The sequence below is a fragment of the Nesoenas mayeri genome, assembly GCF_963082525.1.
Source record: "Nesoenas mayeri genome assembly, chromosome: 2".
Taxonomy (NCBI): Eukaryota; Metazoa; Chordata; class Aves; order Columbiformes; family Columbidae; genus Nesoenas; species Nesoenas mayeri.
The window spans coordinates 161,436,035-161,504,985 of record NC_137543.1 but is presented as its reverse complement, the minus strand read 5'-3'; the positions used below and the strand labels follow the sequence as shown (position 1 = coordinate 161,504,985).

The window sequence follows — 68,951 nt, the reverse complement described above, 5'->3', positions numbered from 1 at the left end:
GATGCTTTGCTGCTGAATGGAATAGTCGGTGGTTTGTGGATGGGGCATTTTGTACGAGCCCATTTCACCAGCATCTTGGGTGCTGGGGTTGGCTGTGGGTGCTTCACAAAAACCCGCTGCTGCCATCTGCTGCGAGAAACCTCCCTGAGACCCAACAGCAACAGAAAATCCTGAAATAGAAAACCTAAAGGAAACATACGGGCCAAAAAGAGCTGGTTTTAGAGCCAACCTTTCCACTGTTGAAGTATGGGCAGGCTTCCGTGCCTCAGTTTACCTGCAGGGGGTCCGTCCTGAGTAGAGCTTAAGTTCACAGAGCTTTTGATTTCAGCATTAGTTGTGTCTGGAAATATCTGGCAAAGTTCTGTTGTTCTTTTTAATCCATGAAAATACCAGGGGCAGCTCATCCGTTCCCCCTCCGGGAGGAACTACAGAGACTTTCCAATGGGACAAATTAGTCCCTGAGAGCATTTTAACTCATGGAAAGCAAAATGGGCAGAAAAAGGCCACATTTGATGCTGTTTCTCCCCGGTGAAGAGCGGTTAAAACGCTCAGCTTCAGTGTTTTTTGAACTGCTCGCTTGTTTTCCTTTTTCCCCTCTTTTCCCCCCAATTTTCTGTGGTTTGCTACTTGACCTCAAGCCAGCCATGGCCAGAATGTTCCAATCTGGCATTGCCAAGAGCTGCCAGTCGTTACTATTTGATTTCAAGTGTTGGAGCTTTGCTTTTGCTTTCATTTCAGGTTGGAAAGTATATGAATAAAAGGAAAAAGAAAACCAAAGCAAAACTATGAAAACATCTCACAGGAGATCAAGTCGTGCTCTAATGCAAAGAGAAGCCTCAGCTGGATCGAGGACTTAAAAAGACAATTAAGGACCTCATTAAAACCAGGGGACCAGGCGGCATCTCCCCAGCACGCCCCTAGTTCCCTGCAAACAGGATTAGACCCTATAGGAGCTCAAAGCTGAATTCAGGGGCTTCCTTGGGTACCAGGAGAAAAATTGGGATGATGGATTCTGGTTTAGAAGATGCCATGAGGACAAGCATTCCAGAAAGCTATATATTTATTTCAGGACATCTTGGAGCAGCTGGTGGAGGGATTTCAAGCCAAGGAAACTGGCTGCTGTAGATTGTTCCTTGGAAAACAGGGATTTGGGCCCAGATTCCTCCCGGGAGGTGTGGAATGGAGAGGCTGAAGTCAGATGTGGTGGGTCTGAGCTCCTCGGCTGGAGCCAGCGGGGTGGAGGTTCTTCCAGGGTGACTCAGACTCAGGACCTCGTGGATGAACGGCTGCTCCTGTGATGGGCAGCTGGGACTTTTCCCCACTGAAAGGCCTGGTCTACAGCCAAGGAGAAAGGACTTTCCGATAGGTAGTATCTGACAGCTGAAGAAATTCCTGGTGACACAAGCCAAACCCATGTTTTCTCCTCTATTCAAGCCACCAGTGAACCCCTCCACCTCAATCAGGGGAACAAGATCTCTACAAGAAGACCCATCCCCACCCAGCCTGTATCTCCACACACCAGGCAAGTGACCCATCCCAAAGCTACATCTTCACCACGCTTATGCCATGCCCAACAACAGGATGAGGGGCAATGGGTACAGACTGAAACACAGGAGGTTCCATCTGAATATGAGGAGAAACTTCTTTCCTTTGAGGTGCCAGAGCCTGGCCCAGGCTGCCCAGAGAGGCTGTGGAGTCTCCTTCTCTGGAGACATTCAAACCCACCTGGACACCTTCCCGTGTGATCTGCTCTGGTGACCCTGCTTGAGCAGGTGGGTTGGACTGGATGATCTCCAGAGGTCCCTTCAACCTCAACCAGTCTGTGATTTCGTGAAGGGTCAAGCCCATGATGGGCTCTGCTGGCCCCCAGCCACTTGGCAAGTGTATGTTCGTTAGCTGGTTTATAATTACAGATTTCACACCTCCAGAGATGTGTGCCTTCAGATCCGGGATGCTGGCTGTAAGTGGGTTAGGAGAGCTGCTCCGCACTCACTGCCTCCCACATCCACGGCCTCAAATCTCAACTTTTTCCCCCATTTTCCCATGCCTGCCTCTCACACAGTGACTAGAAGAGGTGGATGGTCCTCTCCAGCCTCTTCATCTCATATTATCAGGACCTAACCCAAGAACTGTGGCCAGCTCGCATCTGGCCCTGCAGAATAAAATAGGGAACCAACTTCTATTTTGGCTGCAGAGGCATAAATTCATTTTTCATGGCATCAGCTCTAATTAGTGACCAGCATGTGCCCCTCGGACCCCGGTCAACGGATCAGGGAAGGGTGGAGTGATTTCGACAGCGCCAGCATCAGTGATAACATTATCTGTCGGGTGCCCAGCTCCCACCCGGGTGAGTTTTCAAAGGTTACAGAGCTTATGATTAAAAGACTGATTCATTATCTTGCCTTTGTAACTGCATCACGGGTACGGGCTTAAATGTTAATTGCCATCTATTTATCGAGGAGAAATCACAGCTGTTTCCCTAGAGATAAGCATGGCGTGCACACTGAAAATGTATAGGAGTAATGTAAATGTAAAGTAAATGCACATTTGGACAAGAAACTGTAGAAACCCAGAGGACACGGAGTGGTTCTCCCCTGAATCCCTGGAGGGGAGGAAATAAAAAGGACACCTCAGGATCTCAGCCATGAGGATTCCCTTGGCCAGTCCTTCCTTGAGATCAAGTCTGTGCGCCATGTGTCTTGGGCAAGGATGTGTCCCAACAGATAATAGCTAAGAAGATGTATTCAGTTTTGGGTCCCTCATGCCAAGAAAGGCCTTGAGGTGCTGGAGCGAGTTGAGAGAAGGGAATGGAGCTGGTGAGGGGCTGGAGCACAAGTGTGATGGAGCGGCTGAGCGACCTGGGGGGTTCAGCTGGAGAACAGGAGCTGAGGGGAGACAGGGACACAAAGAAACGGCCTCAAGTTGCGCCAGGGGAGGTTGAGGTTGGATCTGGGGAACAATTTCTTCTCCAAAGGGCTGTCGGGCATTGGAACAGGCTGCCCAGGGCAGTGCTGGAGTCACCAGCCCTGGAGGGTTGAACAGACGGAGATGAGGTTCTCAGGGACATGGGGCAGTGCCGGGGTGGGTTAATGGTTGGGCTCCGTGATCTTGAGGGTCCTTTCCAACCAAAATGATTCTATGATTCTGTCATCTTCCAAAGTCCTCATCTGTGATGTTTCTAGATACCACACAGAGCTACCAGCGAATGTTACAGCTACTTCATGGCAGACGACATAGATCCTCTCCCACTTCTGTCAAGAATACTCAGATCCACAGGTAGATTAAGAGTCCTTGAGACGTTTTTCCTCCCATGAACTCTGGTGGACCCCTACAAACTTTTGGCATCCTGCAGCAAGGATGCCCTCACCCAAGGTTAAATGGGAGGATGCTCAGAAACTACTGCACCGTACAAGCCAGGTGTTGAGGTTAATTTACACTTGCATTTCAGCAAATGGGACCTTGGTAGTCGTTGTCTGCTCACCTTCTTCTCTGGATTCCATGCCCAGCCTTAATGCTGAGGTCAAACCACCTTTGACTTAAGCAGATCTGCCTCGAGCTGGAGAAAACATCCCAGGCCAGGCTGGACGGGGCTCTGAGCAACCTGAGCTGGTGAAGATGTCCCTGCTCATGGCAGGGGTGGCACTGGGGGAGCTCTGAAGGTCCCTTCAACCCAAACTGTTCTATGATAAAACGGAGCAAGGAATGAACCCGGTGGGGAATTGCTACCTCACAGAGATGCAAAATGATCCCATCCTGCAGTAACTTAGGCATTCACCACCTTTCTGTACCAGATCTTGCTTCTCTGTGGTCCTTCCTCCAGCAGACCCTGAGTCTTCGCTGCAAACATCCCAGGATTTCCTTTACCCATCAGCATTTCTCGCTCCTGCCATTCTACCACTCACAGTTTCCCTGCAATGTGCATCCTCAGATTTCCAGAAGAACCATTGCTGGGTCAACAAAACTCTTCAAGGTGAAGCTTTTCCAGCGTGGACAACCCAGAGCACCCACATCACCTCTAGCAGTTTCACAGTAGTAGTAGACGCAGAGAGCCAGTGTCTGGGGTTATTTTCTCCATCACGCAGGTGTCCAGTGGGGGTATGTGACCTGACATTGATGTTATAATTAGGCTGGTTTCCATCCTCCTCCTTGCAACTGAAACAATCGCCGTCATTCTTGCAGGCGGTCAAAGTTCACCGCGGGCCTGGAATGGCTGTGACATTGATTGGCGGGTCCCAGGGCGGCCGCCGTCTTCTCCTTTGACGCGAGTTGTCAGGTTTGGGCATATCAATTAGTGGCTGCGCAACTTAATGAGGTTTTGATGATGGAGAACAGCCGAGATTTCATCCCCATCCAGGCAAACACTGTGGTAATAACCCCAGTACCTCTGGTGTTACATTTTCTTCTAGATGGCCGTAGCCAAGCGACTTCACATGGAAAGCTGGAGCACTCTCCTCTTTTACAGCTCATTAACTGGGAATTCCAGCTGGAAAAAGCCAGGGGTGACAGGACACAATATCAGTGTTTCAGAGGTGGCAGCTTTGCTGGCAAAGTAAGGGATGTCAGAGCACTGTGCTTCTAGAGGGGAAATATTTCAGCTGAGCACTTAAAATCCAGGTTTTCTGTGCATGGTCACTAAAAGCAGTAGGATATAGAATCATAGAATAGTTTGGGTTGGAAGGGACCTTCCATGCTCATCCAGTGCCACCCCTGCCATGAGCAGGGACATCTTCACCAGCTCAGGTTGCTCAGAGCCCCGTCCAGCCTGGCCTGGGATGTCTCCGGGGAAGAGGCAAATGCGGAGTAAATTAAGCACTCGAGGTTGAAACAATGAGGGGGGCACAGAAAATCCTCAACCACCACCCTGGGAGGGATCCCACTGGCTGAACATGGACGTTTCCCCTGGGGTTCTCCTTCATCAGGCAATGGAGACCTGCTGGAGGCAATGTCTGGAGCAGGATGGCTGAATCGCTTCTCTTGGTCTTCATTGACTTGAGGAAGAGCTGAGGGAGTCTCTCAGCAGGGACATCTGCCCTGTAGCAGCTGAAGGGAGAAAGGATGGATGGATGGGTGGATGGATGGATGGATGGATGGATGGACAGATGGATGATAGGACAAGGGGTGATGGTTTTAAACTAAAGGAGAAGAGATTCAGGCTGGACATGAGGAAGAAATTTTTGACACCGAGGGTGGTGAGACCCTGGCCCAGGTTGCCCAGAGAGGTGGTGGATGAACCATCCCTGGAGACATCCCAGGCCAGGCTGGACGGGGCTCTGAGCAACCTGAGCTGGTGAAGATGTCCCTGCTCATGGCAGGGGTTGAACCAGATGACCTTTGAATGTCCCTTCCAGCCCAAACTATTCTGTGATTCTGTGATAGCTGAGGAACCAACTTGTCCTTTCCAATCCACCTTCCCCAGCTACCAGAAGACATTGCCACAGCTGCTCAGATAGGACATCATCTCACCACAGGTGTAGCCGAGAGCTTTATCCAGAGGTGTCAGCAATTAGCAACGCTGATGTGATCTGAAGCTTTTCCCACCTGGAGGTTACACCGCACGTCACTAAGTCACGAAGTGCAGCTATTTCCAAATTAAGGAGAAAAACAGTGAGGCTGAGAGAGCTGCAGTGATTTTCCCAACATCCCACGGGAGCTGGTGTCATGAGCAGAGCGCTGATCTGCTTTGTTTGCTCCCCAGGCTTCAGTCCCACAACTGATGCTCTCAAGAATACTTTGGCTCTGTGGGCCCTTCTGCCACCTAAGTCAGCTCTGAGTGGCGCAAAACAAAAGCTCTTCTTGCAAATATTCTTATTTTGCTGCCTATCAAGGGAGTCTTTTAAAGTTTAGCTTGCTCTTCTCCCTGCTTCCACCTTCCTTTTGCTGCCAGGATGGTAAAACGTGAGCAGCGAGACTAGATCTGTTGGCTTTTCAACATCACAGACCCAAATCCAAGAGATAATCACTGTTTTTTTGGTAGATAAGAAATTGCTAGGGGAGGGGGCGGGGGGTAATTCCTCAGCTCCTGTGAGTAACTGCAGTTCTCACCCCAACACTGAGAGACTCAGAAGTGAGAAATACCCAAAAACTCAACCTTGCAGAGCAGGAGCTTTAGGGCAGCAGAAAACACACACTGATTGACCCTGGTGTCATTTAGCCTGTTGTATATGGGCACCCATCCCAGCCTCACCCCAAAATAACCCAAAATCAGTTTTTCATCACTATCAGGAGGAATTTGGTGCCTGGACATCGCCGCCATCAGCTCTGAGGTCTCCACCACCCCATGATACCAGACATCAGCAGATTATCATCAAACTGTGATCAACCAGATTATCATCAGGACTGTGAAATGGCTGAAGGGAAGAAGCCAGAGAGTCGTGGTCAATGGGGCAGAGTCCAGTTGAGGCCTGTACCCAGTGCAGTGCCTCAGGGGCAGTGCTGGGGCTGGTGTTATTCAATATATTCATCAATGACTTGGATGAGGGAACAGAGTGACTGTCAGCAAGTTTGCTGGTGACACCAAGCTGGGAGCAGTGGTGACACTGGAAGCTGTGCTGCCATCAGAGACCTGGACAGGATGGAGAGTTGGGCGGGGAAATTTAATGAAATACAACAAGGGAAAGTGTAGAGTCTTGAATCTGGGCAGGAACAACCCCAGGTTCAGTGTAAGTTGGGGAATGACCTATTAGAGAGCAGTGTAGGGGAAAGGGAGTTGGGGGTCCTGGGGACAGCAGGATGACCATGAGCCAGCACTGGGCCCTTGTGGCCAGGAAGCCAATGGGACCTGGGGTGGGTTAGAAGGGGGTGGTCAGTAGGTCAGAGAGGTTTTCCTGCCCCTCTGCTCTGCCCTGGGGAGACCACACCTGGAATCTTGTGTCCAGCTGTGGCCCCTCAGTTCCAGCAGGACAGGGAACTGCTGCAGAGAGTCCAGCGCAGGGCAACAAAGATGCTGCAGGGAGTGGAGCATCTCCCGTGTGAGGAAAGGCTGAGGGAGCTGGGGCTCTGGAGCTGGACAAGAGGACACTGAGGGGGGACCTCATTAATGTTTACAGATATATAAAGGGTGAGTGTCAGGAGGATGGAGCCAGGCTCTTCTCAGTGACAACCAATGATAGGACACGGGGCAATGGGTATAAATTGGAACACAGGAGGTTCCACTTAAGTATGAGAGGAAACTTGTTGGGGTGAGGGTGGCAGAGCCTGGCCCAGGCTGCCCAGGGAGGTTGTGGAGTCTCCTTCTGTGCAGACATTCCAACCCGCCTGGACACCTTCCTGTGTAACCTCATCTGGGTGTTCCTGCTCCATGGGGGGATTGCACTGGATGAGCTTTCCAGGTCCCTTCCAACCCCTGACATTCTGGGATTCTGGGATTCTGTGAAGCAGCATCTTCTCGATGAAGACAACTTGCCCACACTGGAGGAAAAAGACTACTCTGGGGGACTGCAGAGTAAATCCAGTCCGCAGTATTTTTCCCTGGGGCAGGTGCAAAAGGAAATGCATCGCTTGGGCAAGCGCTTTGTGACTCCAGCTGGTATTTTTATAACCTCAGAAAATCGCCTTGCACAAACACTTGGGTTTTTGTTGGGTTTTTTTATTGCAAAAGGCAGTGAGAACAGGGTGTAGTTCAGCTGGTGGATTTGTCATGCGAGGCTCCCGGCAGGGAGGAAAACCCTCTGGTTCCAAAGGGAACATCCAGAAAAAGCTGAAGGGTTTTCTGCAGCCCTGGAAGCCGAGCCAAGCCGCCCCAAGGGATCCATTCTCATTTAGTCCTTCTCCCACATCGGCTTTACATAGAAAAGAGAAAGCAAGCGACACGTTGGCTCTTCCAGCTGCAAAAAATAACAACTACAACAAAAAAAAAATTAGGCCTTTTTCTTCCCATAAATGTCATGATTCAATGAGCAAAGTGTTCGTCTTGCGTCACAGGAGCCGTCACTAATGACTCAAAGCAATGGGGCCAAATTTATACCGGCTCCTCACACACAGTGTTGACTGGGGGCTCCGCCGAGATGATAATAATGGAATCATATATCATAGATGATATATTGTAGGTTATAATAATAAAATAACTCGCTTTGCACCCCACCTGGCACCTCCATCAGCTGGATTGGGGGCGATGGGATGGTGGGATGAGCATCTTCTCCCCACCCCGAGCTAAAGTGAGGAACTGCTACAGGTTAAAAATAGAGCAAAAAGAGGAGAAATAAAAAGGAGAAAAGGGTTACTTTTAACCCAGAGCTGTGCCCTAGTCTGGTTCACTGTCTGGGCACAGAGACAGGGCTGTAAAACAAGTGGCTCCTCGGCTCAGCCGTGGCCAGGAGGGGATTTGGGGATGGGGGTACATGCATTAATGGGGTTTTGTTGTCTCCCAGAGAGCAGCTTCCCCATATCAACCCCAAATGGGGATGGGGGGTAAATGCATTAATGGGATTTTGTCATCACCTGGGGAGCAGCTTCCCCGTATCAACCCCAACTGGGGATAGGGGGTAAATGCATTAAGGGGGTTTTGTGGTCGCCTTGAGAGCAGCTTCCCCATATCAGCCCCAAATGGGGATGAGGGGTAAATGCATTAAGGGGGTTTTGTTGTCTCCCAGAGAGCAGCTTCCCCATATCAACCCCAATTGGGGATGAGGGGTAAATGCATTAATGGGGTTTTGTTGTCTCTTAGAGAGCAGCTTCCCCATATCAACCCCAAATGGGGATGCGGGGTAAATGCATTAAGGGGGGTTTGTTGTCTCTTAGAGAGCAGCTTCCCCATATCAACCCCAAATGAGGATGGGGGGTAAATGCATTAATGGGATTTTGTCATCACCTGGCGAGCAGCTTCCCCGTATCAACCCCAAATGGGGATGCGGGGTAAATGCATTAATGGGATTTTGTCATCACCTGGCGAGCAGCTTCCCCGTATCAACCCCAAATGGGGATGGGGGATAAACGCATTAAGGGGGTTTTGTCATCACCTGGGGAGCAGCTTCCCCGTATCAACCCTGACTGGGGATGGGGGATAAATACATTAAGGGGGTTTTGTGGTCGCCTCGAGAGCAGCTTCCCCATATCAACTCTGAATGGGGATGGGGGATAAATGCAGTAACAGGGTTTTGCTGTTGCCCCAAGAGCAGCTTCCCCATATCAACCCCTACACGGACACGCAGAACATGCCCTCCCAGCACAGCTCCTGCCCCAGGGCTCCCCCAAAACATCCCCAAACAGCGAAAACAGAGGCAGATATTCCCCAGAAAGCCCAAAGCAAATGCAAAATGATTAAATCCCACTCTATATTTTAGGTTTCGACTCTCTTAAACCATGTCCTGAAGGATGCTGTGCCCCTAATGCTTCCCAAAATCCGGGCTGCACAAACAGCTCACACCGAAGGGATGGGGACATCTGTGATCCCAGTGGTCGTTGTCCATGCCCGGACACCGAGGTGGGCAGCAATCTGTTCACCACAAGTCATTCTCTTCCCAAAATTCCCTGTTTGAGACAGGTCGGTGTGTTTTGCCATGGCTTTCTTAGGTTGTCATCGCTTTGGCTGCTTTTTGACTGTCTGGGGAGATTTTAATGCAATTTAGGTGGTTCCTGAAATATAATAATAATAATAATAATAACAACAACAATAATAATAACAACAACAATAATAATAACAACTCATACCAGCCCATGCATGGGGATGGTGCCTCCCTGCAAGAAGCACAGGGCAGATTTTGTCTCCAGCCCAGGCTCCCTCCTGGTGTTTCTCAGCCCTGTTGTTGCCGTCACTCTTGAGCGTGACCCAATTTTTTAGGAAAAGAAGCTTTTGGGCTCCTGTCCATCTGTCCGTCTGCTTTCTCTTGCCTCTGCGTAATGTTTTCAGCTGCTGGGCGATTTCAGCCACATTTGACAGGGGGAGGGAGGTCTTGAGGGTATTAATGTCCCATGAGCGTCGGGAGGAAATCTAGAAATAAGCAGTTTTTGGGGCTTCCTGCTGTCTTTCAAAACTCCTCTTCCTGTCTTTAATAAAGGAAGTATTTAGTATTTAGCCTGGGACAGCGCATTACATTGATTTATCTTAAAGTTATCCCAAACCAAGAGGAAATAATCCTAAATTTATTGAGCATATGCACTAACAGTTGCTTTTACACCGATCTTTCGAGCATTTGAAACGTGATTTTTTCTTCTTTCCATGTGGAATTAAAAAATTGTTCCATGTTCACCTATTCCCTCCCATATCTGTGTATTATTAAGGAGACAGATATAAAAGCGTTTTTCCCTGCATGAGGAAACTGAGGCACAGAAGGGTACTTGGTACACTCAATCCTATGGGTCCCCTCTATCTGTTTCGCCTTCTCCAGCACCAGAAACAGTGAAAACTTTACTAAATCCTCTCTGTTTTGTCTCAAAAGTGAACTCAAGTGGCAGCAGAGCTGCTCAGCAAAGGGAGCCCTCCATGCAGTCCTGCTTTATTTGGGGTAAAAGAGCCTGAAGGATTTTCTTTGACTCTCTGTGCCTATGTAGTAAATACATAGATAACCAGAGGATGGAGAAGGTGTGAGGGTGGGGAACACAAAGGCACCATCAGATGCAAGCGAACCCCATGATACACTGGCAGCTTTCAAATGTATAATATATACATATATACACTCAGGGAAGAGTGGCTGGAAAGCTGCCCGGTGCAAAAGGACCTGGGGGTGTTGGTGACAGTGGCTTAACATGAGCCAGCGTGTGCGCAGGTGGCCAAGAGGCCACCAGCATCCTGGCTGGTACCAGCACTGGTGTGGCCAGCAGGACCAGGGCAGTGACCGTCCCTGTGCTGGGACCTGGGGAGGACAAACCTTGAATCCTGGGGGCAGTTTTAGGCCCCTCACGCCAAGAAAGGGCTTGAGGTGCTGGAGAGAGTGGAGAGAAGGGAACGGAGCTGGTGAGGGGCTGGAGCACAAGTGTGATGGGAGCGGCTGAGGGACCTGGGGGGTTCAGCTGGAGAACAGGAGCTGAGGGGAGACAGGGACACAAAGAAACGGCCTCAAGTTGCGCCAGGGGAGGTTGAGGTTGGATCTGGGGAACAATTTCTTCCCCAAAGGGCTGTGGGGCATTGGAACAGGCTGCCCAGGGCAGTGCTGGAGTCACCATCCCTGGAGGGCTGGACAGACGGACATGAGGTTCTCAGGCACATGGTTTAGTGCCAGGGCTGGGTTATGGTTGGACTCGATGGTCTTGAGGGTCTTTTCCAACCAAAATGATTCTGTGATTCGTGGAATCTACAGCTTAAGCACATCCCTCAGCACAAGGCCCCAAACATCTCAGCATATTGAGCAACACAGCACGCACCGGCCCCAGTGAAACGAGCACGCACCACATCGCACAAGGCACATACGTCTTCCCACGCAGGCTGGTGTTACCGAATCAGTAACCAAAAAAACTCTCCAAACACAGCAATAGTTTAGAAAGCCGATGTCTGTTTATTGCAGCACTGGGTGCACGGGGGATCTCTCCACCTGACATGCACACCAAGAACCAGAAGCATATTTGTTATATACAAGAGTGAATATTCATACAATTTCTGAGAAGTACATTACAACAACAAATACTCACACAATTTCTAAGAGGTCCCATCTGTCTCCAAGACATATGCATATGCTAATCTATTACAGTCACGCACAGGATGTATAGTGCTGATATTGAGAAGCACAGGCCTGCATTTAACAAGATAACTCCAGCTTTTGGTATCACTGGCACACTGCAGACCATGATGGGACATGCAAGACCCCAGAGTGGATCCTTGGCCCATCTGGCCCAGGACAATGCTGCACAGTGCACATAGAATCATAGAATGGTTTGGGTTGGAAAAGACCTTCAAAGCGCCCCCAGTGCCACCCCTGCCATGACAGGGACATCTTCACCAGCTCATGTTGCTCAGAGCCCCATCCAGCCTGGCCTGGGATGTCTCCAGGGATGGTTCATCCACCACCTCTCTGGGCAACCTGGGCCAGGCTCTCACCACCCTCAGGGCCAACAATTTCTTCCTCATTTCTGGGCTGAATCTCCCTCCTTTAGTTTAAAACCATCAACCCTTATCCTATCACAACAGGCCCTGCTCAAAAGTCTGTCCCCATCTTTCTTATCAGCTCCTTTTAAGCACAGAAAAGCCACAATAAGGTCTCCCCGGAGCTTCTCTTCTCCAGCTGAACACCCCAGCTCTCTCAGCCTGTCCCCCAGCAGAGCTGTTCCAGCCTCGGATCATTCCTGTGGCTCCTCTGGCCCCTCTCCAGCAGGTTCATGTGTGTCCTGTGCTGAGGAACCAGAGCTGGACCAGCACTGCAGGGGGGTCTCACCAGAGCGGGGCAGAGGGGCAGAATCCCCCCTCAACCTGCTGCCCACTCTCTTGGTGATGCAGCCCAGGGTACAACTGGTTTCTGGGCTGCAAGCACACATTGCCGGCTCATGTCCAATCTTTCACCCACCAGCACCCCCAAATCCTTCTCCACAGGGCTGCTCTCCATCCCTTCACCCCCAGCCTGTGTTGACACTGGGGGTTGCCCTGATCCAGGTGCAGAACCTTGCATCATCCCCCGGGGCGATGCACAGCCCTGCACATAGCAGGCTGCACTGTGCAAGGTTCTCATTGCACAGTGCTCATCATTGCATGGTGCACATCGCTGCACCGTTCTCCTTGCACGGTGCTCATCATTGCACAGGACCTATCGCTGCATGGCTCTTGTTGCACGGTGCTCATCATTGCCTGGTGCTCATTGCACTGTGCCCATTGTTCCATGGTGCCCATCATTGCACGGTTCACATTGCACAGTGCCCATCGTTGCACAGTGCCCATCGTTGGCACAGTGCTTGTTGCATGGTTCTCGTTGCTCAGTGCCCATCGTTGGCACAGTGCTCGCTGCATGGTTCTCATTGCTGGGTGCCCATCATTGGCATGGTGCTCGTTGCATGGTTCTTATTGCTAGGTGCCCATCATTGGCACGGTGCTTGTTGCATGGTTCTCGTTGCTCAGTGCCCATCGTTGGCACAGTGCTTGTTGCATGGTTCTCGTTGCTCAGTGCCCATCGTTGGCACAGTGCTCGTTGCACAGTTCTCATTGCTGGGTGCCCATCGTTGGCACGGTGCTCATTGCATGGTTCTCATTGCTGGGTGCCCATCGTTGGCACGGCGCTCGTTGCACAGTTCTCATTGCTGGGTGCCTATCTTTGGCACGGTGCTCGTTGCATGGTTCTCGTTGCTCAGTGCCCATCGTTGGCACAGTGCTTGTTGCATGGTTCTCATTGCTGGGTGCCCATTGTTGGCACAGTGCTCGTTGCACGGTTCTCATTGCTGGGTACCCATCGTTGGCACGGTGCTCATTGCATGGTTCTCGTTGTTGGGTGCCCATCATTGGCATGGTGCTCATTGCATGGTTCTCATTGCTGGGTGCCCATTGTTGGCACGGTGCTCGTTGCACGGTTCTCACTGCTGGGTGCCCATCGTTGGCACGGTGCTCATTGCATGGTTCTCACTGCTGGGTGCCCATCGTTGGCACGGTGCTCATTGCATGGTTCTCACTGCTGGGTGCCCATCGTTGGCACGGTGCTCATTGCATGGTTCTCATTGCTGGGTGCCCATCGTTGGCACGGTGCTCGTTGCATGGTTCTCGTTGCTCAGTGCCCATCGTTGCATGGTGCCCATCGTTGTTCGGTGCCCATTGTTGCACGGCACCCATCACTGCACAGTTCTCGTTGCACAGCACCCATCGTTGCACAGTTCTCGTTGCACAGCGCCCATCATTGCGCGATGCTCGTTGCATGCTGCCCATGTTGCTCGGTGCCCACCGTTGCACGTTGCTCGTGCACCCGTCGCATGGCTCCCGTTGCTCCGTGCCCGTCGCTGCCCGGTTCCCGTTGCTCGGTGCCCCTGCACGCTGCACCCCCCGCGCCCCGCATCCGGTCACGAGCGGCGCGGGAGGAGCAACTCGGGGCGTGGGCACACATTGGGCGTGGTCACGCAGTGGGCGTGGTCAAGGGACGTGACTCCGCCCCCATACCGGGCCAGCGCTGCGGCTCCCCGCGGTGGCCCCGCCCCCTGCCCCGCTCGCCCCGCCCCCTGCCGCCCTCCTCGGTTTCCCGTGGTGCCGCGCGCGGGCTGGCACTGACGTGGCCGCCGAGCTCCGCCATCTTGTGTGCCTGGGCGGAGAGCGGCCGAGAGGCGCAGGCGGCTCCGAGCGGGACACGCCGAGGACAGACAGCCAGACACACTGCCCCGGAGCAGCAGCCGACGCCGGTGAGTTCGCCGATGGGATCGCCGATACCTCCGCTCCCTTCATCCCAATCCTTTCCTCGCTGCTGCCCTCCGCCCACACCCCGCGGTCGGCGGCTGAGGCGCCGCGGCCTTGGCGCTGAGGGGACGGGGCGGCGGGCGGGCCCGCTCGCTTTTTTTCCTCACTTTCTTCCTCCGGCCGCCTTCCCTCGGTGGCTGTCGAGGGGAGGGAGAAGCCAGAGGGACGAAGGAGCCCTCAGCGCCGGCCTTGGGGAGCGGCCCGGCCGGGCCCGGCCCCATCCACCCTCCTCAGGCCTTTGGGGTTGGGCGGCTGCACCGGGGGGGTCCTTTTGCTTTCCAAGCTCTTTCGTTTCCCAGCTGAGGAGGCGTGGGCGGGAGGGGGAACCGCTCCAAGGCCCCGGCACCGCTCCCTCTGCCGGGGGAACCAGGCAGGATGCGGCAGGACGGGCTCGTCCCTTCCCCAAACTCGCTCATTCCGGCCTGAACGGGTCTGAGGAGAGAGAAGCGTTTCCTCGTTTTCCTCTTCCCCCGAAAAAAAAATCGTTGCGGATCTCAGACATCTGGTAATACGGGAAGGGGAATGAGGCTCGAATGGAACTCATAGCACAGAGGTTATTTTCCTATAAGCCCTTGGCTGCTGAGTTGGGCCTTTTTCCTGGACTCAGAGGTTGATGGTGAGGAGTCGAGCTTCAGCCTGGAGCAAACTGTGTTTTTGCTATCCATGGCTTGGGTTCGGTGCTGTAGGAGATCAGTTTGCCTCGGCATAGCAGCTCCTGGAGGGAAAGATATTATATTCTGTCTGAAAATACTATATCCCGTCTCTGTGAGCAGTTAACATGATACTTCAGGCTGATAACCTCTGCCTGATAAAGCGATAGAGCAGCTATGGGAACCTTTTAACAGAGGGGTTGTGTTTGTCGCCCCGGCAGAGCACAATTAAAACTCTGGTGGGTCGTAAAACTGCCTAAATGTTGTTTTTGACATTGACCTTGTTGCTTTGCTGCTTGGCTCTTGCCAAACCAAATTCCACAGGTTGATTAGAGCCGTATCCAGAGGTCTTGTTTTCAAATGTAGCTTTGCCAATCACTAAAACGCCAGCTATTTGTATAATACTTTGAACTTTGTTTTGCGAGCAGCAAAGCTCACAACACCCCTTTGCGGGATATTCTATTAACCTTATTTTTCAGGCAAAGAAACAGAGTCGGATTGTCCAAGGTCATTTGGCAATATCGTTATTACTATTTTTGCTGCCGATTTGGAGCACTTCTGCAGGAAAAAGGAACTGTAGCTGAAGTAGAGGGTTGCTACTTGGCTTTTGTTCAGGAGTTTTATAATCATATTGTCAGTATAAGTACCCACAGTCTTACAGATATAGAAGGGGATTTTCTAAAAGGAAAGTTTACGAGGTTGGTATGATGCCACTGACTTTATGACATTAAGAACACGTCTGCGGTGCTGGAGAACCCTGTTGGGCTGCTTTCCCTGCTGTAGTAATTACGTTGGGTGAAAGGGTGAGGAAACTCGCCTCACTTAACCTCTTAAACTCAATTACTTTACCAAGTTTATTGACGCTTCTACTGCAGTAGAGCAGGAGGAGTGAAAATGGTTCGAGTATATGTCGTCTCCACTCAGACCCGCCTTTGCTGCTGTGATAGTTTGTGATAGACATAATAGTCACTGGATCATGTTAACAGACAAATACCAGAAGGTAAATCAGTCCTCAGTGGTCTGAGGCATTTGCTGATTTTTTAAGATTTCCTAATTGTGAAACACAGTCAGAATGTGGAAAGGGACTGGGCAGGAGTGGTGCGTTTTTGCTGGGTGCGTGTAGTTCCGTCCCTGTGTGTTAGTCATGCTGACCAAGGCGGGGGCAGGACTAGTCACAGCTTTTCAAGGCAAAGAAAGTGTGTGTGGGAGTAGGGGGCTGGATTCTGGTCCTTGTCATTCACCAAATTGCATTGTGCTCCAGTTACACCTGTCTGAAAGCTTGCTTTAAGCAGTAGCATTCACACATCTTGCTGAGGCACAATTATCAGATAAGCTATTGATTACATTAATTGGTGAAAGGAAGAAAAGCTTATAACACAAGATGACAGCAGAATTTGCAGTGGTTAAATTTAAAGAGCCACCTTTATTTGAATCTAAAAGATTGCTTTAGAAATAAAAGCTGCAGAGAATTTTTACAGATCTCAACAGCTTTCGCAAACATCTAGATTGCCTTACAGTCCATAAATGTAGTAAACATAACTGAACTTTTTCTGAAAATGAGTAGTTTTTATCCTTTTTTAGAAATCTCTTGAAAGTTTTTCTACTGGAGAGCTTGTGCTAGAGCTAAGACTGTCCTCAGCCATTATTCCCTTTCTTTAACTGATGAGTAAAGAAGTTTATAATCAGCTTCCTACTACAGCAGCTGTTTTTCTGTGTTATTCAGCGGGTTTTTTTCTTTCTGCTCGTGAGTATCCAATTTTATTTCTTGTTTCTAACACACACAAACATTGAAGGACTGTGGTACTACTTCTGCTGAGGTTTCAATTCTAATAAAACTCTCATGTCTAATATAGCTCTTATCCATATGCAGATCTCATACCTCGCAACCAGCTGCGTGGGCTCTGCTTTGACATTTTCCCCAAACTAAAAGCCAATTGCGTTATCAAAGCTCTCATGTGAGTTCTTGCCATTTCTAATATGAGTGTCAATGTTGACTTACTGCCCAGTTACTGGGAATGAATAACAGGATATTTGGCTCAAAATTGAAGATTTTGAAATCAAGCTTCAAAAAACTGTGCAAAGCTTGCGTGAAAAGAAACACTTTGTAATAACCGGTTCTCACAGCAGTGTGCCCCGTTTAACAGGTGGATATGAAGTCACGGACAAAACTTGGGTGTCACAGCTACATTGTTGGCACCACTTTTATTTCCTGAGCCAGCTACAGGCAGCCTGCGGGGAGGTGATGGATGTGATTTATCTAAAAGCATGAACAGTGACTCCTCCTGTATTTTTCTACCTGTCAACCTATCCTTTCAATAAAATATTTTGCAGATCAGATATGGTTTTCCTATGTGTGGGTTTGCGCGCTGTTGAATTATGCAAGGTGGTGTATAACTGCGTAAAACTGTTTGAGATTTTGCTGTGAAACAGAAATAGCTTCTTTCCCTTACTTCAAGGTGAGAATAAGGGAATAACTCTGGTTTGGTTTTTTGACTGTCAAGTCAAGCAACCTACCCTCTGCTTGCTAGTGACTTTTTTATTAGGATCAATATTTTAGGAGTGAGGAGTTCTTGAGTCTGAGAAACAGGCATGACCTCAAAGGAAATTTTCCCTCCTTTGCCCTTGTTTTGATCTTTTAAGTGGAAACATCTTGTTTTTCTGCCAATATGAGCACCGTGCTCTCAAGAGAATGTTACAGCACATGAAAAATGCACTGTCTGGGTAATGTGTAGAGACAGCAAGATGTTCAGCCTACTTTGGTTGAATGAAGACGCTATGTAAGGACCAAATCAAATACACTTCTTGACCTCCACATTTGTTGGATTTTCTTTCCCCAAGCTTCTCACTTGCGGTCAACTTGTCCTCCATCTGCCTTGAACACTCAGTGGTGCATCTGGGTGCTTTTTGGTTGCTCACGGCAAGGCTTTGGCCAAATCCAATGGTTGCATATCTTTAACTTCTATTTCAGATGATGCTTCAGTGCCAGAACCTTTCCTGTAACCTCCCCTAAAAGACAAATAACAAGGTCATGATAATTTAGGGTGCCTTTTCCATCTCATGCTTGGCAGAACAGCCTCCAATGTGAAAATTGTTGCAGTGGGAGGTTTTGATCTACACGGTTAATGCTCCCCTGACTTCAATGGGTACAACTATAAAGAAGTTCAGACTTAGCATTGATGAAGAGGTGACTGAGGTGGCTTTTACAATGATATTTATGTCCAAGATAATCCTCTGTTGAAGAAAGAACCTAACCTACTCGTTAACTTCTCTTAAATTTTGCACGTAGTCTATACCTAGTGATGTTAGTATGGTCTAAAGTCTCAGGTAACTTAAAACAAATTTATTTAAGCTAAATTCCACTGTTAAGGCCCAGAAGTTAAAGGGCTTGAGTTGATATGTTGTCATATTTCACTCCCATTACCAGATGTGGAAGGCCAGTAAACAACGTCAAAAAATAGTTTAATATAACTGTACTGGAATAGTCATGTATTGGGCCACCCTGGCTATATATAAAGAAGTGTTTTGATCAAGAATGTCTTTCAAACTGCACTGTAACAGAACACTTTATAAAGAAATTGCTTTGAGTTCATAAGAATGCAGCTGTACTTAACTGACTGTGTGTGCTGAGCGATGGTGTTAAATACTGTGGGCCCACATTAATCTGAAATATTAACAGTGTTCTGTTCCTGTTGGATCCCTTCTCACATTCTCTTTTCAATCACACTTTATATTGTAAAGAACAAGCTGCCAGGTTAGATTTACACTTCAAATTATTTGCCAGTTGTTCTTGCATGTGACACCAAGAACAGATGTTAAACTTGATTTTTTTATTTAAAAAAAGCTTTCTCACCTCTTGTTTTCACGTGGGTTTGCTGATCTTTTGTATGAATATTTGACTTCTCTTGACACTTTAATTTAAAACTTTGTAGAATGCCGTAAAATAAAAATATGATACAGGCCCAACTAACGCTAACTGACTAGGCTTCAAATGAATAATAAATAATAAAATTGAATATAAAATTAAACAATTTTGTTCTCCCGTGACTGACAAAACTAATGTGGTTAGTACCAGATTAGTAATTATGGGTTTGAGTTTTTCTAATTGTGTTAGAGGTGGATATAATGCTTAGGCCGATGTCAAGTAGACTTTCCTTTAAACAGAGATTTGCTTTTGGTAGTAAATCAGTTAATCAAAAAAAGCTTTTTGGTAAACCTGCAACCGTTAGGGGTTTTACGTTGTGCATTAGTATTTTTACTGCAGTATGTCATTGGGGCACCATGTTCACCTCCTCTCGAAGTGGGACATTCTAGAGAGATGTAAACAGATGCCCTGTGTACCTCAGTGTGCTGTGCAGAGAAGGGACAAGAATTAAGCTTTTCTTGCTTGATCTTCATTGCTGCTGGTACTTTTTGGCTGCAGAGAACAGATTGCCAGTATTATTGTGCCCAGCAACTTTTGTTACACCACTTGAAAAGTTCTGATCGCTGCTTTTTCACTTTGGGAAGCCTTATGTGGTAAGTGAAATAAATGTATTTCTATACTGCTGGCATAATTTGACTCAATAATATATAGCATTCTGTGCCTCAGCCTCTGATTTTTGTCTCTTATGATATATTTAAAGAAATGGTGTAAAGCTGAAAGAAACCATAGTGTTTTGCCCCAGCTCCCAGCTCAGTCAAGTTTCGTCTCTATGTGGTCAGAAAGAACGTTACCAGAGGTTCAAAATGATGCAAAGAGTTAAAGATGTAGCTATATCTTCTTTACATACTACATAACATAACCTTGTGGCCATACTTCTGTAGGATGGCTTGTTAATAGCTTATCCAAGAAATGTGGAGGTCAAGAAGCGTATTTGACTTCTCAAGATAAACAAGCCTGGATAAAACTACATTAAAATGCATTAACGTACAGTTAAATGCAAAATACTGCAGAAGATTAAGTGTTGAATGATCTTTGGCCTTGAGATACTCCCCAGAGCTTTGATTCTATCCACGTACAATTAATAAAAGCAAATTCTAGTTATTCCTCATGGGCCATATTGCTTTAACAAGACACCAGCCTGCCTACTATTGTAGAAATTCATTTTTAACTCATTACACTGAGCCTGTTTGAAAAAAGCTGTTTGTTCTTTTAATTCTAAATGGATCACTAAAAACCAGGCTGTTGAAAATACCTTTTTTCCTGAAAGAAAACTGCAGTTTTATCCAATGAATGTCCTTCTCACTGTTTACCAATGGCACATTATATCTTACCCGAACCTGCTGAACAGGTTTTTACTCCTGTGAGGATCTTGAGGTGGAGTAAACTACGGTCAGGTGGGCAGGGAGAACCAAGAATCATACAGAAAGTTCAATTTCAGGGTGCTCTGGGTTTGGTGAGAGGTGGTGAGTTTCCATTTCTGGAAGCTGAAGTTGCGCTGAGGGAATATTCACACTACACTCTGCAAAAATAGTCGGTCCTGTTTATTCAAATTGTTCTTTTTCATGCACAAATCTTCCTACTTAGCCTGATAGATACCTCTTTTGAAGATGTGTTGAAGTACTACAAGCAGCTCACGAGCCACAGTCTTTTATGTTTTCAGGCATTTTGTTGAAGTTGTGCTTCTAAAATGATCAGTATAGCAATTCCTGACAGCGTTTAAATCAAGGAAAAGAGAAAGCTAAGCTTTAGTATTGAATATAGGCAATATATTGGCAAGTCTTGATATAGATTGAAGTTGCCTGAAGAGTGAGGCGAGTGCATGGTCTTAAATTTCCTCGTATTTTCAGACTGTGTATATTAGTTCTCATGATCCAACTAATAGACTGAAATGAGAATTACAATAAGCAGATTCAGCTCTGAGGTACGGTGGAAATCGTCGCGTGATCCCTCAGCTGAGCTGTATTAATGGGTGGCGGCGAAGTCCCGGGAAGCAGCTCAAAACCATCGGAGCAGTTTCTGCTGTGGTGGTGTCTCCGCTACTCAACAACACAAATGGACTGAAAATCAGAGACCTGATGGCCGCTCACAGTTGTGATGAGGATTTGGTTGAGGATTTTAATGATGCTGAGGAAGGTGCTTTTGCTTAGGTAATAGAAATCAATGAAATACTGTCAGGGATGATGCAGGGAGAGGAGTGTAATGTACAAAACCATGGGAGTATTATTTCTGTGGGCATAGATGACCATGATTTTAGCTGCTGGTCAGAGGATTGTCAGGCTGATAGTGAAGACACAGATGTTATCTTTCGCCCCGGCAGCATCCAGCAAGTCGCTGGTGGGAACCACAGCAGTTGTGGGAGTTCTGCAGATGGGTTTCTCCAAGTATTTTTCTTTTGAACAGCAATGATTTCACTATTTTCTACTCGATGTCTAAACACACTTGTCTTGCAGGGATGGACTGTGTACTACACTGCCTATAAAAATAAATCGAACTTTCTGTGGTTTCACCTACCCTGAAGTACCAAATAAGTTACAGAAGTGGTTTGGATAGTGGAAAGAAAAAAAGTAGGCAGGATGGGTGGTAAAAAAGCAGCTTCAGTGGTGGAGGGCAAACTTGAGCTGGAAATAGCTGCCAGGAAAACAAGGATCTACTGGGATTCACTAGTGTTAGTGCTAAATCTAAGCAGACTGTGACTTCTTCAGGGTGTGGAAAGATGTTGTGGATGTAAATGCTAAGATTTTGCTGTGTTACCTGTTTACTGCTGTTGAGCCAAGCATTTAATGACCTATAATAAACATGCAGAGACAAAAGAAATGCATTCTTTTGCAGGGCTTGCAAGGTTCTCTTGCTACAGAAGTGTTTATATTTACTTTGGAGGGTTACAAGAGCTCTGGTAAAAGGTTACAGTTCAACCCTGCCTATTGCTTTTCAGATGAAGGAGATGGAGGTAGCATGAGCAGGCGGACAAAGGAAAACTTTACAGCTCAGTAAGAGCTGCTGCTGTGGGCTGGGAGTGAGATTTCCTGCTGTGTGAGCGATTTGGATAAACAGGGACTTCAGCAAAAACTGTTTTCTCTACTTCCGAATTAACCTTCCTGTTTATACAGCTTTCATATATTCAAGTGGGAATTGAATATTCATGGTTGCGTTCCAGAAATATGAAGGAAACGGTGGGATAATAAAACTTTCAGGCCTTCCGTTTGGTTTTAATCCACAGGCTACCGTGTCTGGCTTATAGAAGAGCTTAGTTTTAAAGTTTTGATCACGTTGCGCTTCTATGATATAAAATAAGTGAATCTTTGACTCGAGTTACTCCAGCAAGGGGTGAAGTGATGTCATTCAGAACTCTGGAGTGGACTCTGAACTTCACTGGGGAGCTGCTTGTGCTGAGACATGTGACCTCGTTAATGTTACAGTGCTTAACTTTTGGGTTAAAAATTGCATCCAGCAAAGCTTCCTGAAAGGGCACAACTGCTTAGACCTTTCCCAGTGAGGAGTGAGGAACCCAGGCTTCATATGTCCCAGGCACAGAGCTAAGTTTTGTTCTGTGCTGTGCTTTTCAATTCAAAGCTTGTTTTCGTGAACATAAATAAATATTCTGTGAAGTCTGTTTACAGTGAGGTTTTTGCTTCAAGCACACAGCTTCATCACAAAATACACAATATCTTCAAGAGATGATTCAAGCTTCATATTGCGCTTTAAATTGTGTGACTGGAAACCCATCCTTTGAATGTTACCTACTGTCTTAAGCTTGAATTTTCAGTTGGGCTCAGTCTCTTTAAACTGACATCTGAGAGTTTTTAGACAAAGGTGTGAATTGTTGCTGTCGCTGTGTAATATCCCCATCTACATTTTGCTGTAAAGCTCTCAGGCTGCTTTTTTCCTGCCTTATGTGAGCAGAATAATAGTTCTCTTGGTGATTTCAAACTTGCTGTAAACTTTGTAGTAATAAATTGGGAAAGCGGGGAAAATATGTGGAATTTGTGGTGGGGTGGATCCTGTCCCAAGGACACAGGGAGTGTCTGAGGGCTGGAGAGGCAGTTTCTCCAGTTCCTAAACAGGAACCTCCTGATGATGTTAATCACTTGTAAGTGCCCAAGCAGAAGTGTTCGCAGTGAAGGAAGAAACGTTCATTTCTAAACCTCTCTCCTTTAATGTGGCTATTAATTTTCGATGGTTAAATTTCAGTAACTATGGATTTACTTCCTCCAGTGTTAACAAAAGTAATACTGCTTTGTCTTTATATTGTGTTCGCAGGCTGTTTCCTTGGGCTTTGAGAGGAAGGAAACTGTTTTGAGTAGGAAAGAATCCAAACTGTATTCTGAGTTTCCTTCGTAGAAGAAGGACCAGCTATTGGTGTGCTAAGCATCAAAGACATGAGCACACATTTAAAACATTTTTTAACTGCAGGTTAATTAGAAGAAGTGTGTTTTCTGGTGACACTTTAGGCTGCAGATAAATTATCCCATAAAAGTGGGGGACAAAGTACCTAAAGTGATGAGTTGCATTGAAAGCAAATAATGAGTTTTACAGACAAAAGTTCAAGGACAGTATTTACTACTCAAATCTCTGCAAGAATATTTGAAAGATTTAAAACACTCAGAGTATTTTTTTTTAATAAGGAGTAATTTGGGCAAATATGTTCATCTTTATATTACTTGGATATGGAGAAAAATAATGTATGGTGATGGCTGGTGTGTCTGTGAAGAATTCATATTATCCCATACATTCTTTGGTGGTTGATTATGCCTTGGTCAGAACACAGCCTTTGTAACTCATGAGAGATACTCTGATCTTTTTCTTCTAGACTTCACTGGCCAGTGAGGACATATCTCAGGCATGGGAAATATTTTTGCTAACCTCTTCAAAGGCCTTTTTGGCAAAAAAGAAATGCGTATTCTAATGGTTGGTCTGGATGCTGCAGGAAAGACCACTATTTTGTACAAACTTAAACTTGGTGAAATAGTAACTACTATTCCTACTATAGGTAAGATTTTTTTACATTTATATAACTGCTTGCTTTGTGATTTGAGTCTTATTGTTTGTGTCTTATCTCAGCTGCCGCTCTGTTGATTTAAGTGATTTAGTGCTGTGCTCTGACTTGACCGTCAGAACAAACACTGGCTGAAACCGTGGTATGAGGATGGCACAGCCAAATGTTCCAGCAGGGGAGGAGATTACGTGATTCTGGTTTGTCACTCCATCCCTCTTCAGTCATTTGTAGAACAGCCCTTTACGGGCTACAGAAGGGCAGTCTGCCCTCCTAAGCATCTTGTGACATCAGGTAAATTAGACTGAGAAGCAGAGAGTGACACCTGTTTTGGAGGGTAACTGTAAGAGCTGTGTGATCAGAGAGATCCTTTATTTTATTTGCAGTCCTTAAAACTCAAGGGTTTTTGTCATGAAGTGGTAGGTAGAAATTACAGCTCTTGATCATTAATTTGACTGGGGTGGGAGTGGTGGTGGGAGGAGGAGTTCCAGAAAACCCACATTTGTCTGCTTTGAGGGCTTCATTATATATCTATATTTTAAGACAACTTTTTTAATGATGACATTCTGAGTGTGACTTGATAAATATAATAAGTCCAGGGCCAACTGTGTTTAACTGAGATTTTTGCCACAATTTCTATTTTAGGTTTCAACGTGGAAACAGTAGAGTATAAGAACATTAGCTTCACAGTCTGGGATGTAGGCGGTCAGGATAAGATCAGACCACTCTGGCGCCATTATTTCCAGAACACACAAGGTCAGTCTGAATGTTAAATCGCAGCTTTCCAGAATCAAAATAGGGTTTTTTAACATCATTTCTATGATAATACTGTGAGTTTCTCGAGAGGGGGAGGGAAATATTTATTATTATAAGAGGGTGTGTTTGTATGCTCTTCTACTAAGCTAGTGCAGGTTCAAAGAGGGGTGGGAAGAAATCTAGAAACCAGTCTTCCTTGTCCATCTGACTCAGAGCCAGCTTGGAATTTGGATTTTTCTTTGAGTGCCACAGCTCTCTGTCTTTGCTTCAGAGCCTTTACTACAAGCTCCAGCAGCCCTGTGAACTTGGGACTTGTCCGTTCTTCCCCTTCTGTGCCTGTAGAGCGTACATGTGTGCATTTGAGTCTTGTCATAGGATTTCAAGAGTTGCTACTCACTGGATAATAGTGGTTATGTAAATGAAGTGCACAAGTTCCAAAAACACCCATGAACACGAATTTTTGCCAGTAATAAAAAACCCTGTATTTTTCTGATCTATACTGGATCATTCTGACCTCCAGATGGTAGGTATCGTGTGTAAATAACTTAGTTATGTGCTTATTCGCATTGTTTGCTTCTTTCTAGGTCTGATTTTTGTGGTTGACAGCAATGACAGAGAACGAGTGAATGAGGCCAGAGAAGAGCTCATGCGAATGTTGGCAGAAGATGAGCTTAGAGATGCCGTTTTATTAGTGTTTGCTAACAAACAGGTATGCCCAGGAAAGATGTTTTTCTCTAAGAATTCTTGGAAACATACATTGAACTTGATGTTTTTCAGTGTAATGATCGATAAGTTCTCAGTAAATGTCCATTCAGTTTTGTTGAAGAGAGCAAACCCATAGACTAAACTACCCCGTTCTCATCTGGAAAGAGCATCCATCTGAACACTCTTGACTAAGAGAAATTCTTGTGTTTTCAGTTTTAGGGAAGAATTCTACTCGTTTGATTGTTAAAGCTGGCTTGGCTTAAGTACAGCACCTGCCCAAGCTTCCCCCAAACAGAGAGGAAAGCCAGAATTCCAGAGCATCCCTCAATTCTCCCCTTAGTGTTTGAGGGCACTACTGGTGTTAGTGGAAGCACTGGACTGACTTAATGTATTTGAGTTGAACTGGACTCTTCCAGGCCACAGAGCAACCCAGACTTCTGCCTTCTATTGTTTGTAAAGGCCTTGGTAGCTTAAACCCAAATGTTGAAGGTCTTAAATATGATAAATAAACTTACAGAAGGAATAGCATCCTGCTTCTCAGTTGCACAGGCTCAGTTGTGAACGTTAAAGCGGCCATAAGCCTTGTCTAGGAGCAAGAAAGGGGGACTATAAATAGAAACAGTACTGAGGCAAGTATGATTTTGTGATAAAAGTTGAGCTTAAATCGTAACTACAGTTGCAGAAAATGTTTTCAGAGTGGAAAGTGAATGAAACAGCTCTTGAATTGTACGCAATTGTAATTGATCGCTGAGGGGGTTGATGACTTGATCCAAACGTCAGCCGTCTCCCTTCTGTTTTCTGAAGAGAAATATTCCGTAATATGTGCTTTTGATTGTGGTGTTAAACCTTTGGGGTTTCTGTCTGTATAGGGGAAATAGCTTGAATATGGAAGTAATCCGCTGAGCTTTTCACAAAGAGAAGCTCCAAGGGCTCTTAACTTTGAATGGCTGTAAAGCTGATGATCAAAACAGCTTCTTCTCAGTGAGTAGGGGAGAAAATGACTCTTCTTCCTTCCCTCAGGACCTGCCGAACGCGATGAATGCAGCAGAAATCACAGACAAACTCGGACTGCATTCTCTTCGTCACAGGAACTGGTATATCCAGGCAACCTGTGCCACTAGCGGAGATGGTCTCTATGAAGGACTGGACTGGTTGTCCAATCAGCTCCGAAACCAGAAATGAAACCGTAAAAACCTTCCTCTTCCCTCTTTTTCCACCCTTCCCTCTTATTTCCTCTTATTCGCCCTTCGCTTTACTCTAATGTGGCAAACTGTGCTACTTTGTGGTATTGAGTGCCGGAAGCTGTTTTCATTTCTTTTTTGTCACAGTATATATTGCATCATGCTGTAAATGTGGCAAATACAAGCCTGAAAACAGTTAGGTTTCTTATTTAATGTAAATAGTTTTCGTTTCCAATGAGGCAGTTTCTGGTACTCCTATGCAATATTACTCAGCTTTTTTTATTGTAAAGAATCAACTCACTGTTTAGTACTTGGAAGGGATTGAAGTGGGTTAACATAAGGTCCTTGCGCAGTAGAGCTGAATACGATCTCGATTGGGTTGTGAGGTCTGTGAGATCCATTTTCGGTGGTTGGTTTTTAACCTGAATTCTGTATTTTTTTAAATAGTCAAGGAAAAGTAAAAACACTTCAGCACACAAACGTTTGACATAGCTTCTGCTGTTCTAGCTCTAACGTGGTGACTCTTGATTCTTTTTGACACGGTGAAGCAATGATTGACACCCAATTAGCTTCATCTGGTTAAAGAACAGATTGGAACTAATAGATCTCTGGCTTTTTCTGTAGCTCATAGTACGTGCTCATATTTGTTCATACTCGTTAAAAGAGATGTCGGACCTGGTTTAGATGAGCTTGCAGACTCATGCTAAACATCTGACTTTTGGTTCAGGTGAGATTTCTCACTTTCATGGAACTTGAATAATTTCCAGAAGTCGACATTTTTAGCCTGTCGTATTTGTCAAAAGTGTTTTGTACTTTCCTTGTGTGTAAACCACTCCAGAAGGCAAACCTTTCCACAGAAAGCACAGCCTGTACTAGTCCTAAGCTCTATAGGTAGAAAGTACTGTACTTAACGTAAGAATTGCCATGAAAAACACCAAACATCAATGTATAGCGTCTAGAAAAAAAAAAAGCATGAGAGTTTGGAGAGTCATTCCACTCTAGAAGTGTTCAATCCCATATCTGTATATGTGTGAAAACCCTTGGCATCCCTCATACTGCAAGGTTCAGATTTGCCATCAGAAAAAAAGACCTCTTTACTTTTTCTTTTGTATTTTGATAAACACTGAAGAAGCTGGAGCTGTTAAACTTTAACTCGAGGAACTATCAGAACTGGTTTATTTAGTGTTGTGGAAACCTTTATTGCTTTCAATACACAATTAGTAATCAACTGTTTTGTATACTTGTTTTCAGTTTTCATTTCGACAAACAAGCACTGTAATTAAAGCTATTAGAATAAAATCTCTTAACTATTTCATGTTTTTTATGCCTTGCTGTTCATTTGATCATCTTGGCAGAATCATACTTGTTGAATAAAAAGTTTCATGAAACTTGCACTGGTATCACGTTGCTTTCTATCATCGTTGTACAGCACCGCATGCTGGATTAATGCAAATCCAGTCGGCATTTTGCCACCTTACGATTTGCATGAAAATTCTGGCACATCTCCTCTATTTTCCAAATAATGTATCATCCCTCGTTGGACTCGTGCAGGTGAAGAAGTGGGCAGTAGCCCTCTGGTTGAGAATTGGCTTCTTCTAGAAGTCACTTCGTTGCCCCAGGGACATCTGTTGAGCTTCTTGAGTAGCCCCATCACTTCCAACAACAGGTTTTTCTTCCCGCCGATCCCATTTCATAACAAGCTCCGTGAATTTGCAGTTTTTGAGGGGAAAAAATGGAAGGCAGACTTTATATAACACTGGTTTGTGTTTTTTCTGTTCTGCAGTCACTGGACCTGGGGCAGAGCTGCTCCCAGCTGATGGTCCTGCAGCTTCTCGTCGCTGACGGCCACACTCAGTCTGTTTTCCCGGCTGGAATTGCAGCGGATTCCCCTTTACACAGGCTGCAAAAGTGTAAGATTAAAGGTATATATTACATAGGTTAGAGAGCAACATTGCCTGTAGGGAAATCTGGGTGTCAGAGTGGACTGTGGCCGTGCCAGGAGGCAGCTGCTTAATGTGTGTGCCCAGACCAGCCCTAATCCTGAGTGCAGGTTTATTTTAGGACTGTCCTTATGGAGTGAAATGAGTGTTTTCTCTGCCCTCTCTTCAGCTTTGGGGGCTGCAGGTGGAGGGTCAGGCTTAGCCAGGGTTCTTAACACTCATCCCTGTAGTAAAGGGTAAATAGCGTTAAGCAAACAATGACAGGGGATTACAAAACTCCTGTAAGTCAGGTTTATTCTTTCGAAGCTGTTCATCTGGCCTTGAATTTCAAGCTCTGATTCAGGATCTTTTGCGTGTCAGCAGGGCAGGACATCCGTTGATTCTTGTTCTGGGAGGGAGTTGAAGGGCCAGCTCTTTTGCTGGCATTGCTTTGCGCTGCTGAAATATGTGGAGTCCCCTGCTACTTTTTTGTCCCCCGTCCCTAAAGAAAGCAGGTGACGTGCTGCGACGCAGCACCCTAACTGGAGAGGCTTCTCCTAAGCGATGGTTTGCAACCAGGACATGTCTGTGCAGGGGCCGTGTAGTGTCCAGACTGCAGATCCTGCCCCTCGACACAATTTGTTTCTGGTTGGGGCTGGAAGGAGAGATGGGGAATGTGCTGATGTTATCTGGGCCTAGTGAGCTGTGGGAGTCCTGCACAGGCTTTGCTCTGTTCTGGGCTCAGCTGGGCCCCTGGGGAGTTGAGCCAGGGGAAAGGGCGAGCACGGATCTGCCCTGCAGCTGCTGTGGTTCCTCCCCAGTCCACCCTGCAACTGGTGATTCCTCCCCAGTTCACCCTGGAACTGGTGCAACAGCTCAGCCGGGAGGTAGAATCACAGGATCGTTTTGCTTGGAAAAGACACTGAAGATTATCAAGTCCAGCCATTAGCCCAACACTGTCACTAACCCATGTCCCTAAGAACCTCATCTCCGTGTCTTTTAACCCCCTCAGGGATGATGACTCCACCCCTGCCCTGGGATGGGGATAGGGCTGGGCTCTTTCACCGTCATTTTTATCTGTATTTCTCACACTGTTTTGCTCAGATCTCTGTTTTGAGTGTGCAATAGGCACAGCACCCCCTTCCACCTTTAGATGGTGCAGGGGGTGAGAGCTGCTGCCTGTTACCAGTCTGGGAGGGGACACAGCCTGGGTGACATGAGTCATCATGGGGGCTTGTTTCTGACCCTCCTTGTGCTGCCCCTGGCTCATTCCTGAGCCGGAGGGAACAGACCCCAAGTTCTCCCTCTCTCCGCTCATCCCTGTGTGCTCTGCTGCTTCCTCCATCTCATTTCCTTGGTGTGGGTGAAGCACCTGCCACCCCACGAATGGTTTTACAGGGTTGTGAAAAGCCACTAAAGCCTGGGCAGAGGTTTCTAAGGTGTGAGAGCAGGAGAGACAAAACATCCAGACTGGAAGTTGGAGGAGGCAGCAGCTGGTGATAAATGAAGCTGGGGGGACGCAGGAGCCCACGGAGGGAGCGTGGCTCAGGGTGGGATGTCAGGATTTGCGTGGGCTCTGGGTTTTTTCTCTGCTGCCTGTGCAAAGGTGGTTCATCTCTGCTGTCGCTTCCTCTCCAGCCTGGAGCTCATGGCACTGAGTTCCCATTAAGCACAGCCCTGCACCGGGACACTCCCAGCAGGCGCCAGTTGCAGCCTGGACCCCTAAAATCCCCAGAAGGGTCATAGAATCATAGAACAGTTTGGGTTGAAAGGACTTGCAAAGCTCCCTCAGTGCCACCCCTGCCATGAGCAGGGACACCTTCACCAGCTCAGGTTGCTCAGAGCCCCGTCCAGCCTGGCCTGGGATGTCTCCAGGGATGCTTCATCCACCACCTCTCTGCCCAACCTGGGCCAGGCTCTCACCACCCTCAGTATAACAAATTCCTTCCTCATGTCCAGCCTGAATCTCCCCTCTTTTAGTTGAAAACAATCACCCCTTGTCCTGTCATAACATGCCCTTCTAAAAAGTGACCCTGAGCTGGGCAGGGTCAGAACCTCCAGCCAGGGAACCTCCTGGGTTTGGGTCCCATGATGAGTCCTTGGGCTGGATCTGGGGCTGCAGCTGCTCAGACCAATAAAAACCAGATCCGTGACCCTCATGGGAGGTTCTCAACCTCCTTCCCCCCCCAAAAAGCATTTTGGGCTGGCGATCACCAAAGCTTCCAACTACTCTTCAGCATCTCCCGGTGCCCGTGTGAGGGGGGGAAGCACATGCTCAGGGCTGAGGAGGGGAAGGAGTACAGAAGAGCTTTATTTCAGCTCATCACCCCCATCCTGCATGTCCCCCCCATGATAAATGCTGCTCTTGTTGGACACTGGGCACACCTGGTGTCTCCCCCGCACCCCCCGTCCCTCCTGCTCAGCTAACAAGATGACAAAACCCCACCCAACGCTGCCAAAGTGCAAACCAAGGCCGATCACCAGCCCCGGGCTTTTGTGCACCAAGATACACAAAACCACCCTGTCTTAAGCAGGAGAAAATTGCATCATTAATTGCACAAACGAGGGCCTTGTGCTTGGCACGGCCACTCCGACAGCTGGTGATGCTCCGGCCCGGAGCTGCTGGGGACAACCCCTCTCCATTTAGATCAATATTTCTATTTATAGATGTGAAATTCCCCTTTCTTGGTGTGCCAAGGACGTAAATACTCGTGTTTTGAGGTTTAAAATCCTGGATCTCGCTGTTGCAGGGTGGACATGACCAGGGCAAACATCTACGAGAGACACCCCAGCCCCATCCATCTTCTCCCCACCTGTCAAGGGATTATTTATTGATTTATGTCACCCCACGGGACTTTGGGGTGACGGTGCCACCTCTGCTTCACGTCCCACCAGGAATGCAGCAGCTCCTGCTTGGGTTTGCCCGAATTAAAAACTTCTTTGGGGATATGTGGGGTGAATGTCACTTTGAGGCAGCCTGGACAGGACTCTTCCCTCTCCTGGAGGCCTCAAGCAGGTGTCCTGGCTGCTCTGCTCGTGTATGTGTGACCTCTGGAGAGTATGTGATGTCCCACGGGGAGCACATCACCCTATGGAGAGCACCCATCACCCTGTGGAGAAGGTCCATGGCCCTTGGAGAGCACCCATCACCCCATGGAGAAGACCCATGGAGAGCACCACTGCTTCATGGACACCATGTGTGGCTCCATGAAGAAGGTCCATAGCCCTCAGAGAACCCATCACCCCATTGGGAGCACCCATCATGCCATGGAGAAGGTCCACGGCCCTCAGAGCACCCATCACCCCATGGAAAAGATCCATGGCCCTCAGAGAGCACCCGTGACTCCATGGAGAAGGTCTGTGGCTCTCAGAGAACCCATCACCCCATTGGGAGCACCCATCACGCCATGGAGAAGGTCCATGGCCCTCAGAGCACACATCACCCCATTGGGAGCACCCATCACCCCATGGAAAAGGTCCATGGCCCTCAGAGAGCACCCATGCCTCCATGGAGAAGGTCCGTGGCCCTCAGAGAAGCCATCACCCCATTGGGAGCACCCATGACTCCATGGAGAAGGTCCGTGGCCCTCAGAGAGCACCCATCACCCCATGGGGAGCACCCATCACCCCAGGGGGTGCACCTATCACTCCAAGCAGAGCAGAGGTGGCCCATGGAGAGCCCCACAGCCCAGCCATCATAAAACCATCGTGTCTAAGAGGCAAAACGCCTCCCAGCAGCGCACCAGCCCCCGTGTTAGTTTAGAGCTGATGAACCTGAAGGTTTAAGGAAACAAAGTCTTTTCCAGCCATTTCCTGGCAATTACCTGACAGTCCAATGCCCAACAGCCCTTTCCAGACAGAAATTGTTCCCACATCCAACCTCAACCTCCCCTGGCGCAACTTGAGGCCGTTTCTTTGTGTCCCTGTCTCCCCTCAGCTCCTGTTCTCCAGCTGAACCCCCCAGGTCCCTCAGCCGCTCCATCACACTTGTGCTCCAGCCCCTCACCAGCTCCGTTCCCTTCTCTCCACTCGCTCCAGCACCTCAAGCCCTTTCTTGGTGTGAGGGGCCCAAAACTGCCCCCAGGATTGGCGGTTTGTCCTCCCCAGGTCCCAGCACAGGGACGGTCACTGCTCTGGTCCTGCTGGCCACACCAGTGCTGGTACCAGCCAGGATGCTGGTGGCCTCTTGGCCACCTGGGCACACGCTGGCTCATGTTCAGCCGCTGTCACCAACACCCCCAGGTACTTTTCCATCAGACAGTGATTTCCAGCCATGGGGTTGTTGTGTCCCAAGTGCAGGACCCGACACTTGGCCTTGTTGAACCTCATACAACTGGCCTCAACCCACCAATCCCTAATGCCCTTTGCCAGATTCAGCCCCAACAACCGCAGTGCTACGGCTTTTTTTAATTTAATAATCTTAAAAAATATATATAACCTATACGAACTCTCCCCAGAAAATAAACCAAAACGAAACCAAAATAACCAAACAAGCTCCCTCTCAGTCCTCTGAATCGGTGTCGTGGCGTTGCCGGACCCCACGGGACGAAGGGGACCGGCTCCTGCTCCTCTTCCTCGCCCTGTGCCGCGGGGACGGGTGCCGACCGCGGTGGTCGCGGCTCCGGCTGCGCCGCCGGCGCGAGGGGCTCCTGCCCGAACCGCGGCTGCCGGCGGAGGAACTGCTGTCGTGCCGGCGCCGGCCGTGCCGCGACGTCTCGGGACGCTGCTGGGTTTTCCGGCCGTGGTGCCTGCGGGGATGGAAGGGTTAAGTGACAGTGGGGACGCTGGAGACACCAATGAGATGATTTTGGGGATGAAAAAGGGATTTTGGAAAGGTGGGAGGTGCCAAGGCAGCCTAATGGCAGCCATGAAATTGGCGTTCTCCTAAATCCTTCATCCCAACCCATCCACCTCTCATCCTGCTCCGAAGAAGAATCAGAAGACGATGAGGCAGCATCCTTCTTGTGATGCTTGTCCTTCTTCTTCTCTTTCTTATGTTTCTTCTTTTTCTTCTTCTTTTTCTCCTTTTTGGATTTCTTGTTGCCCTCCGGTCTGTGGGGAAGAGATCAGACCCTAAGGGTCCCGCGTGTCCATCCGGCTCCTCCAAACACTCATCCCCATCCCTCCCTCCGTGGCCAAGGAGAAGCCTCCAAAAAAGGCCATTTGTGGTGGTTTCCCACCAAAGGGTTGGTCCCCATCCTCACCGTTTCTCCTCCACCTTCTCCTCCTTCTCCTGCTTCTTCTTGGGACCAGACGGCTCAGGGCTGCTGGAGACCTTTTGGTGCTGGGGTTTGAAGAGCAAGGGGGGGATACAGAGCGGGTCAGTGAGCTCCTGGCTTCGAATTACAAGCAAAAGGGACTTTCACCCTTTAAAAATTAAAATTGATTTGGAAAAGAATTGAAATAATCATTAAATTAGCGAAAAAAAATTACAATACCCACAAGAGCCGCTCGACAATTAAAACCCCATCAATTAACGCTGCGCAAACAGGACGCGGGGAGCTCTGCGCTCCAACCACCGGCTTTGTTTTTCAATGAAATATTCCAAGCGTAAGATGGGATTTTTTGCTGTTTTCCCTCTTTTTTTAAACCCAAGGAAGATGAGACGGTACCGTGAAGATGGAGAGCCCCATCTTGGCCGCCTCCTTGTCCTCCTTGGACAGCATCACCCGGCCGGCGCTGCCGCTGGGGAGAGACAGCACGAAACGACGATAAACCCACCAAAAAACAGCATAAAAAAGGCAAAATAAGTCTTAAAAAATGGGGCGTTTCGGTGTGGGATCCCCCCACAAAACCTCATACCTGGAGCTGCCCAAACCCACCACTCGGTCCACGTCCCGCTGGTCCCGCTCGGCGCCGTCCCGCTTGCAAACCTCGGCCAGGTCCTGAGGGGGAAGAGCATCACAGAGTCATTTCAGTTGGGAGAGACCCTCAGGATCATTGAGTTCAACCATAACCCAACTCTGGCACTAAATCGTGTCCCTAAAAACCTCGTTTAAACGCCTTTTAAACCCCTCCAGGGATGGTGACTCCAGCACTGCCCTGGGCAGCCTGTTCCAATGCCCCACAGCCCTTTGCGTGAAGAACATTTTCCTAATATCCAATGTAAATCTCCCACATGAGCTGGAGTCTTCACCCCCAAATCCTTCCTGCATGGCTCTGCCATTGCACAGACACCCATCCAGCAGCAAATCATACGAGGTTTCCCTCCGTTCCCTGAGGACGCGTTGTAGTTGTCTGATCAGAGTTTATCCAAATTGGTACAAAAGGATGGGGTGTTAATACATAAAACCAGATGTGAGCAGCAGATAACGTGGATGTAAAAACCTCAGAGGATCCAATCTCACTGTATAGAATCACAGATACATTTTGGTTGGAAAAAACCTTCAAGATCATCCAGTCCAATCATTAACCCACCCCAGCACTGCCCCATGTCCTGAGAACCTCATGTCTGTCTGTCCAACCCTCCAGGGATGGTGACTCCAGCACTGCCCTGGGCAGCCTGTTCCAATGCCCCACAGCCCTTTGGGGAAGAAATTGTTCCCCAGATCCAGCCTCAACCTCCCCTGGCACAACTTGGGGCCGTTTCTTTGTGTCCCTGTGTCCCCTCAGCTCCTGTTCTCCAGCTGAACCCCCCAGGTCCCTCAGCCGCTCCCATCACACTTGTGCTCCAGCCCCTCACCAGCTCCGTTCCCTTCTCTCCACTCGCTCCAGCACCTCAAGCCCTTTCTTGGCATGAGGGGCCCAAAACTGCCCCCAGGATTCACGATTTGGCCTCCCCAGTGCCAGTACAGTGGCACAATCACTCCTCTAGTCCTGCTGGCCACACTGTTCCTGACACAAGCCAGGATGCTGGTGGCCTTTTTGGCCACCTGGGCACACGCTGGCTCATGTTCACCCATTATCACCAACACCCCCAGCTCCTTTTCCCCCAGGCACTTTCCAGCCGCTCTTCCCCAGCCTGCAGCGTTCATGGGGTTGTTGTGACCCCAGTGCAGGACCCGGCACTTGGCCTTGTTGAACCTCAAAGTGTCTTTAGCCCATTGACCCAGCTGGTCCAGAGCCCTCTGTGTGGCCTCCCCACCCTCCAGCAGATCAACACCCCACCCAACTTGGTGTCATCTGCAAACTGACTGCGGGTGTACTCGATCTCCTCATCCAGGTCAGTGATAAAGAGATTAAAGAGAACTGGCCCCAGCGCTGAGCCCTGGGGACACCACTGGTGACCAACCGGCCACCAACTGGACTTGGCTCCGTTCATCACTCTTTGGGTTGGATCTTTACCAATCGCAGATACACCCGTTCAGGCCACGAGCTGTGGGATACGGGGTGTATGTCCCCAAAATAATAAAGGTGGGGTCACCCCTCTATGTCGCGATGCTGGGGGCACAGGTATACCCCCCCTTACCTCCTTGCTGAGCCCGGTGGGCTGCCTCTTCACGTTTTTGTAGCCCCTATAAGAACAAAAGGGGGTGATGAGGAGGTTGGGGACGCGTTGCACCCCTATTTTATTATTGGGGGGGGGGGGGTGTTAGCTCACAGAGCTGCCATCATGGCCTCCTGCTCAGCCAGGCGCACGGCGGCCAACTCCTCCTCGCGGGACACGGGGGGGGCCGTGTCCTTCTTGCCCTTGGCGTACCAGGTCAGGTCCTTCCCCTTCTGCCACCGACCCACCGGGGCCATCAGGGAGTTCCCTGCGCAACCCAAAAACCTCCATTTGCACCCCAAAACTGTGTTGGGGGGGGCAAAAAGGATGGGGATGGGGAGGGTTTGGCCAAGGTCACCCCTTACCCAGGTAGTTTTCCCGCTGTTTGTCCGTCTTGACGTCCTCCCAGTTGAACTGGTCCTGGCCCCCCCGGACCCCTCCTCGGGATGAGCCGAACATGGTGCTGGACCCCCCGGGGGTGTCAGTGTGTGTGGGGGGGTGGGGACACCTGCAAGATCAGTGCTGGGTTTGTGTTTGTCCCACCCGCCCCCCAGCATCTCTGTGCAACCCTTGGGGGGTCTCTTGGAAGTGGGGGGATGCAAATGTGGTCCCCCCGGAGGTGGTGGGGTAAGCAAAGCCCTGGGGGGGGGCAGCCGAGCACAGAGGAGCTGTGATATCTAGGGGCGGTGAAAAGCCCCGGGGGGTTGCACTGCATGGGGGGGTTGCACAGCACAGAGCGGGGGTTGTACTGCACAGGGGGGGTTGCACTGCATGGCGGGGGGTGCACAGCACTGGGAGCGGGTTGCACTGCACGGGGGGGGTTGCACAGCACAGGGGAGGTTGCACTGCACAGAGTGGGAGATTGCACTGCACGGGGCGGGGGGGAGTTGAACAGCACAGAGGGGAGATGCACAGCACGGGGGGGGTTCCACAACACAGGGGGGGTTGCACAGCACAGAGCGGGGGTTGCACAGCACAGGGGGGGTGCACTGCACGGTGCGGGGGGGTTTGCACTGCACAGGGGGCGGGCTGCACAGCACAGAGCGGGGGTTCCACAGCACAGAGCTGGGGTGCACTACACAGGGGGGGGTTGCACTGCACAGGGGGGTTGCACTGCACGGGGTGGGGTTGAACAGCACAGAGGGGGGGTCGCACAGCACAGGAGGGTTCCACAGCACAGGGGAAGGGTTCCACAGCACGGGGGGGGGTTGCACAGCACGATGGGGGGGGTGCACTGCACGGGGAGGGGGGATGGACAGCACAGAGGGAGGGTTGCACAGCACGGGGGGGTGCACAGCACGGGGGGGTATTGAACAGCACAGAGCGGGGTTTGCACTGCACAGGCGGGTTGCACAGTACGGGGTGGGGTGTTGAACAGCACAGAGGGGAGATGCACAGCACGGCGGGGTTCCACAGCACAGGCGGGGTTGCACAGCACAGAGCGGGGGTTCCACAGCACAGGGTGGGGGTGCACTGCACAGGGGGGGTTGCACTGCATGGGCGGGATTGCACAGCACGGGGAGCGGGTTGCACAGCACGGGGGGGGGTTGCACAGCACGATGGCGGGGGTACACTGCACGGGGAGGGGGGTTGAACAGCACAGGCTGGGTTGCACAGCACGGGGAGGGGGGTTGAACAGCACAGAGCGGGGGTTGCACAGCACGGGGGGGTTGCACTGCACGGGGGGGGGTTGAACAGCACAGAGGAGGGGGGTTGCACAGCACGGGGGGGTGCACAGCACGGGGTGGGTTGAACAGCACGGGGTGGGTTGCACAGCACGGGGGGGTGCACAGCACAGGCTGGGTTGCACAGCACGGGGGGGGGTTGAACAGCACAGAGGGGGGGGTTGCACAGCACGGGGTGGGTTGCACAGCACGGGGGGGTTGCACAGCACAGGGAAGGGTTGCACGGCCCGGGGACGCTGTGAACACCCCCCCGGGAATCCCCGCAGTGCCGGGGGCTGCACGCCCGTGACTCCCAGAGCACAAAGCGGCTGCGAACCGCGGGGACACTCATGGGGACACACACACACACGCCCCCCAATTCCGGTCCCCCCCCCCCCCGCGCCGCACGCACCTCGCGCGCCGCTCCGGGGCCCGCGCGCCCTCCCACCCCGGCCGCTACCACCGCGCACAGCCGGAGGGGGGGGGGGGGAAGCGCAGCGGGAGATACCACCGAGCGCGGGGGGAGCCGCGGAGCTCCCGGCTGCTCCATAGAATCGTTTGCTTGTAATTTCTTTTTTTAAATCATCAAATCTAACCATTAACAATCTCGATTTACAGCTGCCAGAAGGGTGAAGCTTGACCCCAACAGAAAACGGTGGCTTTTGTCCCAAAAGCTTTTAACAACACTCCACACAAATTCAGCTTCACATCCTCAATATGAAATTTTAGAGCCTCTATTAAGCAGAATAATTAAACTGCTTTTAACTTTGCAAACAAGAGAACGTTTAGAAGCGAGTATATTCATTAATACGAACTTGGGCATCAGTGAAACTACATTGATCCACATTCAAGCTGGAATTAAATTGGGAGAAGAAAGGAGACTGATGGGGACTTCACGCCAATAGCACAACATTGATCAGGGATTAAGCTGGGGAGTTATTTTTTGCAATGATCTTCTGTTATGATGAACACCGTGTAATGAAGAAGAATCTATGAAAGTGAGTCCATGTTCAGAGTACGGAGGTGCCACCCCACGCAATAAAAACCCCACAGAATGACACCACAGCTTCGCGTTATTAATTTATTTAAACTTTATTCCAGCTCCTCACTTCTTCCAGAACTTCTTGTAGGTGTCCAGGTCGATGCCCTCGAATGTCTCCTCCGTCTCGGCCTTGGGTTTGCTGGGGAAGTGCCGGCGCAGCCGTGCCCTGCGCTCCTCCTCGGGCAGCGTGCTGCTGTCCAGGGGCAGCTGGGGGGCACATGGAAAATGATGCAAAGCCCCCCAACGGCCTCACCAAACCCCCCGCCGTCCCCCCAGCCTCACCATGAGGATCCTCTTGGGCTCCTTGTAGCGCAGGCGGACGGTGGAGCCGTTGGTTTTGACCAGCAGGACGGGGTAGAGGCGTCCGTAGCGCTGTCGGTGCAGGTGGGAGATGGCGGCGCGGTTGGAGTTGCCGCGGACGGGGGTGATGATGGGCGGCAGGAGCTTGGGGACGGTGTCGAGGCGCAGGGCGCTGGTGGGGTGGGGAAGGGACCGTGGTCAGTTGTGGCTTGTGGGAGGTCAACGTGGGGGGACACACCAGACCCACAGAAGCACAGGATGACTGGGGTTGAAGGGACCTCTGGAGATCATCCAGTCCAACCCACCTGCTAAAGCAGGGTCACCAGAGCAGATCATACAGGATCATGTCCAGGTGGGTTTGAATGTCTCAGAGAAGGAGACTCCACAGCCTCTCTGGGCAGCCTGAGCCAGGCTCTGCACCTCAAAGGCAAGAAGTTTCTCCTCATATTCAGATGGAGCCTCCTGTGTTCCAGTTTGCACCCATTGCCCCTCACCCTGTCACTGGGCACCACTGAACAGAGTCTGGTCCATCCTCTGACACCCACCCTGAGATATTTATAAACATTGATGAGATCCCCTCTCGGCTTCTCTTCTCCAGCTCAACAGCCCCAGCTCTCTCAGTGTCTCCTCATCACAAAGATGCTCCAGACCCCTCAGCATCTTTGTAGCCTCCGCTGGACTCTCTCCAGTAATTCCGTAGAATCACAGAATGGTTTGGGTTGAAGGGACCTTCAAAGCTCATCCAGTGCCACCCCTGCCATGAGCAGGGACATCTTCACCAGCTCAGGTTGCTCAGAGCCCCATCCAGCCTGGCCTGGGGTGTCTCCAGGGATGGTTCATCCACCACCTCTCTGGCCAACCTGGGCCAGGCTCTCACCACCCTCACTGTAGAAAAATTTACTTATTTTCCTTCTTAAAGGAGCACAGAATTGGACACACAACTCCAGATGCAGCCTCACCAGGGTAGAGGGGGAGGAACAACCTCCCTCGACCTGCTGTTCACACTCTTCTCAATGCACCCCGTGTACCATTGGCCTCGTGGCCACAAGGGCACATCGCTGTCTGATAGCCAACCTCCTGTCCACCAGAACTCCCAGGTCCTTCTTTGCAGAGCCACTTTCCAGCAGGTCCGTCCCAACCTGTACAGGTGCCTGGGGTTGTTCCTCCCCAGGTGCAGGACCCTACACTGGCCCTTGTTGAAGGCAAAGGAGCTGCTGAAGCTCCTGCTGAAGGACACGGTCACTCGAGTCCTGTGTCCAGTTCTGAGCTCCCAGTTCAAGAAGGACAAGGAATTACTGGAGAGAGTCGGGCAGAGGCTACAAAGATGCTGAGGGGTCTGGAGCATCTTTGTGATGAGGAGAGACTGAGAGAGCTGGGGCTGTTCAGCTGGAGACGAGAAGCTGAGAGGGGATCTCATCAATGTTTATCAATATCTCAGGGTGGGTGTCAAGGGGATGGACCAGACTGTTCAGTGGTGCCCAACGACAGGGTGAGGGGCAATGGGTGCAAACTGGAACACAGGAGGTTCCATCTGAACATGAGGAGAAATTTCTTTACTCTGAGGTGCCAGAACCTGGCCCAGGCTGCCCAGAGAGGCTGTGGAGTCTCCTTCTCTGGAGACATTCAAACCCACCTGGACACCTTCCTGTGTGACCTGCTCTGGTGACCCTGTGTTAGAAGGTGTGTTGGACTGGATGATCTCCAGAGGTCCCTTCCAACCCAAATCATCCTGTCATTCTGTGACCTGTCCCCGGGGGTCACCGCCACCCCCACCGCTCTCACCTCAGTGCCCGGCTCACGGCCGCCATCCCGGTCCAGGCGACGGATCCTCCACGTACACCCTGGGAGCGGAGATGAGGCTCCTGAGGACACTCTGGGGACAAGGAGCTTACCTGGGGGGTACAGCCCCGTGTCCCCATCACAGTGCGTCTCCTCCCCACCCCTGCCACAGTTCAGCCGCATCATCACGGCATCATTTTGGTTGGAAAAGACCCTCAAGATCATGGAGTTCAATCACAACCCAACACCGTCACTACCCCATGTCCCCGAGAACCTTGTCTATACATCTTTTAAACCCCTCCAGGGATGGTGACTCCAGCACTGCCCTGGGCAGCCTGTTCCAATGCCCCACAGCCCTTTTCATATATAAATTGTTCCCCAGATCCAACCTCAACCTCCCCAGTGCAACTCAAGGCCATTCCCTCTCATCCTATCACTTGTTCTTTGGGAGAAGAAACCAACCCCCTCCATGCTCCAACCTCCTTTCAGATAACAGCTCCCCCCTGCTCCTGCCATGGTTCAGCCCCATAACATCTCCCCCCACCCCAATCACGGTTCAGCCCCATAACATCTCCCCCCACCCCAATCACAGTTCAGCCCCATAACATCTCCCCCCACCCCAATCACGGTTCAGCCCCACAACATCTCCCCCCACCCCAATCACGGTTCAGCCCCACAACATCTCCCCCCACCCCAATCACGGTTCAGCCCCACAACATCTCCCCCCACCCCAATCATGGTTCAGCCCCATAACATCTCCCCCCACCCCAATCACGGTTCAGCCCCATAACATCTCCCCCCACCCCAATCACGGTTCAGCCCCACAACATCTCCCCCCACCCCAATCACGGTTCAGCCCCACAGCATCTCCCCCCACCCCAATCACGGTTCAGCCCCACAACATCTCCCCCCACCCCAATCACGGTTCAGCCCCACAACATCTCCCTCCACCCCAATCACGGTTCAGCCCCACAACATCTCCCCCCACCCCAATCACGGTTCAGCCCCACAACATCTCCCCCCACCCCAATCACGGTTCAGCCCCACAACATCTCCCCCCACCCCAATCATGGTTCAGCCCCACAACATCTCCCCCCACCCCAATCACGGTTCAGCCCCACAACATCTCCCCCCACCCCAATCATGGTTCAGCCCCACAACATCTCCCCCCATCCCAATCATGGTTCATCCCCATGTCATCTCCCCCCACCCCAATCATGGTTCAGCCCCCCGGTGGCCCCGCCCCCCGGCCCAGCAAGTTCCCCCCCCGCCCCACTATGGTTCAGCCCAGCGTGATTTCCCCCCACCGCGCTGTAGTTCGCCCCACTACGGTTCAGCCCGCCCCCCCCACCGCAGCCAGACCCCACATTGTCCCCCCACCCCCCACGATCCATCCATGTCCCCCCCGCACCCCTCGCTCCCGGACTCACCGTCCGCCCCCCCCCCGCCACTCGTGGTCCGCCCCGCCGCCCTCCGTTCACGTGATCGCCGCCTCCGCGTGACGTCAGGACGCGTGGCGGCGGCGGGAGCGCGGGGGCTGCCGGGATCGATCCCCCCGCACCCCCCCCTCCCCCGCCATGATTTGGCGGCGGCTGCGCGACGCCATCGCCCGGGCGGCGGGTGAGCGCGGGGGTGCGGAGCTCCCGAGCCCCCTCAGGGGCCGGTCCTGGGGCTGGGGAGGTGGGGGTGTGAGGCCCAGCCGGCCCCGGGGCGCTGAGCCCCTCCCGTGGGCACCGGCCGTGCTGAGGCGATGAGGTGTCGGTGTGTGGGGGGTGAGCCCCTTAAAGAGACCCTTGGGCTGAGGGGGCTCAGGCGGTGCTGAGGTGTTGGTCTGGGGGAGCTGAGCCCCCTCACAGGGACCCTGTGGCTGAGGTGTCATTTTGGGGGGGGGTGAACCCCTCACAGGGACCTTTGGGCTGAGGGGGCCCAGGTGGGGCTGGGGTGTCGTTCTGGGGGGTGAACCCCTCATAGGGACCTTTGGGCTGAGGTGTCAGTTTGGGGGGCAAGCCCCTCACAGGGACCCTTTGGCTGAGGGGGCCTAGGTGGGGCTGAGGTATCGCTTTGGGGGGGCTGAACCCCTCACAGGGACCTTTGGGCTGAGATGTCACTTGAGGGGGGGGGGGGGGTGAACCCCTCACAGGGACCTTTGGGCTGAGGTGTCACTTTGGGGGGGGGGGGGGGTGAACCCCTCACAGGGACCTTTGGGCTGAGGTGTCACTTTCGGGGGCAAGCCCCTCACAGGGACCCTCAGGCTGAGGTGTCACTTTGTGGGGGGGTGAACCCCTCACAGGGACCCTCAGGCTGAGGTGTCACTTTGTGGGGGGGTGAACCCCTCACAGGGACCCTCAGGCTGAGGTGTCACTTTGGGGGGGGTCAACCCCTCACAGGGACCTTTGGGCTGAGGTGTCACTTTGCGGGGGGGGGGGTGAACCCCTCACAGGGACCTTTGGGCTGAGGGGTCCCAGGTGGGGCTGAGGTGTCGATTTGGGGGGGCTGAGCCCCTCATAGGGGCTCCTGGCTCCTCATCCTTCCCCCTCCTCACCGTGGGACAGGTTTGATCACCCCCCCCAGGCTGGCATCATCCCCTTCTTTCCAGCCATATGAGTTCCCATCACTGGGGGTGGCTCTGGGATGTCCCCCCTCCCCAGTTAGAGAAGGAGAGGGGGGTTTTGCGTGCTGAACTGTTGGGGTTGTGTGGGGTGGTGAGGTGAGGGAGAGGTTTTGGGGTTCACCCCCTTCACATATCCGAAAATAAAAGGTCTATGTGGTGAAACACGAGGGGAAGCAGGTGGCAAAACCACACCTGGCTGAGCTTCACCTCCATAGGAATTCACCTGGCTGTCTAAAACTGTCTCGGACCAGTTGGCTGGTTAAACTGGTCCAATTTTACAGCAGGTTTAGAGTGACTCCTGGTCTCATCTGTGACCTGGACCTCGTTGATTTCTTCAGTGACCTTGAGTGAGAGCTTCTTGTTTGTCCTGCTGCATCATCCCTCCCTGCAAAGCGCTAATCAGTGCAGCCAGTTAATTAGTGCTTTTGAGGTTTTTCCAGGAAGATGGTGGCTGAGTGTTCCGTGGTGAGGATGCTCTGTTCCTGTTTCAATCCTGCAAATGATTAATTCTCTTTATTGAAGCAACTTGCTGGCTGTCCCACACGGTCTGTGTATGCTGGGAAACTGCAAATGAAGCCCTGGAGCTTTTACCCACCCGTCCTCTGATTAAAGGAGGGTGGATCTGGGGCTGTTGGAACAGCTGGTGCGACCTGAGCGGTGAGGGGGACATCCCACCCTTAGGGCTCCGCGCAGACATCGAGATGCCGAGCATTTGTTTGCTCTTAAATAATGTTAAACTTTGTTGTGTTACTGCAGCCGGGCTGGCTTTTCAACTTGAACGAGGTGGGAGTTGCAGCTTTATAACAAACCTGCTAAAAATAGGGAATGGGATTATACTCCTCATTCAGGAAACCTTTCCTGGGGCTCCAAACAAACTGTCCTTTAATCTTCTTTCCTACTTTGCAAGGGGGCTTTACCTGCTCTGTAAAGCCTCTCTGCTAATCAGCATTAATTTTGTTTAACTCTTGTGATGTCTTGTCCTTTGCTTTGCCAGTTAAAATCCAGGGGGAGTTTAGCAGGTGGGAGCAGCCCAAGAAACGCTCCATTGGTGACCACTTCGTCTTTTTGCAGCCCAGCGGGGTCTCCCCGGCTATTTGTCCTCAGTCCCAGATATGTTACCTCCCCAAACATGAGGGTTTTTATTAAATAATATTAAGTAGCCCTGCTGCTCTCTTGCTGATGGTGGTTTTAGTAACATATGGTGGTTAGGCTGGATCCAAAACTGGTTTAGTGCTGAGTGGAGGTGAGAGACCCTCTGTACTAGTTATTTGCAGATTGGCAGCTCTGAAGATGCTAAAGTCTGAGCAAAGTGGAAAAGAATTGAGCTACTGCTTAAAATAAGTATATATCTGTTATGTTACTGCTGCGAACAACTTGAAATATGATGTGCAGATGCCTTGCTGGGCTGGGAACCATGCAGGAGGTGTAAAAAGCCCCGTATGCACCAGATTTGGTTTCTCAGGCTTTTCTGGTGCTTTACTTGTGGTTTTTGAGGGCTCTGAGCTGCTGGAGGGAGAGGAGCTGTGTCTGATGGGGCCAGGGGAGCGGAGAACCTCAGTTAGGGCAGAAATGCCGGTTGTCACAAGCGATTCCCTGGGGTCAGGGTGCACGTTTAACCTGCGCTGTTCAGAGATCATCTCTGTTCACCCTCCCTGGACATCTTCATCCTTCATCTCTTTGACCCTGAGCAGCTGCCCCCAAAACCCTGATCCCACCCTGTGCCAGGTGGTGGGTACCTCCCAAAAATGCTCCCTGGGAGCTGCTTTTGCTCCATGCTCAGGCAGATTCTCACTTTGCCAGCTGGGTGTTTGCAGTCTGCCGCCCCCAAGGGCCCAGCCCCTTCATCTGGCAGTGGAAATGACTGCTTTTTTTATTCCCCCCCCTCTAAATTAGGTCTTGTTTTCCTCTGCAGATCTCCAGCAGAAGGGCTGCGTCTAGAGGGAGGCAAGAGGAAGCACCTGCAAGTCTCTCGGTTTATTTTTAGCCTGTTTCTCAAAGAAGTGAGAGCTGTGATTGCAACCCTTGTGTCTTTTCTCATTTCAGTTCTTTATTTTTTATGGGGGAAAAAAAAGGAAATAAGGAAAGCTTGTCCATCTTCCCCTGACGTCCCACTGGTGTTTTTTAAGGCAGCACCAGGGTGGCTCAGACCCCTTGTGTCCCACCGTGGAGGTGCTGGGATGTGTGATTTGCGTCTGCATGGGCAAGAGAAGGCGTTTCCGTGTCACCGTGTCACCTTCCTGATGGATAAGTAGCCTGATTGTTGACCTGAGGCAAAGTGGTGGCTGGAGGCAAAAACTGTCATTTATGAGGTTACCTGCAGGGACAGGTACGCTTTTCCTCTCCCAAAAAGCATTTACTCGCACCCCTGAGCCCCCTTAGCGGTGTTTGACCGTGGTTTTGCCAGCCGGGAGAGCAGGGAGCGGAGAAGAAACCACAAGAGGAGATTAAAGACCAGTGAGCGGTTTTCATTGGCCATCTTAAAATTGCGGCTGGGTAATTAAGGCTTTAGGCAGCTCACAAATAGCCCAGCTTTCTGCCTGCTCGCTCCTATCGCAAACCCATCGCTGCTGTGAGGAGCTGGACTTTCTACCTTGGCTGAAAGGGAGGAAAAGCAAAAGGTAACGATGTATCGGAGCTTTCTCCCAGCCAGTGCTTTACTGATTCCTCTTACCCCTTTTCCCAGTTTGTCTGGAATGATTTTAAGTGATTTGGGCAGCTTTAAATTCTCCTTTTCCTTCTGTTTAAAGGGCGGATTAAATTTTGAGGGGGCTTTTGGTGGTGGCTGAGGAATCTGGTGTGCGGTGAGGGAGCATCGTTCGGTAGCAGCTGTGTTACAAAGTGCATTGTGATGACTGGAGGGTGATAATTTTATGCAGCTCCTGTTCTCTGGAGTGTTTTGCAAGCAGTGGTTGGGGCTCAGCTGTTTTATTTATGTGGGTGAGAGGAACTGGCAGGGGCAGAAGAGAGGAAGATGCTTTGGAGAACTCAGCAGGGGCCTCTCTGCTTCCCTGCTGCAGGCACTGAATAGCAACGTTTCGCTGGTGAGGAGGCGCAGGAGAGTGCGTTTTCCTCTTTCCGTACTGAACATTTAGGCCAAAACGTGGTATTTCGAAAAGAAAAACACAAGGGCTAAGGGAGAGGTAGGACAAGTCCCCAAAAGGACTTTCTAGAGGTTTGTTCAGCCTTGCTCTAGTGTTTTGGGTACTGGAGCCTAATCCAGCAATGTGGACGTGCACAAGTGTGATGGGAGCGGCCGAGGGACCTGGGGGGTTCAGCTGGAGAACAGGAGCTGAGGGGAGACAGGGACACAAAGAAACGGCCTCAAGTTGCACCAGGGGAGGTTGAGGTTGGATCTGGGGAACAATTTCTTCCCCAAAGGGCTGTGGGGCATTGGAACAGGCTGCCCAGGGCAGTGCTGGAGTCACCATCCCTGGAGGGTTGAACAGATGGACATGAGGTTCTCAGGGACATGGGGCAGTGCCAGGGGTGGGTTAAAGATTGGACTCGATGATCTTGAAGGTCTTTTCCCAACCAAAATGTATCTGTGATTCTATACAGTGGGATTGGGTCCTCTGAGGTTTTTACATCCACGTTATCTGCTGCTCACATCTGTTTTTATGTATTAACACCCCGTCCTTTTGTACAAGTTTGCATAAACTCTGATCAGACAACTACAACGTATCCTCAGGGAACGGAGGGAAACCTCGTATGATTTGCTGCTGGATGGGTGTCCGTGCAATGGCAGAGCCATGCAGGAAGGATTTGGGGATGAGGACTCCATCTTGGGGAGGCTGCTCGGCTGGATTAGCCCGTGGCATGAACCACAGCTGATTTATTTATAAGAGACGGCATTTGGCTTAAGGTAGTTTAAAAAGTGACTTGTGAGGTCAGGGTGACATTGCTATGATCCAATTTGAAATGGAAAGGCATTATGCTGTCTGTCGTTGATCCTGGGGCCGCACCCAGATGATGAGGTTAAAAAAAATGCATTTCCCCAGGCTTTACTGCTTGTTTTTAAATAGGAAAAATCAGCTTGTTTGATTTGTCCCGCTCTGGTCGTCACCTTTTTTAGAAGCTGCTGAATTGCTGTTGATGGACAAGGGTCCCCAGCGGTACCCGCTGCACTGTGGTACAGGATTTACTTCTTTATTCACATGTTAATAATTAACCTTTCTTCCTCCCCAGAGAAACAGGCACATGAAAACACCCAGTTTTTTTTCTTTTTGGCTGAAATAACAACTGCAAAAAAGTCTGTGTGGCCTCAGACTGCCTTTTTTTTCTCTATATCAGGAACCAAACCCTTCTCTCTTGCCACGAGATGCCTTGAGCTGCAGTTTGTGCTCCAGAAAATAGTAGAAATAAACCCCAAAGCACATTCATGTCCCAGATCACACCGTGTTCAGGCTTTTGTTGTGAGGCTTTGGGCTTTAGTGCCAGAGGACAGTCTGGGCTTCAGTCCGTTGTCTGCTTATGGTAGAGGCTTTATGTGTGGATATTTATCCCAGGACTGATAGGAAATGTTGAACTGTCCATCACAGGCTCGTAGTTTGCGCTTTTTAAGATGTAAATGGGTAACGTAAGAAGTGTGTTGATCGCCTGGGCATCCCGTCCCTCGCTTGGAGCTGCGTGTGTGTAACACTGACCCATTTCTGTGCTTTTTTTCTCATCAACATCTCACACAAACGCTCCTTGAGGCCTCTCCCTGTGACAGGGAGGTGGCTGTGACTGCACCTCTATCAATAAGGCGTCGAGGCCCCCTCGTCTGCAGATGTCCCGTGATGTCTCCAGATGCCACCAGGCACAGACAATGTTTTCCTCCTGTTAGGGAGAGTCTTCCCTAGGATTTGCATCCCAGAGGGACCAATCCCTGGTGACAGAGAACAGAGCTCACTTGAATTATTTCTGTTTAGTGGCAGCTGGAGCCTAGTTCCCTCCTCTTTTGAGTTATGTCCTGTGAGTTTAACCTCAGTCCCTTGTGCAGGAGCATTCACGCTGCAGTGATTTGTGTCCTTTTTTTGTCCGAGGTGTTTGTTCCCAAGGTAAAACCTGGGGCCGGCAGCAAATTAAGGTGAAGCTGTTGTGCTCTTTTATAGACTCAGGCACCCCTAGGAATCCTTAGTTGTGTTTTTTCATGGATGTTTCTAACCAGATGTTTATTTTCCCATCTCTGTAGCCATGCAGGGACCGAGACCAGTGGTTCTGAGCGGCCCATCAGGTGCAGGAAAGAGCACTTTGTTAAAGAAATTACTTAAAGATTATGAGAACATCTTCGGCTTCAGCGTCTCCCGTGAGTGTCCGTGTGTCTCTGGGGAAGGGCACTAAACCAGAACCTGCTTCTTTATTTGTATTTGTGCCCCAAATAATGGGCTTGCCCGTGTCCTAGTCTGTCTGCAGGCCTGGCAGGCAACTTAGACCTTGGCAACTGGTGCTTTACAAAACCTTACAGGTGATCAGAGCCTTATCATGTTAATTAACTCCTGTTGGTTGTAAATAAAGCAATGGGCATTGCTTTCAACGCTTTCCAGCTCCTTTTTTGTTTGCTCCTTTTCAAAACATGCGCTTCAAATGATTTCAGTTTGAACAACTTCCAACAGGATTTAAAGTCTTGCTGATTTAATCACCTCCCTCGTGCAGGAGTTTGCCCTTATTCATTAAATCTGGCTATTTTAAGCACCTGTGTAGGTGCTGCCTGATCTTTTAAAATGAAGATAACTGAAGTAGGGCACTGTTAATTCCTCTGAATAGAGTTAAGCATGGAAGCTGTAGCAGAGCTGAAAACTAAGCCCAGCTTGGCAAGTCCCACACAGACCGCTCAGCCTAGAACAATTTAAATTGATTGTTTTCAGATTATCAAGGATCCTTCCATTGTAGGCCAGTCGTGCGTGTCGTTGTGTGTTACTCTAGCTCACTTCAGAAGTTTTGATTATATTAAATAGAAGATCCATTTAGTACATGATTGGGTTAATCTGTATGCTTTTATTTCTGATATTATTACTTCCTTGGGCGATCTACAAAATTTGCAACGTTTCTTTTTGCTCACAGACACCACAAGGCAGCCAAGACCTGGCGAAGTAAATGGCAAAGGTGAGTGTGTTACAGTTGTGCCCGTCTCATCAAACTCAGCAAACAATTCCTCTGAAAAACGCCAAGTTTTTACATGAAGTGGACGCACGAATCCCACTAGCAGATAAGTTAGTCCTACATTTGTGTTTATAGGGACGATTTCCTTATCCAGGCGGAGCAGGTGTTCAGTAATGACATGTTTGAGTGTGTCTATGTGTATATACAGACACACAAACACACGACTTTGTTCTTGATCTCAGTGGCAGTGAGACCGCCACCATTTACTTCACATGACGTGTTGGAGTGATGATCACAAAGATAAGTGAACTTAGCAGAACAAACCCAAAATGTAATAAGGCAGTGAAATATTAACTAAGGCAGAGCATGTGCTACCAGTTTTCTTTTCTAGACGCCGTCTCTGGGACTCGCTGGCCCAGGTTTTCAAAGCGGGGCTCCCAGTTTTAAGTCTATACTGGGGCATTGAGTGGCTCGATTTTCCAAAGTGCTGGGTAGCTCTGGTGAGATACCTCAAACGCACAATGTTTTCTGAAATGCAACTGCTTAATGAGTTACCTTTGTCTGTGTTAATAGCTTGTATCCAGCCAGCCAGCTGCTTTTCTATTTTCTGGTTGGTTTGCGTATTTTAGAAAGAATCAAAGGAGGTTTGCATTGAATTTCCAATGGCAGTTTTCACTCAGAAGTGAGAGGGAGGAATTTGAACAAAAGACGGAGAAACTTTCCTTTTTAGTTCGTGTGGTTTTGATGTTCCCTTTAATCTCCTTATCTCTCGTCCCACTCTAGGCTTTAATCATGAATGCTTTCAAATTAAGCACCTTGCTCTAATGTAGGGAGGGGGAGGACGTTCCCACTGCACCAGAAAAGGGGGATGGTGTGAAAAAAGGGTAGAGCAGCATTTTTGGCCACACAGAAAGCTCCAAAACATTTTGAGCAGGTGTCTGTGGCAAGAGGATGCTGTGTAGAGTAATTAGAGAGTAGATATCTGTGGTCCGCCAGCATTGTCCAAAGTGGATTTTAAGGTGCTTCTCCCCTAAGCACCCACAGGTGTTGTTTTGACTGTGAACTTTACTTTCAAAACTGTTAATTTCTGGCTATTTTTTCCCGTTTTCCCGCTCTAGATTACCACTTTGTGACCAGAGAAGAAATGCAGAAAGAAATCGATGCCGGTGAATTCATCGAACACGCGGAGTTCTCCGGAAATATGTACGGGACGAGGTAACGCAGTTCAGACGCCACTGAACCAGGTGGTGCTGGGAGCTGAGATCTTGGTGAAGGAAATATAACATTTCAACTTAGTGATGCTGTTTTGCCCCAAACACACAGATTCTTGCCATAAGCAAAGCCTTTCATTTTGCCAGCGGGATCCTTGTCAGCTTTATTAAGACGACACAATTAACTTGCAGAGGGTTATCTCATCATAATTAAATCATCGTTGCATGACGAAATTCTGTACAACCTCCAGTGTTTGAGGGCTGCTGAAGTCATTCATATATTTCCCACTTTTCTCACATGGGGTGATTTTCACAGACTATTTATGCTCCTTAATATTTTCCAAGTGCTTGCAGAGAGTAGCGGGCAGAAGAGAGACTCACTCTCATTATCCCTGCGTTAATTAATGGTTGAATACTACGAATTTGGGAGCAGAAGCGACAATATCCATATTGGCTGTTGCGAAACAAGTGCTGCTTTGGTAAAGCGCCTGCTGACAAATAGATAAATTGCCTGGCACCCTTGACTGGGGTTAAAGAGTTAGGTGGATTTTAAAATAGCATTGCCCTGGGCATTAGGGCTGCCGATCAATAAAACATTAAGCTGCAATGTTAATTAGAAGTCAGATATCTTATATAATTATTGTGAGAAAATCGCGGTGCTATAGTAAAGGACCCGTCAAGGAGGGAAGTTAAATGTTTCTTGAGATATTTAATAAGTTGCGCTAAAGAAATCCTTTTCGAGAGGACTTATGTTTCTTAATGTGCTTTTTTGAGGCTTTTTTGGACTTGGTAAAGTTTCTTTCTGTGGATGGTTTCCTTATGGGAGGTACCAACATGAGGCCCCCAGACTGAAAGTGTTGTAGCTCTAAAGGAACAGTTGGTGCTTTTGCATTCAGTAACGTTTTAGTGTGACATGTCACCGCTGTCACCGCAGCCTCGTTGGGGGTCTGGCCCTGCTCCCTCCGAGCTGATGGAGGGAAAACAATCCCCTGAAACTTCCAGTCTCGCTGGTTTGGCAAGAGAAGGGAAACCTGATGGCTCATCTTCCGAATACACAGCACCAAGGAGAAACTGAGTTCAAGCTCCTTAATCCCCGGCTTCATCCTGCGTAGGACAGGCTTTACCTTCCATCATGTGTCCCGGTTAATCCAGCTGGGCACAGCATGGAGACGGCTGCTCTTTGGTGCCTGACATGTGGATGGAGTTCATTTTGATGCCTTTTCCTCAGGTTGGGTGCTGCAAAGACATCTCTTCTAAGCAGATTTCATTGAAATTTGCAGGAATTTGATACTTTAACCAAATTAAGTGATGTGCTTCGGTTTGTTTCTGAGGTGCTTTTCTCCGTGGCCCTCACTTTGATCCCCTCTGTGTATTCACATCTGTACCCTGCTCATGGTGATGGGAGGCTGGAATTAACCCAAACCATCTCACTGATAAAGACCAGTTTGCAAACAAAACTAATGCAGAAAATGCCCAAGTCTCTTTTTCATCTACAAGTGCCTAAGGATGTTTCTAATGAGATTTGTGATAAAAAGGAGAGAGTCCTTCAAGCTTAGCAGAATAGTTGAAGTTTTCACCAATCCTTTCTGCTCCCTTAATCTCATCAGCTAATAATAACGAATAACTAAAAATTAATTGCTTAATTTAAGAGCCCTGAAAGGACACTGTGTGTGGGATCACACAGAGTCCTGCCCACAGAAACCAGAATTTCTTCGAAGCTACTTTAAATTAGAGGCTGAAATCAGTGTGGGCTTGGAGTCTCTTTCTCGGGGCTCTGAGAGCTGCTTGTTCTTTGTAGATCTGTTGTAGTGGGAGTTAGTTGATACCTGGTGATAACAGATGAAGCCTGTGGCGTTCACAAGGCAAACCAAGTCGTTTTGGGGACGTTTTTGTGGATTTGCGGTGGATGGTGCTTAGATCTGGGCTCCAGCTGCTGTCCCTGCCCTGGGTAAGGCAGCAAACTTCTGTATTTGTATAGGGCAGAGTGATGCTCTGGCAGCTTCACTTCAGCTTTCTCCTCCCTGCTGAGCTTTGTGACCTGTGTGGTGGGACTCTTAGGTCAGGAGGAATGTCACCAGCCACCTTGAGATCTGCTCTTAATATCTGTGCTTATAAATATCTCAGGATGGGTGTCAAGAGGATGGACCAGACTCAGTTCAGTGGTGCCCAGCAACAAGGTGAGGGGCAACGGGCACAAACTGAAGCACAGGAGGTTCCATCTGAATATGAGGAGAAACTTCTTTCCTTTGAGGTGCCAGAGCCTGGCTCAGGCTGCCCAGAGAGGTTGTGAAGTCTCCTTCTCTGGAGACATTCAAACCCAGCAGGACACCTTCCTGTGTGATCTGCTCTGGTGACCCTGCATTAGCAGGTGGGCTGGACTGGATGATCTCCAGAGGTCCCTTCCAACCCCAGACAGTCTGTGATTCTTGTGTCACTGCACAATCCTCCTGACTTCGCTCCCTCAAAACCTGCGGTGTCACCTTGGAGCTCCTGGCAGAGCTTCTCTCCGCACTGTCCATCGTGCCACGGAGCCCGGGCTGGAAGGAGAACCAGCACTGTGCACGTTCTGACTGGGGAGATTCAGGCTGGACATGAGGAAGGAATTGTTGCCTTGAGGGTGGTGAGAGCCTGGCCCAGGTTGGCCAGAGAGGTGGTGGATGAGCCATCCCTGGAAACGTCCCAGGCCAGGCTGGACGGGGCTCTGAGCAACCTGAGCTGGTGAAGATGTCCCTGCTCATGGCAGGGGTGGCACTGGATGAGCTTTGAAGGTCTCTTCAACCCAAACTATTCTGTGATTCAATGATCAAACATCCTCCACGAAAAAGCATGAGGTATGGAAATCGGTGCATCTCTGGCGAAGGAATTTCTTGGTGTTTTGATCTTTAGTGCAAGTTCTTCCTGTGTTTGTTGAAGGCAGAAGCTTCCTGAGCTGCACCCAAGACACACTGCTCTTAGGATAACTGCACATTATCCATTTCTACTCTTTCCATTGTGGTTTTGCCAGACTCTCTAGCAGGAGGCAGCAGGTCCCTGCTCTACTGCAGGGACCCAGAAGACACGTGGGGGAAGGGAAACTGTTTAGCAAGAGCAGTGCAGGCTCTTTCTTCTCTCCTGCCACAATTTGGGCACAGGGGAGCTCTGTGAGGTGAAACCTGCTGCTGGAGGGGGGCACGCTGAACCCCCACTGCTATGGCTGGATGTTCTGACCCCTTCCCTCTGTGCTCTCTCCCCAGTAAAGGTGCAGTGCAGGCTGTTCAGGCCCAGAACCAGATCTGTGTCCTTGACATCGACATCCAAGGCGTGAAGAACATCAAGAGGACAGACCTGAACCCCATCTACATCTCCGTGCAGCCTCCCTCCATAGACATCTTGGTGAGCGACCGCCTTCCTTTGCCGTTAGGCAGTTAGAGGTAATCAGCGTCTTGCTCTGAAGCGACGGGGCTTCCCCCCCGTTAATTCATCTGTTTTTAAGGGCTGTAAAATAAGTGGGGAGGACATTTCTGAGCACACGGCTAGCTCTGCTCAGTCTAACACCCAGACACTGGCTCGCAGGGATAATCTTCCTGTGCACTGTTATTGAGTCCCTCTGGCACGGTTTCCACAGCGTGGCCTGTTTGTCCATGTTGGGTTATAGACTCCCTTGCAGCATGACCAGCCTTTAAATGCAAAAAGTTGTGCTTAATACTGGGAAGAGGAGATTTTTTGTGTGGAGACTTGCCTCCAGCTATTAAAGTCAAACTGAGGGAGGCTGGTTCTCTGTAGCACTGGAAATCATAGAATCATAGAACGGTTTGGGTTGGAAGGGACCTTCAAAGCTCATCCAGTGCCACCCCTGCCATGAACAGGGACATCTTCACCAGCTCAGGTTGCTCAGAGCCCCGTCCAGCCTGGCCTGGGATGTCTCCAGGGATGGTTCATCCACCACCTCTCTGGGCAACCTGAGCCAAGCTCTCACCATCCTCAGTGTACCGAATTTCTTCCTCATGTCCAGCCTGAATCTCCACTCTTTTAGTTTAAAACCATCACCCCTTGTCCTGTCCCAACAGACTAGAAAGTATGTCCCCATCTTACTTTTAAGTCCAGAAAGACCACAATAAAGTCTCCCTGAAGCCTTTTCCAGGCTGAACACCCCAACTCTCTCAGCCTGTCCTTCCTTTCTTAGGAAAACCCTATACCCCTCTGATCTTATGGGTCCCTATATAATTAATGATGACTTTATGTCTCTGGGAGAAGTGAAATGCCTCTCGTGGTTCAGAGTGGGATGCAGATGCATGTATGTGATTGCTGAAGACGTGCAAAGAGTACATGGCAGTGAAGTCCGAGACTCCTGTCTCTCTCCTCTTGTTTTCAGTAGAGTCTGTGTTTCTTATTGAGTTAGTGGAGGAAGAAGCCAACAGGACCAGATGTGAGAGCCCAGTAGAGAGACTTCACCTCCCAGCAGTACCTGGGGAGCAGAAAAAAAGGGAGGGAAAAAAGAGCCTGGGAACCTGAGCTGTGGCCAGGACACCCTGAGCCCAAACCCAGCCTGGCCACTGGTTTGCTCTGGGCTGTAAATGAGGCTTCTCACCCTTCGCAGGGTGTTACTCATGTGCCCATGGTCACTGACTTGTGGGTTGGCTGGTGGTTTCTGCAGGCAGAGTTTGGAACACGTGTATCTTTAACGTTTGTCATTTGGGTTTAGGAAAAACGACTACGTGACCGAAAGACTGAGACAGAAGAAAGTTTACTGAAGCGTTTGACTGCAGCCCGTGTAGATTTGGAACTTAGTAAGTCCAGGGGAACTTCAAGTGATGTGCCGGGGGAAAGGGGGTGCGTTGGTGATTTAGGAGCTGGTTTTTGCACAAATACGTGATTTTTATTCTCCAGGGCGGGCCTAGGCATTAGCTGGGTTTAATCTAAGCACCACGCGGCGTCATTTCCCACTGCAGTTCCTTGTGGACGCTTGGCAGAGAAAATGCCTTAGGAGTGGCTGAAACATTAATGATATTAAAATGCCACAGGAACTCGGGATGCGCACGAGGGGTGGGAGAAGGAAGGAACGTGTTCTCCTCTGACTCCTCTGTCATCATCTCCCTCTGTAGGTAAAGAGCCCGGCCTGTTTGACTTGGTCATTATTAATGATGATCTAGAAAAAGCCTATTCCGAATTGAAGGAGGTCCTCCTGGAGGTGAGTCATTCAGGGATTTTCTGCCTTTGAGCTGAGCGGATGAGGGTCTGTCTATAGGCAGTCGCGAAAATGTCACCTCATCCCCACGCTTCATCTATTTTGAGCTGCTGAGTGATGTAGTTGAACAGAGATCACATATGAGCAATGATGGATCAGTGGGCCAAGAGTGGAAAACGGATCCAGCACAATAAAGGGTTAGGGACACAATAAACATTCATCCCTGGACAGTATGGAAAGGGTGTGATGGTTTTGAAGAGCCTTTGAATTGTAGAGTCATTTTAGTGGGAAGAGACCCTCAAGATCATGGAGTCCAAGCATAACCCACCCCTGGCACTGCCCCATGTCCTGAGAACCTCATCTCTGTCTGTCCAACCCTCCAGGGATGGTGACTCCAGCATTGCCCTGGGCAGCCTGTTCAATGCCCAACAGCCCTTTGGGGAAGAAATTGTCCCCCAGATCCAACCTAAAGTCAAACCTTGTCCCTAAAGCCTGGCGTGTAAACTCTGGACTTGGTCCTGCGATGTCGTGGAGCTGGTCTGAGGAGATGATCGCTCGTAGTCTCCAGAGCTGTGAAACAATGAGCTGTTCTTTGTTTTCCTGATCTCCTTGCAGGAAATCAAGAAGACCCAAGAATCCAGAAAGTCCTGAGCCAAGCCTGCTTGGACGTTTTCACTTTGCACATCATTCCCGAAGCACGTCACACCGTTTTTATTCCGAGAGACATTCCCTTTAGCCTCATCCTTCTCCCAAGTTACTCTAGGATGTTTTTATTAAAAGGAAGGAAAACAAAACCCTCTCACACTTGTATTTGTGTTCGCCACGCGCTCCACGGGGGCTCTCCCAGGTTTGTACCTCGCGCCGACACTTTGGAAGCAGCAGCGTTGGCTGCCAAAGGGCAGAGGTTGTTCTGCGAGGCTGCGAAGGAGCCGTCTGGGCACGAGGCTTGGGATCCCACCCTGGTATTTGTGGAGGTACATGTCGTCCAGCTTATGTCACTTGATCCAGGGGAGCTATTTGTGACCCCCACTTCCACCTGCAGACAGAGGGGCTTCCGTCTTCACTGGTATCCAAAGTCACAAGTGTTGGCGCCTTCTCTTTCCATCTGGGTTCTGCTCCCTTTTGCAGATCCAGGCGTTTTGACGATCTGTGCCCGCCACCCTCGGCTTCTGCGGCGTGTTGTTGTGTCACCACAGCACAGCAGCTCGTCAGCACGGCTGCTCTAAGCCCAGTGAGCAGAGAGGTTGGTTTACTAAACCAAGAGGAAAATGGATTGGTTGTGGGATGTGGTTTAATCACTGTATTTTATTCTGGAGAAATAGTTCTGTGAGCTTCTCTGCCAGCTTGACAGCGACCTTGTATTTCACATGTCCTTGTTCTTATTGAGTTTAGCTGCAGGTAGAGTTTTAGATGTTAAGTGAGAAAATATTTCCTTCCCAAGCCATGCAGACTTTTCGGATGACTTGAGGGCAGCAATAAATCCATTTTCCTTGGAGGGATCCAGTTGATCCCATTGCCCCTGGCTTGGGACGTGGAGAGCTTTGCCTGAGCAGGGCTGGGAGGGTTCTTTCCACTCCCAGTTTTCTTCAGCTTCAACATTGACGCTTTTGTGTAACTTCTGAGCCCTTTGGTGCCTCCAGCAAGTTGTATCCTGAGCCCCTTTGGAGGGGTTGGTTCCTCGGGGAGCCCCGATACTCGAAGCACCCCAACCTTTGCCAGAGCGAAGTGTAGGAGACAGATGAACGATGTTGTGTCTGGTACCTGCAGGTGATGAACTGGATTTTGGGCTGCAGGGCAGAGTCCCAGAGCCTCTTGTCCTGGAGAACACTGGTGATTTGGGTTTGATCCTCAAGAAACGGCAAGTCCAGCAGACCTGCAATCCCAGAGATGGTGATTTCCAGCTGGTTTTTCCCCCAAACTGCACCCAGATCTCACGCAGACTGTGGCTGCACCATGCAATGCCAGGCTGTGGTAATTCCTCACCAAAACCACATTGTACCAGGGCATGGCTGTACCTTAAACTCAGCTCTTGGGTTTCATTCTCTTCATATCCCACCTCCCCAGTTTACCCAGTTGCTGTGCTCCAGCACACCTGCAGTCCCCCAGTCCAGCTCCATCCTCATTTACCAAGCTCTCTCCTCCACCAGTTATCAGAACCAGATGTTGGGCAACACTTTGGGTACCTTGCTGGCATTTAGAAAGATGATTTGATGATTATTTTGATCACTGCCTCTTTCACAGAATCACAGAATCATGGTTTGGGTGTTTTAAATGTATCGTTTATAGATTATATTGTGAAATCCACCTCTCTGTCAAGTTTCACGTTACAAGGTTCAAGCTTTGGTTAAACAACCAGGAAAACGCTCCCCAAAAATTTTTGGGGCGTGTAGCTGCTCTATGGCATCTGGCTTTCCCCATCCTGACGGTGACAATTGCTGTGGCCAGGCTCTTGCCAACAAACTGTTGGTATTTCTCTCAGTCGTGGGGGTTTTGTTACGTTTTGAGGGACGCGTTTGCAATGGGGAAACGTCCCCTCTAGATGGCAGAAATGACAGCGGGACGGCGGCGCAGCCGGACGCCGCGGCGCAGGACACGGCGCTGGCCTCAGTCCGGTGGTCTCCAGCCACCGCCGGGGACCTGCCGCGTTGTCACCGTGTGGAAATGTCCCACTGCTGTCCCCCCAGCCCCGCCAGCACCCCGAGCACCACCCTGCGGGCTCCCACCAGGACAGGTGAGTGGCACCTGGGAATGGAAACGGGTGATGCTTCTGTACGGCAGCACCGCCAGCACTTGGGAAATGGGCAAAATAGTCATTTGTATCACTTGTGTCCCCCTCCCTTGGTGCCAAGAGAGGGGAACCCTAAATACCCCGCTCTGCTTCGTGTGACCTGTTTTTCGTGGCTGCCACCGCATCTGACGGACTGAAGCGCGAACGCTTGGATGCCCGGCGCTGATGTGAGGGGACGGGGTGGCCGTGGGGGTGACAGAGGGACCGTGAGGGGGTCACTGGAGCTGAGCTGGTTGCCCAGTGGGCGATTGGGCTGCGGAGCTTCTCTGGGGGTCATTTTGGATGCTGTCGGCTGCACTCTGTCTGCGTTCAGTGGTTTGGAGGGGCCGCGCTGCACCTTAAATCTCCCAACAGGGCAGACAAAGGCACCTGTTGAAACAGATTTTAATTTCTACCTCCTCAAAACGGGGTGTCTATTTTATTAATTGCATTTGCAAACATCAACACCTTTCTGGATGCATATTTTTGGCACTGTCTTGGGGGTGCAGCCATCCCTGCATCTCTGGGAAGGTGAGGACCACACTGAGCATTGCGGTTGTGGTGGCCACTGAATTTGGGGTCCTCCTGGTGGTCAAGGTGGGGATGGGGGTGACATTGAGGGGTCAAATGAGTCTCCCTCGTGAAAGTTTCCTGTGATTAAACATAGTGGACCTTATATCCCACCTGGGAGATCTTCCATGCAGGAAGGTGCTGAACATCCCAACCAATAGGTCTGGGGAATTTTGGGGTGAAGGACAAGAAGAAACTAACGCTGCCCAGTGTGGTTTTATTTAGTCGGCCCAACAGCCATTACAAACCTCAGCACCTTGGCCCCATGAGGATGAATTTCTAACCCCTGAGCGTGAATTTTCCGCCCCACAAGATGCTTTGGGAAGCGTGGCAGCACCTCATTCTGCATCCCTGGAGGAGGAGGATGCTGCGGGAGGAAGGTTCATCCGCACGAGAAGGGAAAAGCTGAAATAAAACCTGCCCTGGGGGTTCTCCCCGGTTGGGGTTGAGGGTATTTTGGAATCAATGCCAGTTGCACTTTTGCTTCAAAGCGATTGCTTCGCAGTCTTGTGGGTTTTGCTGTATTTGGGCTGAGACACGTGGCTTTTGGGGCAGGAGTTGATCGCTTTTCCCACCCGAGGTCTTTGGAGATAAAGTTTCAAGGGGTGACCATGGGGTTGGTGCCTTTGAGGTGACCTCTTGCTCTTGACCCAATGGCACCGAGATGCTGCCTGGGAAGGATGTCACATAGGGATGCGCGAGGTCAGGTTGTCCCCAAAGCCTGTGCTGAAATAATCATCCCCGGGGAAGCCCAAATCATCCTGGGGGAATCCAAGAGAGGCTGGAGCCACACTCCAGAATAGCATCAAACAGCCAAAATTAGCCCAAAACTCATTCACCCGTGGCTCCTTCCAGCATCACGACCCCCCTGCTGATCCCACGGTGCAGAGACTTGTCCTTGCTGTGCCTTTTCTTGGCATCTCGCTGCTTTTTGGAGGCAACCCTGATGTTTTTCCAGCTTCCTTCCATGCGATTGCAGAAAGGCACCGCGGGGCAGAGGCGGCCTGGGAAGTGATTGGGCGGTGGGCGTATAAAATAAGCAACAAGGGAAAATGAAATTAAGAGGAATAAATGTGGTTTGTTTGTTTTCTCGTTGGTGTCCGGCTCGGTCTGCGTGTTCGCTGGAGTTTAGTGTCCCGGGTGTGATGGGACACGCTCAGGTCAGTGCATGGGGACGGTGTGTGACGGGTCGGGCCGTGGTGACCTGGGTGCTGTTAGAAATAGCTTTCTTGCACATATTCAGCAGGGCCTGTTGCGGTAGGACAAGGGGTGATGGTTTTAGACTAAAGGAGGGAGATTCAGGCTGGACGTGAGGAAGGAATTTGTTACACTGAGGATGGTGAGAGCCTGGCCCAGGCTGGCCAGAGAGGTGCTGGATGAACCATCCCTGGAGACAACCCAGGCCAGGCTGGACGGGGCTCTGAGCAACCCGAGCTGGTGAAGATGTCCCTGCTCATGGCAGGGGGGAAACTGGATGAGCTTTGAAGGTTCTTTCCAACCCAAACCATCCTGTGATTCTATGAATCCAGCTGTGATGGATTTGGGGGCATTTTCAACATTCAGCAGCTGAGATTGGTCTTATATTAGGTGACGTGCTCCCTGTCCATGGATGCTGATTCTGCTTTGTGCTGTCCCGCAGGGCAGCGAGGTGACCACCACATCCCGGCTGCTGCTGCTTCGCGCTGAGACACCCGCCAGCACCAACACCAGGTAGATCCTAAAACAACACAATTAACAACCCTCTAATTGACCTCGGTGGTACTAGCGCCCCGTGGCCAAGACATCGCTCCTCCAGGGCTTGTTTCCCTTCACCGCGCTGCTGCTGGAAAGCAAATTACGGGTGAGGATGGAGTTTTGTCTAGAGAGCTGGTATTGGGGAGCATCCCGTGGGTCTGCGATGCTCCGAGGTGCTCGCAGGAGTCGTGCGAGGTTGTGCCCGCCTCGCTGGGCGCTGTATTTGGGTCAGCCTCATCGACTGCATGTGCAACTGTGTCATCCCTGGAGAGCGCGGGACGCCGATCCATAAACCTGGACGGCACAGCACGCCAGCGTCAACCCCGTGTCCCCCGTTTCAGCCCCGCTCCAAAAATTGGGGAAAAAAGGAATAAAATTACAAAATTAGGGAACCCAATAAACGCTCAGCTTTTGCCAACAATAGCAGCTGTGACTCCGCTTGTCCGGGACGCGGCTCCGGCCCCGTGAATAGCCAGGAGCCATCTGCAATTCAGATTGCGTGCGGCGGCAACTGGTACAACCGGACGCTTGTGAAGCGGGGGGTGCGTCCCCCTCCGGTTTCTCTCTCCCCAGGCAGGAAAGAAGGGAGGAACAGGATGTTTTCCCGGCTTTTGCTTTTTACCCCATCCCGGCTGCTAGAGAGATGAGGAGGCGATAAAACAGAACGGAGGAGCTCGTAGAATATCTCTGTTTCTTTTCATTGAGCGGATTGTTTCGGTGAACCCACATAGGAGACCCCTGGTTGCTGAAGCACAGGGGAGGATGGAGCAGACGTTCTCCCACCGTCAGCCCCGCGGTGGCCGAATCCTCAATCCAGTGTTAAGCTGTAGATATTCCCTGGAAGTGCTGAGATTTCTGCTCCACTTTGCTATCAGTTAATTATTGCTGGTTTAAAGCAAAGTGCCTGTGGGGTGGGCGTTGAAACGCAGAGATGCCCTTGGTTCCCTAAAGCAAAACCAGCACTGAGGTGATGGGACTGAGAGTTGGGGAGACTTGCCAAAAATCCAAGTGTGATGCTCCAGTCCCCCCCAGTTACAACCAGCTGGATATACTGGGTGTACAATGAGAAAAAAGGGGAGGTTTATAATTTTTCCTGGTTGGAAGTGCAGGATACTCGAGCTGCATCCGTTGTATTTGAACATGGCGGTGGTTTCATAGGTGCCTTCTGGACATGGTGGCATGGACCAGAGAGAGAAAACAGCACCCAGATCCAGGTGGGATGGGCAGACTGGTGTCACTGATCACACTGGTGGGGTAATCGCCCTCCTCAGGAGCCACAGCCGGTGTCTGTGGGGTGAGAGCGCTTGTCATCTTGCATGTCTCATCATGTGCTGGAGCGGGTCCAGAGAAGAGCAACACGACTGGGGAAGGGACTTGAACACAAGACCTATGGGGAGAGGCTGAGGGAGCTGGGCTTGTTTAGTCTGGAGAAGAGGAGGCTCAGAGCTGAGCTCAGCACTCTCTAGAACCACCTGAAGGGCAGTTGTAGCCAGGTGGGGATTGGGCTCTTCTCTCAGGCATCAGCAATAGGACAAGGGGCCATGGGCTTCAACTCTGCCAGGGGAAATTGAGGCTGGAGATTAGAAAGCAATTCTGTGCAGAGAGAGTGGTCAGGCATTGGAATGGCTGCCCAGGGAGGTGCTGGACTCACCGTCCTGGAGGTTTTTAAGCTAAGATTGGCCATGGCACTTAGTGCCATGATCTGGTCAATGGACTGGAGTTGGACCAAGGGCTGGATTTGATGATCTCTGAGGTCTTTTCCAACCCCGTCCATTCTGTGATTCTGTGATCAATTCCCTATCTGATTGCTAATCATTACTGTAGCTTGACCTGTGGAGACCAAGCAAGCCATGACACCCACGACCATCTCGGCCAGCAGGGACATCCTGGTGGCTTCAGACCTGGGCTGAGCGAACGTCCCTTCTGCTCCCTCCTCTTGGCTCCCATGTGCTGCATCCCCGGGGAGCAGCCCTGCCCCATCACAGCAGCTTTTCCACGTTTAATTTGCTTTTATATACGCTTCTTCTTTTAATGCACCACACTTCTTTCCACCTCATCTGCCCTCCACAGCTGCTGCTCCTTGGGGCCATCACGCTGCAGCTTCACCCCGTCAGCTTTAGAACCCACTCCTGACCCGGAGCGAACACAAACCAAACAGCACCGCTGTGGTAGCATCTCTGGGCTCTTTGCTGGTTTTATTGCTGAAATCCAGCCTGTTTGCCCTCGTCCTACCCGCCGTGGTCGTAGGGAAGAAGTTTCACTGGTCTTCCAGCAGCTCATGGTGTTTCTAAACACAGGCAGGATTTTCCTTCACCAGCCTTATCACATTTGCTGTAGCAAACTTGCTGCCTCTCTGGTCCGTGGGCACCTCTGAGAAGAGTTTGGCTCTGTTTTCTCACCACTTTCCCATGTCATAGTTGCATTTATCAATAAGGTCTCCCCTGTTCTTCTCCAGCCTGACCAGACCCAGCTCATAGATCCACCCTCCAGCCCTGACCATCTTGGTGGCCGCCACCAGCTCCTCAAAGTGCTTCTGCACTGGATGCAGTGTCCAGATGCAAAGCCCCTGGAAAGATCCCTACAAAACACCACCCAGAGCACCCCTCTGGTTTATCACTGAGCTCTCAACCCAATCTTTCCGTTATCATTGTACCCCTGCAGTATTTTAGCTAAGATGCTGTTTGATCGAATCACAAAGTGGTTTGGGTTGAAGGGACCTCCAAAGCTCATCCAGTGCCACCCCTGCCATGAGCAGGGACATCTTCCCCAGCTCAGGTTGCTCAGAGCCCCGTCCAGCCTGGCCTGGGATGTCTCCAGGGATGGTTCATCCAACACCTCTCTGGCCAACCTGGGACAGGCTCTCACCACCCTCAGTGTCAAAAATTTCTTCATATCTAGCACAAATCTCCACTCTTTGAATTTAAAACCATCACCCCTTGAATAACCCCCCGTTTCCTTCCTTGCTTGTAGGAACCTCACACCCAGCAATAGGATAATGGCATCACCGAGGCAAAACTAAGAATCTCCCCCATCTCTGGGTCTGTTATCCTGCCCTACATGCAAAACAAAGTCTCCTGCTCCTCTCCAGTGTCAGGACAATTGTGTCCAGTTGTGGCCCCTCAGTTCCAGCAGGACAGGGAACTGCTGGAGAGAGTCCAGCGCAGCCACCAAGATGCTGAAGGGAGTGGAGCATCTCCCGTGTGAGGAAAGGCTGAGGGAGCTGGGGCTCTGGAGCTGGACAAGAGGACACTGAGGGGGGACTCATTCCTGGGGATCAATATGGAAAGGGGGAGCGTCAGGAGGATGGAGCCAGGCTCTGCTGGTGACAACAATGATAGGACAAGGGGCAATGGGTACAAACTGGAACACAGGAGGTTCCACTTAAATATGAGAAGAAACTTCTTCCTGGTGAGGGTGGCAGAGCCTGGCCCAGGCTGCCCAGGGGGGTTGTGGAGTCTCCTTCTCTGCAGACATTCCAACCCACCTGGACACCTTCCTGTGTAACCTCATCTGGGTGTTCCTGCTCCATGGGGGGATTGCACTGGATGAGCTTTCCAGGTCCCTTCCCATCCCTGACACTCTGTGACTCTATGACAAAGCCTTTGGGAGCCTGCAGAGGAGCAGAAGCTTCACCCTGTGCCGCAGCTCCGGAGGGGACAATGACAGCATTGAGCATGGACGCTGAAACGCTGCCGTATTGTGCCTGGCAGAGAGATGCCCGGGAATAATCGCCTCCTCCTTGGTTTTGTTGCAGGGCTGTGCCGGTCGTGCTGCAGGGCTTTTCCCCAAGAAGGTCTCCAGTTATGTGGTGAAGAGCCACAGATCAGACTCACCTATTTTTTTCCTGGCTGTGAAAGGTAAGGATCGTCTTATTTGTCTCCTTACTGAGATGTGGCTCTGTGGTGTCGTCAGTCAGGAGAAAAATGTGGATTTGGGGGCAAGGCGATGCTCTGCTCCTCATCGTGGGGGGGCGTGTTACTGTTTCATTGATCCTTGTAATACGTTTTATTTTATATATATTATATATATTATATATATTATATATATATAATATATTATATATATTATATATTTTTTCTATTTCACATACATATATAAAGTCAATGTAGAGAGCCATAAAAGTTTTCTTACTTCTTTTCATGCCTATAAAATGTTTTGTGCTAAATTCATGCTTAAGCTGCAGAAATCCATCTCTATTTGGGGTCCCTTAAAATTTGATTCTAGAGTTTTGCTCAAAACTCTTCCAAGCCAGGCTGAGTGAGGTTTTGCTCCAGAGCAAGGCTGAGATTTTATTAGAAGCCTATTTAAGGCTGTTTTCAACCTGGGTGCCTACAAAAGCGTTTCCCTGAACGGTTTTGTGGTGAGGGTGTTTTCTTCCCCCAAAATCTGGTTTGAAAAGCTTTAATTTGGGCTGAAGTTACAGGTCGTGACTGTGTCAAGGGCAGCACCAGCATCAAGCGCTGTGGAGATGCCGTCACCGTCATCCTCCTCCATCCTACGTTCCAGTATAAGTTGGGGAATGACCTGTTGGAGAGCAGTGTAGGGGAAAGGGACCTGGGGGTCCTGGGGACAGCAGGGTGACCATGAGCCAGCACTGGGCCCTTGTGGCCAGGAAGCCAATGGTACCTGGGGTGGGTTAGAAGGGGGTGGTCAGTAGGTCAGAGAGGTTCTCCTGCCCCTCTGCTCTGCCCTGGGGAGACCACACCTGGAATCTTGTGTCCAGCTGTGGCCCCTCAGTTCCAGCAGGACAGGGAACTGCTGGAGAGAGTCCAGCACAGCCACCAAGATGCTGCAGGGAGTGGAGCATCTCCCGTGTGAGGAAAGGCTGAGGGAGCTGGGGCTCTGGAGCTGGACAAGAGGACACTGAGGGGTGACTCATTCATGGGGACCAATATGGAAAGGGGCAGTGTCAGGAGGATGGAGCCAGGCTCTTCTGGGTGACAACCAATGATAGGACAGGGGGCAATGGGTACAAACTGGAACACAGGAGGTTCCACTTAAATATGAGAAGAAATTTGTTCCTGGTGAGGGTGGCAGAGCCTGGCCCAGGCTGCCCAGGGGGTTGTGGAGTCTCCTTCTGTGCAGACATTCCAACCCGCCTGGACACCTTCCTGTGTAACCTCATCTGGGTGTTCCTGCTCCATGGGGGGATTGCACTGGATGAGCTTTCCAGGTCCCTTCCAACCCCTGACATTCTGGGATTCTGTGATTCCCCGGAGCATCCTACGAGCTGATTTCCTCTTAAAAACCCCTTTTGGGAACACATCCCCCCATCACAACCAGCCAGGCTGTTTCCCAGCTTGTTTCTTCCCAAAAGCAGCTGGACAGAGAGAAACACACTTGAGAAATGAAATAAGAGGATGAAAACTTGGCCGCCCCATCCCAGCCCTGCTGGGGCGGCAATGACATCCCTTCTTAAAACCAGGCAAAACAAGTTGTTTTGAGTGGCTTCTTAAGAAACACCGAGGGATGTGCACAGGGTTCCTTCATACCGAGGTTGCTAATTTTCCTGTGGGTGGGAATGGGGGGAGTTGTTTAATTGCAGCGAGCAAAGAAACATTGTCTATTCGAACCCCCGAAAAGCCAAATCTCGCCTCTCAGCACGGGGCCTTTAAGGAAAACATCAATGATTGTGAGATCAGCCATCGGCTCATGCGAGCTGGCAAGGCAAAGGAGCAGATAACAACGCGCCAAAGGTCGCAGCCTCCGGACGGCGGCGGTTATTTAATCCCCGCTTGTTGCAACATCACCCCAAAACCTGCAAAAACGGGGGGAAAAAGCTCTAGCTGAAAACAGGCGAAGAAAACGCCCTTTTAATGCCCCCTTCCAGCTGTTATCCACAAAACAGGGCAATGCTTGCAGCTGTGCCCACCCCTGCCCTGCAAAACGGAGCAAAGGGATGAAAAGGGTTGGGGATGGGAGCCCCCGGCCGCCCTAAAATGCTAAGAATGCAAAATTTGAGCTCATTTAGCAGGGAAAAATTAGGGTTTTGCTGCTGTTTGCTGGATATAACTGTGGCTGTAAGGACAGGTTGAGTTTGCAGCTGGGTTTTATCCTTTCTGCTTCGCCGCTGTTTGTACAAAAAGGGAAAGAAAACCTAAACAAGAAGGCAGCGTTTCTCATCCTGTCACCTCCGCTTTCCGCCTCTCCTGCTCCAAGCAGCGTTGATTTTGCTATTATTAGCCCTAAACCATTAGACAATATGAATGATTTGATTTCTTTTCCTGCAGCGTTGCTCCCAAAGGCATTGCCACATCCTCCTTTTTTCCCCCCCGGATTGGTGGAGTTTTTTTAGGGGGGTGTTATAAAGAAATTAAACCACCGAAGGGCAAGAAACCCTCGGCCGTCCCGGGGCACGATGGGCTTGTGGTGTCGGTCTCCACGTCACCGTCTCCAGGCTGGTGGAGCGGGAAGAGATGTGGGTTCGAAGGGGTGGGAGGGGAGGATAAGCCGGAGCTGCCGCGGCTCCGCACGACACGGCGGGGAAGGATGGGACGGTTTGTGCACAGGATTGACCCCAACGCTTCTCCGTATGTTACTTTTTGGTTTATTTTGTTTTATATTTTATTTTTCCTCCCTTCTCCTTTATTTTATTTATACAATTCGCGGCACTTTGCCCATTCCCCCTCCCTTTGCTTGGACCCGGCTCTACTCCCACCCCGCTCTCTTCTACTCTTAATTTGCTGCCTTTTCTCCATCGCTTGGGTGGGGAACACGTTTGTCGTGAATTAACGCTCGCGTGTTGCCTTTTCTGCCCGTGATAAGAGACGAAACAGCCCTATTTGGCGTTAGTTTGTGCACATTTTGTCGGCGTAAATCACCCCCTGTCACACGGGGCAGTGCAGATCCATCTCCAGGGAGTTTGGGATTAAAACTGTCGGCGTTTTAGCTTGTTCCTAAAAGAAACCAATCTGCGCTCTGGGACTTTCAGGCCAGTCCGCATCCCAAATCTCCTCCCCATCTCGGTGCGGAGAGGAAGGTGCTTTGAGGTCTGGTTGTCCTGCTTGTCCTGCTCTTGGTGGCTTGGGTGACATTTCTGAGACTTCTGCTCGCTTCACCAAATTTAAGGCTCTGCAACCTGCTCATTTTTGGAGCGTCGGATGGGGTGGTGCGTTCTCATGCATCACAAGCTGATCCTTAAAGACCAGGCAGAGACCGGCACCCGTAGGAGCTCAGCCCAGCAGAAGATGCAGCTTTGCATCTGGTGTCTCTAAGCCACGGACAAAGGGTCCATTGATAAGTCGGGGTTCTCTGTAAGGTGATTTTGTATTGTTTTGTAAATAATATCTGATGATGCGAACACGCTTTTCATCCTCATGTCTCAAAGAATCTCACAAAGGTGTCTTCTGGGGAAACTGAGGCATGGGAAAGGCAGGGGCTCGGCAGCATCACCACCAGAAGGAGCTGGACCTGCTCCTTGATGGCTTCGTCTTCTTGGCCAATGGGTCTACCTGGAGTGAAAGCTCTCCTGTTGTCTACCAAACACACAAGGTGCTCCTCTGGGGTGGGATTGCCTTCTCCAGCTTGTATTCCTCCATCAATGCCTCTTGTATTCCTCCATCAATGCCTCAAGGTCCTTAGATGAACCTTGTTTAGAGATGTTGTAGCCTCTATCAAATCCATCCTCATTAAAACCCTGACACCTTCCTTGTGGTTGATGGGTGACCCTTTGCTACATCCCTCCTACCTCCAGGTTGCTTGTAGGGTTGTAGCAAACTTGGTTGCAACCAGCACTTGTCCAAAGGGATCTCCTGAGACAGAAGGACCACCTGAGCTCTCCCGGTCCATGTCGTGCCCCATGCATGGTTGGGGGACATTTATCTTGCACACCCTGGGCGGGTCCATCTCTTCCAATCCCAAAATGTCCTTTTCATCTACACCAAGCTTGGGTTAATAAATGTATTTAAGCTGTGCTTAATGGGAGAGAGCCGGGTCCTCTGCTGGCAGAGGGTGAGTAATCACCCCCATACCCCAACCAGGGGGAAGCAAAGAGCCCCTTGCATCTCAGGAGGCCACGGTCACCTTCTCCTTCCACCCAAATTACCTTGAAATGCCACAGGAGGGCAACCTGTCCTCTGGCCGAAGCCTCCTAAGAAAGTCAGAGGAAGGAAATCCCAAGGTAACCCGGCTGGACTGAGTCACCGGCGGGTGGGAATGTGGGGAAAGGGACATATTGCTGATGGGGCATCTGC

At 50.3% G+C, this 68,951-nt stretch overlaps 4 protein-coding genes across 13 annotated transcripts; 2 read left to right on the top strand and 2 right to left on the bottom strand.

The window, feature by feature from the left end:
- Window positions 1–14,110: 14,110 nt before the first annotated feature.
- ARF1 (ARF GTPase 1) lies at window positions 14,111–27,883 on the top strand. The gene is made up of 5 exons (XM_080339443.1): window positions 14,111–14,232; window positions 23,667–23,846; window positions 24,495–24,605; window positions 25,190–25,314; window positions 26,331–27,883. The coding sequence occupies exons 2-5, from the start codon at window positions 23,699–23,701 to the stop codon at window positions 26,490–26,492; spliced, it is 546 nt and encodes a 181-aa protein (XP_080195569.1). The 5' UTR covers window positions 14,111–14,232; window positions 23,667–23,698; the 3' UTR covers window positions 26,493–27,883.
- Window positions 27,884–32,371: 4,488 nt separating this feature from the next.
- LOC308037580 (multiple myeloma tumor-associated protein 2 homolog) lies at window positions 32,372–37,940 on the bottom strand. Its single transcript, XM_080339442.1, has 9 exons — window positions 37,913–37,940; window positions 36,202–36,344; window positions 35,951–36,104; window positions 35,819–35,864; window positions 34,213–34,295; window positions 34,023–34,095; window positions 33,615–33,694; window positions 33,322–33,462; window positions 32,372–33,158 (listed from the first exon to the last, which is right to left on the bottom strand). The coding sequence occupies exons 2-9, from the start codon at window positions 36,293–36,295 to the stop codon at window positions 32,912–32,914; spliced, it is 918 nt and encodes a 305-aa protein (XP_080195568.1). The 5' UTR covers window positions 36,296–36,344; window positions 37,913–37,940; the 3' UTR covers window positions 32,372–32,911.
- A 638-nt stretch (window positions 37,941–38,578) lies between these two features.
- Window positions 38,579–42,114, bottom strand: MRPL55 (mitochondrial ribosomal protein L55). Of its 6 annotated transcripts, none has more exons than XM_080340139.1 (4): window positions 42,052–42,114; window positions 40,625–40,683; window positions 38,825–39,014; window positions 38,579–38,749 (listed from the first exon to the last, which is right to left on the bottom strand). In XM_080340139.1, the coding sequence occupies exons 2-4, from the start codon at window positions 40,648–40,650 to the stop codon at window positions 38,606–38,608; spliced, it is 360 nt and encodes a 119-aa protein (XP_080196265.1). In that variant the 5' UTR covers window positions 40,651–40,683; window positions 42,052–42,114; the 3' UTR covers window positions 38,579–38,605. The 6 variants fall into 6 exon arrangements, with proteins under 6 accessions (XP_080196265.1, XP_080196264.1, XP_080196263.1 ...); XM_080340138.1 differs by having other exon boundaries at window positions 40,625–40,715; window positions 42,052–42,091; XM_080340137.1 differs by having other exon boundaries at window positions 40,625–40,734; window positions 42,052–42,081.
- A 46-nt stretch (window positions 42,115–42,160) lies between these two features.
- On the top strand, window positions 42,161–56,476 carry GUK1 (guanylate kinase 1; the record flags this gene model as incomplete). 5 transcript variants are annotated; one of them, XM_080339965.1, is made up of 9 exons in its annotated part: window positions 42,206–42,241; window positions 45,145–45,232; window positions 48,406–48,519; window positions 49,275–49,316; window positions 50,432–50,528; window positions 53,758–53,896; window positions 55,206–55,290; window positions 55,606–55,691; window positions 56,304–56,476. In XM_080339965.1, 7 exons carry the CDS (start codon window positions 48,408–48,410, stop codon window positions 56,337–56,339), a joined length of 597 nt encoding a protein of 198 aa, XP_080196091.1. In that variant the 3' UTR covers window positions 56,340–56,476. The 5 variants fall into 5 exon arrangements, with proteins under 5 accessions (XP_080196090.1, XP_080196088.1, XP_080196089.1 ...); XM_080339964.1 differs by lacking the exon at window positions 45,145–45,232 and having other exon boundaries at window positions 42,161–42,253; window positions 50,432–50,516; XM_080339962.1 differs by lacking the exon at window positions 45,145–45,232 and having other exon boundaries at window positions 42,161–42,253.
- Window positions 56,477–68,951: the final 12,475 nt, after the last annotated feature.

Coding starts and splice junctions, on each gene's coding strand:
- ARF1 (XM_080339443.1), top strand. CDS start 23,699: ATGGGAAATATTTTTGCTAACCTCTTCAAAGGCCTTTTTGGCAAAAAA. Junction 23,847..24,494: donor AACTACTATTCCTACTATAG/GTAAGATTTTTT, acceptor TTTCTATTTTAG/GTTTCAACGTGGAAACAGTA. Junction 25,315..26,330: donor TAGTGTTTGCTAACAAACAG/GTATGCCCAGGA, acceptor TCCTTCCCTCAG/GACCTGCCGAACGCGATGAA.
- MRPL55 (XM_080340135.1), bottom strand. Junction 39,015..40,624: donor GCCGTGAGCCGGGCACTGAG/GTGAGAGCGGTG, acceptor CCACCCCACCAG/CGCCCTGCGCCTCGACACCG. Junction 38,750..38,824: donor AGCCCAAGAGGATCCTCATG/GTGAGGCTGGGG, acceptor TGTGCCCCCCAG/CTGCCCCTGGACAGCAGCAC.
- LOC308037580 (XM_080339442.1), bottom strand. CDS start 36,295: ATGTTCGGCTCATCCCGAGGAGGGGTCCGGGGGGGCCAGGACCAGTTC. Junction 35,865..35,950: donor GAGGCCATGATGGCAGCTCT/GTGAGCTAACAC, acceptor TTGTTCTTATAG/GGGCTACAAAAACGTGAAGA. Junction 34,096..34,212: donor GTGGGTTTGGGCAGCTCCAG/GTATGAGGTTTT, acceptor GTCTCTCCCCAG/CGGCAGCGCCGGCCGGGTGA.